The 52,613-nt window shown below is 36.7% G+C and overlaps 5 protein-coding genes across 8 annotated transcripts in view; 2 read left to right on the forward strand and 3 right to left on the reverse strand.

Moving 5' to 3' along the window:
* Positions 1–2,968, reverse strand: part of panx1b (pannexin 1b) — a 7,576-nt gene extending 4,608 nt beyond the window's left edge. Inside the window, exons 1-3 of one of the 2 annotated variants that reach the window (XM_079871337.1) lie at positions 2,729–2,968; positions 1,112–1,248; positions 800–999 (exon numbers count right to left, since the gene is read on the reverse strand). In XM_079871337.1, the coding sequence (XP_079727463.1) occupies positions 800–999; positions 1,112–1,248; positions 2,729–2,909 (518 nt within the window). In that variant the 5' untranslated portion in view covers positions 2,910–2,968. The remainder of the gene's footprint in view (positions 1–799; positions 1,000–1,111; positions 1,249–2,728) is intronic. The other variant, XM_079871338.1, reaches the window with a different exon arrangement.
* Positions 2,969–4,488: 1,520 nt separating this feature from the next.
* On the reverse strand, positions 4,489–6,768 carry epd (ependymin). The gene is made up of 6 exons (XM_079871354.1): positions 6,644–6,768; positions 6,442–6,476; positions 5,349–5,483; positions 5,021–5,207; positions 4,839–4,923; positions 4,489–4,690 (listed from the first exon to the last, which is right to left on the reverse strand). The coding sequence occupies exons 1-6, from the start codon at positions 6,726–6,728 to the stop codon at positions 4,567–4,569; spliced, it is 651 nt and encodes a 216-aa protein (XP_079727480.1). The 5' UTR covers positions 6,729–6,768; the 3' UTR covers positions 4,489–4,566.
* An 8,632-nt stretch (positions 6,769–15,400) lies between these two features.
* On the forward strand, positions 15,401–17,948 carry LOC307158614 (uncharacterized protein). The gene is made up of 5 exons (XM_079871346.1): positions 15,401–15,456; positions 15,995–16,159; positions 16,299–16,400; positions 16,483–16,698; positions 17,194–17,948. Exons 1-5 carry the CDS (start codon positions 15,436–15,438, stop codon positions 17,602–17,604), a joined length of 915 nt encoding a protein of 304 aa, XP_079727472.1. The 5' UTR covers positions 15,401–15,435; the 3' UTR covers positions 17,605–17,948.
* myo1ca (myosin Ic, paralog a) lies at positions 17,788–44,550 on the reverse strand. Of its 3 annotated transcripts, none has more exons than XM_079871328.1 (32): positions 44,414–44,550; positions 32,890–33,048; positions 31,866–31,981; positions 31,086–31,284; positions 30,926–31,006; positions 30,471–30,653; positions 30,030–30,128; positions 29,815–29,928; positions 28,922–28,993; positions 28,664–28,783; positions 28,409–28,491; positions 28,131–28,236; positions 27,118–27,198; positions 26,931–27,022; positions 26,727–26,821; positions 26,586–26,632; positions 26,433–26,513; positions 26,245–26,350; positions 26,031–26,148; positions 25,836–25,949; positions 24,933–25,009; positions 24,718–24,786; positions 24,546–24,630; positions 24,268–24,427; positions 23,563–23,646; positions 23,385–23,478; positions 23,221–23,279; positions 20,960–21,095; positions 20,651–20,721; positions 20,461–20,558; positions 19,350–19,449; positions 17,788–19,090 (listed from the first exon to the last, which is right to left on the reverse strand). In XM_079871328.1, exons 2-32 carry the CDS (start codon positions 33,013–33,015, stop codon positions 19,070–19,072), a joined length of 3,087 nt encoding a protein of 1,028 aa, XP_079727454.1. In that variant the 5' UTR covers positions 33,016–33,048; positions 44,414–44,550; the 3' UTR covers positions 17,788–19,069. The 3 variants fall into 3 exon arrangements, with proteins under 3 accessions (XP_079727454.1, XP_079727452.1, XP_079727453.1); XM_079871326.1 differs by lacking the exon at positions 44,414–44,550 and adding an exon at positions 38,015–38,395; XM_079871327.1 differs by lacking the exon at positions 44,414–44,550 and adding an exon at positions 38,015–38,162 and having other exon boundaries at positions 23,227–23,279.
* A 5,231-nt stretch (positions 44,551–49,781) lies between these two features.
* chrm1b (cholinergic receptor, muscarinic 1b) lies at positions 49,782–51,260 on the forward strand (the record flags this gene model as incomplete). Its single annotated transcript, XM_079871330.1, has 1 exon — positions 49,782–51,260. One exon carries the CDS (start codon positions 49,782–49,784, stop codon positions 51,258–51,260), a length of 1,479 nt encoding a protein of 492 aa, XP_079727456.1.
* Between the last annotated feature and the right edge of the window lie 1,353 nt (positions 51,261–52,613).

The raw sequence follows: 52,613 nt of genomic DNA on the forward strand, positions 1-52,613 counted from the left end.
ACTTCCTGATGATGTTCAGGGCTCAGGCACACTCTCCCAGTTTAAATCTAGACTAAAGACGCATCTCTTTAGCCAAACATTCACATAATGCCCCTTATAACCTTGTACTCCAGTTATATCAGATCAAATGCACATGATTATCTTTACTTTTTGTTATGAACAGCAGCTCCGCTAATTATTTACCATTTGCTTTTCTGTTCTTCTGGGTAACTAGAGAGTACATCAGATCCAGTTTGGATCCAGCCTCTTATGAAGATTTCAGATGTGAACAGATGACGGCTACGCCTGCGAGGACTTCAGATGACGCCAACTCTGAATCAACATGCACCACTGCCACATCTCTATATATTGTAATCATTATGTTCACAACTTGTAATAATTACTTCAATGACCTCACTGTTTCTGCCTAAAATGAATACATATTAACTAACTGCATGATTTGTTTATGTACATTTCTGAAATACAATACTTGGACACGGTCACCTCTGATAACGGATCCCTCTAAATTGTAATGTAGACAGATGCGCTATACAAACAAATGAGAATTGAAATGAATTGAGAAATGGCTGCTGAAAACTCATCTTTGCCATCACATGAATAAAGGACATTTTAAAATATATTTAAATACAAGTCTTTGTTTTTTGAATGTACACTTGTGCAGTGTTGATAATGAATTAGGCCGTTTTAGAGGCAGCTCTCAGATACCAACCCTGGGAGAATCAAAAACTGTATTTGTCACAACTGGAAATGTAAACTTCAGGTAACAGCTGGAGTTTTGAAAATGTTCACTGCACTACACCTGTGTGGGTCTTCTGCAATGTCTTTGTCTTGTTTGATTGTGAGGCTCTTGGCCAGGCGGATGGCACGGTTGTAGCAACGGTCAAGTTCCTCCATGATAAAACTGAGGTCAGAGGATAGGGAAGGGGCAGCCGTGAAACGCCAGAAGAGAGCAGGAATATACAGGAGGACCGCGACCAGCAGAAGGATATAAGGAAAGAACTGAAGACAAAGACAGATTATAAGACGAACACAAGCAACCTATTTTGATATGACATTGTTGCTCATGTCATGACCAAGTACATTGAATACACAGTAGACCTATATACATTACCTTGTGTAGATGAAGGGGGGCGCTATCAGCCTCATTGTCTGTAGGGTGATGCTCTACTGCGGCCCAGCAAAAGGAGTCCACATACGCAGCCTGTCTCATTGTGAAGTTAGTGGGTGGAAAACATGTGATCTGAGTACCTAGAGGAATTACACACGAACATGTCATTTTCTTACCTGAAGAGACTGAAAGAGCTATATGATGGAAATTTGATTAATCTTATCTAAAGAAAATCCTCAAATATGCTACTTACATAGAATAGTGTTTTTGCATCTTTGTTATGAGCAAACAATATGTCTGATTAAACATGGTATTTAAGTAAGTGCATTATGTTGTCCTGCTTTGTGATAATTGTATCTATGTATAAATCTCTTTAAAAACAACCAATTTTTGTTCATTACAGATTACTAATGTACATAATGTTTCTTAATGTCTGTGAAGTACTTCCAAAAGCAACTGTAGTCTTCCATCAACATTTTGGAATGATTCTTAAAGATATGTAGGCCTAGCTTTTAATAATTCACCCAACAAAGAAAATTATGTCATCATTTACAGAAAGGCCACTGACTTCCATTGTATGGAGAGAGAGGAAAGGGGTCTTTTGCGTTCCACAGAAGAAATAAAGTCACTTTTGGAATCTCAATGAGGGTGAGAGCACATGTTGAATTTATTTTATTTTTTTAACTATCCCTTTGACAAGTCAAAGTATTACTATCATCCTCATTGTGGAAATTATACCACCTGGAATATAAATTATTAATCCAATGCATATCTAAAAGAGCACAGCTTTTTACATCAAAAGTCTAAGGGAGTAAAGTCTGGAACTATTGATGGAATAAAGTTTTTTTTTTTTCATAAATAGTCTAAGACAGACCTTACAATGACAACAATGAAATCTTGTATGGCTACAAGTTTTGCAACAACCAACAATCAAGAGATAAAACAGATGAAACAGATATTAGTTTGATTGCTAGAGTTTGTCTTAGGAAGACATAACTCTATTAAGCAGAATAGTCTGGTTTGGTTGTGATTGATGCTAGGCTACTTCTGCCCCCGCCTCTCTTTTACTGACAGATAACAAGCCCTCGATAGCAGTGGCTGAAATAAGAAAATAAACAACGGTCACAATGTGAGTGGAAAACGACTGACCCCAATAATTATTTAAAACTAATTAAGTGCATTTACACTACAAAATACGATGTTAACAGTTCGCATGCTTATAAATCGCTACATTCATCTCATGTTTTGTTAACGCGCATATCCAGCAGTGACGCGCCCATTCTGGATTTACACACAAAACCGCAATGGCAATGCTCTGGTCTTTGTTCAAGTAACGTAATCGACAATAAGTTGTGTGAAAATACGTCCTTCGTTGTTTCTGGGGAATGTTTAATAATATTTCGTTAAACCTAAAGTTATTCTCGATTTAGCCAGTCTTTCAACAAGCAGCCATTCTGTACAAATCCGTAATTAAAGGTAACGTTACAGGCTTCATGTTTTTGAGTTTGAACCGGTTTATCTCCATAAGTTCAAACCACTCTATCTCTATCGGACGTTTCAAAGTAAACCTTATTGACGTTTTACGCAAATCCTGGTAGCTGTGATAAAATGTTTACTGACCCACAGAGACTTCTTGCGCAAAGGCGAGTGAGATGAGTAACAAAGGAAGCCCAACCGCGATAAAACTGACCAGTTTGTCTGTGGCCAGTTCCAACCGCACGCCTTTATACTTAGATTCACTCTGCTCTTTCAATAAAAAATCAGAAAACACATATTCAGTCGCAACGCGCGCTATAGCCATTGTTAAGATTAAATGAGGGCTAATTTGTCAAGTGCACCGCTAGTTCCGGTCCAGTGGGCAGGGTTACGCGCACGGTTCACAACAACACCAGAGGGAATCAGAAACTGGATTGAGTCAGTCGTCCTACTAGAATTATTCAATCTTTGACATAAATACCCACTATTATAGTTACTAATTTTATGAGACAAAGAAAACCGACCTTATGAAAACTAGTCAAATAAAGGCAGCAATAAAGTAAGAGGGACTAGGCTATTTGTCTATAGTAAACAAAGATAATAATAATGAGAAAACCTCGAGAATATTGCAATATTTTGATTATTGTTGTTCAATTCAAATGAGCTCTATTGGAAAATTGTACATTGTATTGCCAAAGCATTTATATAAGCAGGAAAAATAAAAATGAACAAAGGAGAATTAATGGTGAACAAGATAATATTAACCTATTCAAACATTTACCAATTTATATGTACACATGTAGGCCTATTTGTTTGAGGGGAAAAAAGATATTTGAAGAAACATAATGCAAATGCTTGCTAGTTCTGTTTAATTTGTTATGCAAGCGGCAACTGTTTTCTTTTGCCAAGAGGTCCCCATTTTCATCCAAAACCACTGCATGTAAATGGCCAAATGGGCAAAGACCTTATTGGTCTTATTATTTGATAAAACTGCATGGAACTTGTTTGTTTGGTTATGCAGTTATTTAGAAAATCCTGTTTAAAATTAAAAGAAAAATAATCTCCTTGTCATGGACATTAGAAATAATGGAGAATAGAAATTTAGACTGTAAAGGAGTAATTCCACATGCAGCTACAGGAAGTGACAGAGTTTTGAGTTGAAATTAAATAAAGGGAAATTATTAAGTATTGAACCATAAAGAAAAGAACATGAGTTAAATGTAAAGAACACACACAAAAAAATAAGAAATGTGGGAAATGAATTAGCAGTGGCTCTAACCACAAAAGTTGGGAATTTCTCCCGACTTTGCTGCGAGGCTGAGAGGTGCTGTTAGGTGAACCTCAGACTTTGAAGATAAGTCATATAGAGGCTCCATGCAGCATTCACAAGACAGCAGCGTGGCTTCCCACAACTCTCTTTCTTACTGTCGGTGACATTGACCCCTCCACATTTACATGGCTTGTGCATAATTAAACAGACGAACAAAGGAATTTGGGGGTATTCAGTAATTCTTATTGAAACAAACAAACAAGCCAGTAAAGAGACGAGGTTCGTTATAAGAATTGCATTTACTCAGTCCTCCAGTGTTTATAGTTTTAGAAGCATAAACTGTTCAATAACTTGGTTGATGGTGCATGATATGGATGTATGAATTTTTTTGTCACTGCATTTTTCTGTGCAAGGATCATTAAGTCTTTACAGAATCTCCGCTTATCTTAGCACCGCTGTTGTCCACACAGCTTTATGATCATTTTTCAAACAGACATAAAAATGGATTTCAGTGAAAGCTCAGCTTTATTGACTTGATTAGAGTGAAGAAACAAGTTCCAAAAGACAAAAAAAAAAAAAAAGGGTTAATGAAACTGCAGGCATTTTCTGAAGAAAGAGAGATGGATACAGGATATATTTTGATTTAAATGCTCTTTTTATTATTGCGTGTAGCCATCTTTGGCAGTTTGTATATCATGTCATGTTTTTTTCTTCAGTCGTGGAACAGGTCGAAGAAGCTGTGGTCGTCTGGGGCCTCCTCGAATGCCACGCCCTCACAATAGGCCGGGGGCACAAAGGCTTGTGGGTCATCAACTTCTTGTTCAACACCAAAGAAACTGAAGCAGAAAATAGCTCAGTTAATTGACGTATGCAAAACTGCAGGATACAAAAAGATATGAAACAAATGTGTTTCTGAGAAACTTGAATACTCTGTCTGCAGTACTCTTAATAGTGTTCCTATAGTGCATTCAGTCTCTGCTTTACCTGAAGAGAAGGTCCTTCTTCTCACCATAGTATGATCCAGAGACCGGCAGACAGCCACAGGAAGTGGTTGACAGAGAGTATTGAGCTGAAAAGAAAATCAAAACATGATTGTTTTTATTTTGAAAAGCAATAGAATAACTACATAAGTAAAAAAAAAAGAAGAAGAAGAAAAAGGTAAGGACCATGAAGTTCGGGCAACTTTCCATGCCAGACCCGGACTCGCAGTCCCTGTTCTGTGACTGAGGGGCTGCCCATGTAAATCTCAGACTCGTGAGTGGCATCGGGTGGAATCTCCATCAGGTGTTTACGGAACTGCAGAGTCTCCTTCTTGCAACTCTCATTTTTACTGTCTATCTCATAAAGTGTACCCTGTGAGAAAAAAGTGCTTTATTATATATTATAAGGTTCAACAAAAATTAAATCACAAGCTGAAAGAGGAAGAGGAATAGAGAGAGAGAGAGAGAGAGAGAGAGAGAGAGAGAGAGAGAGAGAATCACTGACTAAGCCTACCTCTTCAAAATGTATGAGCACATCCATATACGAAGTTTTGTTCGCATGAGTAGTGTCTTCCACAAAACGAAATTTACTCGCTTTGGAGTCATAACTGAACTCTCCAGATGCAAGGTCATGACCCCCCGTTGAAACCTGAATGTTTGTTTTGCATGTCAAACAAAAGAGAACCGTAAAAATGTTAAAGTTAGTCAGTAAAAAATACTATTTATTTAGCTTTTAATAATTCAGATGTTTCAAATAGCTCTCAAGGTCTCTGCTAATGAAACTAAATACAAGGTTTTAAGATTGAAATACAACTGTCAAATCCTTTTTGCAAAGGCAAATATATGCGCTCCACCACATTGCTTTGTGTTAAGCAAATGTTGGTAACTATTGCCCATGGTTACTTCATGTTAGTAAATACATTAACTAATATTAACGAATGAGACCTTATTTTAAAGAGATTTGTTACTGTATTTGTTAATCTTTGTTAACGTTAGTTAATAAAAATACAGTCGTTCATTGTTAGTTCATGTTAGTTCACACTGCGTTAACTAATGTTAACAAATACAACATTTGATTTTAATAAGGTATTAGTAAATGTTGACATTAACATTAACAAAGATTAATAAATGTTGTAGAAGTGCAGTTCATTAGTTCATGTTGTGGTTAACTAATGAAACCTTAATGTAAAGTGTTACCCAAATGTTTTATAACAAAGGCTAGAATGCTTTTATTGGGAACGCCATCACTAAACACTTTGTTTTTGAATAGCTTAAAAAAGTGCAGTTCATTAGTTCATGTTGTGGTTAACTAATGAAACCTTAATGTAAAGTGTTACCCAAATGTTTTATAACAAAGGCTAGAATGCTTTTATTGGGAACGCCATCACTAAACACTTTGTTTTTGAATAGCTTAAAAAGCTGTGTGCCCATCACTGAATTAGAATGTTTCATAAATAGTGAAAAAATGAGGGCTCGTGCTTGTATTCAGATGACGCAGCATTTTTTAAAGGCCTTATTTTAAAGGTTCTCTCATTACTGAGCCAAATTGTACTGCCTAACAGCCTGCTATAATTATTAAACATCCCATTGAAATTTTGTACACTCACCACTTTCATAGTTCCGCTGGTCAAAGGTGGGGAATCTGAAAAAGAAATAAAAAAGTTAATGTCTTCCACATAATCTGCAGCTTCTGAGAATGTTCAAATTCAAAATGTTCTCAATACAAAAAAAAAAAAAAAAAAAAAAAAATATTATAAAAGCAGATTATTCTTTAACCACAAAGACAAGAAATGTATATAAAGTTCTTACGACACGGCTGACGTTGAGAAGAAGCCCATGCGACTGCACAGAGGCACGAGAACACCACACAGAGCAGCTTGACTGTATGCATCATTGCTCTCTAACTTTCTTCAGGTCCAGACACTTCCACCCTCATTCAGACTGTGCTTTTTATATATAGCCCCTGCACCCCATATAAATGCCCCCTCCCTTTTGGACGTCCAGCAATGCAATAAACAAAAGATGTCGAAATCACCTTCTGTTGTAAGTGCAAATAAGAAAGCTGGACAAAATTGGCACAAATGACCATTTACAAGACAAATAGGGTCAAAAAGAAAAGCTTAATTCAAGCAAACAATCGCCCTCGTCCGCCTCTGATCGGCACTCAGGGGGTCTGGCTCCATACTGGTGGACCAAGTCCAGAGACAGTTGGTTTCATATCACATGGTTTTGGTTCATGTAAGGTGATGATTGTGCAGTCTCAATCAAGGAAAAACAAAACAAACAAAAAAACAAAATTGGGTTATACAGGTGTGAAAACAAAAGGCCATCTGGTACTTTGCTTGTCTTCTTCATTAAAATGTGTTTCTTGTCTAGCTGTAATTTCTAAATAAATGTGAAGGAAACATTGGTAACACTTTATAATAACTTTCATTAATAAATTTGAATTTAATATTCACATAGCTAGAAATATGAAAGAATGTGCTTGTTAATGTTAACTAATGAACTTATTAAACGTTACATAATGATTAACAGATCATTTTTTAATGTAAAATGAAATGCTAACAAATTTCATTAAACTTTCAATTCATATCATCAAGCACTTTTTAAAAATCTACAAATGATTTTGACAGATGGTTTTCAATGATTAAAGGAACAAACATTATATAATGCTTAACTGATCATTAGTTAACATATATTCATATGCGATAATGTGCTTGTTAATGTTTAAATAAACTTACAGATTACATAATAATTAACAGATCATTATTTATCGTAAATAAAATGCTAACAAATGTCATTAAACATATATATTACCAAATGCACTTTTTTACATTTACAAATGTTGTGAAAACATTTATTTTATTTAAATTTAAGCACTTCAATCATGCATTTGAACAAATGAATATTTAACTCATTCATATTTTGTAGAGGTCATAAATTTGCTCTTCGTTTGTTGTGGAGTGTATGCAGACTTCTACTATTTACACATTTTTACAAATCATTTCTTAATTATTTGTTCATGTTTTTGTAGCAATCTAAAGTTGAAACTATTTATCATATGTTTATAAATGTTTACAATTAGTAATTTAGTGCCTTTATGGGCATGACAACGTTTGTGTAAAGGGTGGTTAGTTAAGTTTAGCTAAATGCTTGCAAAAGACACATTATTTTTGTAATTATAATTTGGGTGCAAAACATGTTTTTATTGCTTCAACACTATCCTATACCCTTAAGCAGGATTTTCCTTGAATCATACTTCAACAGGAGAATATACAAAAATGTAATATAAAAAGTTTGAACCGTGTTTCCTTATAGTAACCCTGACCACTGTTGACCCCTTAACTAATCCTTAAATCTACCCATACCACCAAATCTTTCCCTAACCACCCGTATCACACCTCAATAGCAGCAAAAGTATTTCACGATAGAACATGCACAATAAGTACATTGTACCTAACAATTTTTTGTTTTGTTTTGGCATAAGTACAGACACCTAATATAAAGTGAAATGTCATTGTGAAAATCATTGTTATATTGTTCATTTTTCAGTTGGACATCAGGATCACTCAGAGCTACCACCTTTTTGCATTTGTACATTTGTAAATGTAAAAAAGTGCATTAGGTAATTTATGAACTGAAGTTTAATGCCATTTGTAAGCATTTTAATTTACATAAATAAAGATCTGTTAATCAAAATTTCATAGTTAACATTCTCACATTATCAAATTTTTCTAGCTATTTGAATATATATTAACTAACGATCCATTAAGAATTATATAATGTTTGTTTATTATTTATTAATGAAACAAACATTCTGGTCGGTTGATTTTTCACCCATGCAATACATATTTCTGTACAATTGGTGGTCACACAAGGTAAAGACAAGACTCAAATGTTAAATTCAGCTGTTGTTGAATCTTCACACCTGAGACATGCACAAACTCAACTTCATATCTAGAAACTTAAAAGAGATTTTAATATAATTGATTCTGTTTTCTTGTAAAGAGGACACAAGAAATCCCCCTATAAATGTTAGCAGGCCACTTTCACTACTGCTGTTTTATGGCAGGGATTGTCAGGAAATGGATCTGAAATTTGCTTTTAGATGGTAAAGATCCGGGTGTGGAAAATTGTTCTCAAATCAGTTTTAAAGAAATGCTTCGCGTGCTTGCTAATGCATGTTGTGTAATCTGGATCTTTCAAAAAAACACATTAGGCGCTTTTCTTACTCAGATTGTAAGAGTCAGACTAATACAGTTCCGATTCCTGCGGGGGTGTTTGGTACGAACATTGCCTGTGTAACTGTAAATAATGTACAAAAAACATGTTGTTATTTAAACTGGCTTGCATAAATGCTAAAGCCTTAAAGCAAATGAAGGTTTTCATTATGAATTTAAGATGAAAGCATAATGTAATGAATACCAAAAGAGGAGTTGACCATCTATGTGTGGTGAGCCCAGATGTTCACCTTTGTGAGCTCCGTTCTGCTGGAGTCAATGCGGGATACTTGGTGAAATTTTGTTTATTTGCTTTCCCTGCTTGATGCAGTCTTGTTTTCTAGGCAAAAGGGAACATCAAACCAGAAGGAAAATCAAAATCACATTTTAAAGGCAAAGCTAAATCTTCATTTCGAAATGCAACCTCATCTCTACACCACTGATCGAGCACTCATTGCCTTTGTGATCTCTCTCCTCTCCGGACGTTCCAGTTACTAAATCATTGTCTGCTAAATGAGAGATTTACCACCATGCTCAGAACATTTTCCACATATCAATATTTAATTATAACACTGTAAAAAATATTGTTGGCTTAACTTAAAAAAGTAAGTTACCTGGTTGAAAAATTTGAGTTAATACAATGAATTAATCTGGTTTAATCAGCAGAAACGCTAAATATTATGTTATCTGAACTACATTAATTATCTAAGGGGATTTGACAAAAGAAAAAATAATGAAAATAATGAAATGATTTTTTTTTTACAGTGTATAATATAACTTTATTCATAGAAACAACAAAATGTTTTCAAATTATTATATTTTGTTCACAATTTGTCCTTGAATGCATCTAAGGTACTTCAACTTAACCAGACAATTAGAAAAAAATATTGTTTTCAGGAATGTTTTTCCTGTAACTTTGGTTAAGGATAAGTGTGTCTCTTTTTTGCAAAACTAATTGTACAAATATATAGGCATCTTGATATTATGTAAAGTGAATGAATGTAAAAGGTCTATCAAGAGGTCTGCTGGCCCATGGAGAATCAGCCCAAAAACATATAAGATAAGGCCTTCTAATATTCTAATATCAGCATAGCTTTAGGTTCTCATTGCCATCTTGTGGATCATTTGAAAGCAACAGCCCCTTTTCCCCTGATCGACTTCTAAATGTGTGCAGACTGGAGACTCAAGGGGTTTCGGCCTCATTCAGCAGGCTACCAGGCACTGAGCAGGACACTTTTCTCTGGGACTGAAGGTGCTTATCAACAACATCTCATAGTTTAGCTAAGGCATGTTTAGCAGTTTTGGGATCTGGGATCACCTTATGAATCCAGTATCTGATCAAAGATTACACAGGATCAAGTTTGTTATTTGCTCTCTCTCTCTGATTTGTTATCGCAATTGTTTTCTTTTGTCAAATAAACTTAGATAATTCATGTGGTTCAGATAACATTATATTGGGTTCCTATTTATTAAACCAATCTCCTTCATTGTATTAACAATTTTTTTTTTATTTCAATGAAGTTAAAGGCAACCTGTTAACTTTAAGTTAAACCAGCAATGATTTTTACGTATTTTTTGCTTGACAACACTGTCCCTCAACCAATAAAATGTTTACTAATATTATTATCCGTAGTAGTGTTTAGCATTATTAATAACTACACTTGATATCAGAGAGTTTGTCTGACTGCGTTTCTAATGTAATCCCTGAATTTTGAGTGTCTTTAGTTCACTTTTCAGAGACAAGGAGAATACCAGACATTGTGATACCAGACAGAAGATGATACCATCGGAACCAGAATATATACTGACTGATCTCATCTGATGGCCATTAAACTCATTTAGTCCACTTGACAAAAAAACAAAAACATAATGGCATTCTGTCACTTGGTTAAGGATTGGGTTGCTCATGTAAATATTGCTGCACTGGATCGAATGTCCTGACAACCCAACTTGGCAAAAGTTAAAAACGAAATGAGGATAAGGGAAAGAGAAGTTGAGTAAGAAAAAAGGGGAGAAAGAAATTGAGAGAGAACGAGAAAGAGAGAGAAGTGAGACCACATGTTTTAGCAGAGAAATATAACAAAACTGATGTGTCATAAGGAAAACTAATATACAGTATTGGATGAGTCAGGACTGAGAATGACAGCAAGACAGAAGTAGAGACACTACTGGAAAAATAAATGAGGAAGAACTACCGGAAACATATCAGGAGAGAAGTTGAAATCAAAAGTGTGTTTATGTCTCATGTTGTTTATATTGTAGCATGCTATGCAAACGCATGGCTTCGCCCGCATTAAATCCACTTAAAATAGTAAATGTGTGAGTATAACATGTGTATGTTCTGAATGACCTATTCATGCATGAACAGTCATTTGAGTCATAAGTGCCCGTAGACATCGTGACCCCCTGTGAAAACTGTGTGGGTGTCTGTGAGTTGAGAACTACCCCCTCCCACGACTCACCACTATGCAACAAGAAATGACAAAATGTACATCACCGCTTTGCTCCGCCTCCACCCTTGTGGTTTCTGCCCTTTACTTCTCTGTTCTTGCCCCCTCCACAGAGGATCACTCAAGGGATTACCAGGAAGAAACACGACAGAGTCTGCTACACTTACGTAGAGGAGGCATAAGGCCAAACTAAAAAAGCACACATTGGGTTTCAAAAGTCTGAAACCATATTAATAATCTGGCACTCAAACTTTAGACAACTTGGACAATTAAAAATGGTAAAAATGTTCAAACAAAGAAATGCAATGATGTAATAAATATTTAATAAATAATATTTAAGTCAGAAATATTTCTGACTCTACAATATTTCTAGGGCACTAATCAAATAAAGTTAATTTCTAACAATGATCATTTAATAAACATGCTGAATTACATGCTCATCGGGTTTTACACAAAGTTCATGCAGCTCTAGTACTGCTGCCAATGAAGCAAAAGGGGGACAAACCAAATACTAAGACATTCTAAAAACCATGCATATTTTCAATGAGATTTTTTAACACTGTACAGTAAGGTCTCATTTGTTAACATTAGTTAACATGAACAAACAATAAGCAATATATTTTTTATATTTATTAATCTTTGTTAGTGACCTTTGTCGTGAGTTACTAAAACATTCCTAATCAGTTTACAGTGCATTAACCAATGTTAACAGATACAACTTTTGATTTTAATACCAGTTTCTCAGACAAGGCTGAAGCCTTGCATGTTTGAACTGAAAAGCAACTTGCACTGACATATCTTAAATAATGTCAGTGCCATTGTTTTGTCTCAAGATGCACACCAGTAATGGTTTTTTTCTAAGGCACATTTATAAAAACTACTTGAAATGCTACTTAAATGCCCTAATTGAACTAAGGCCTAATCCTGGCTTAATCTTAGCCCTGTTCGGGCTCAATCGGGCCTCAATGTTGTAGTAAATGTTCACTGTAAAAAGTGAACAGTTGGATCAACTTAAAAAAAATTACTTCAATTGGTAACACCTAAAGAAATTAAGTTTTCTCAACTTAAATTATCACGTTTTTCATGATAAAACATGATAATTTAAGTTGAGAAAACTTAATTTCTTTAGGTGTTACCAATTGAAGTAATTTTTTAAGTTGATCCAACTATTCACTTTTTACAGTGTTGAGAATAACATTAGCTGAGAATAATAAATGCTGTAGAAGTATTGTACTGTAAATGCTGTTGAAGTATGTACTTTCCAGTCTTTACTCTCTCAAGTGATGTTAATTGAGAGAGTGAGAGAGAGAGAGAGAGAGAGAGAGAGAGAGAGAGAGAGAGAGAGAGAGAGAGAGAGAGAGAGAGAGAGAGAGAGAGAGAGAGAGAGAGAGAGAGAGAACGAGAGCACTGGAGAAAGGAAGTGTTGCTCAACCCAAAACTACTGCTAATGGAGAAAAACATGAAGTGATACGCTCATGTGGTGCAACTGCGGATTTGCATCACCAAATAAACCTCAGCATTTCTACTCACACACTCACTGTAATCTATATATGTCACCTTACATAACAGCAGTGGTCAGAATGTGTGGCATCTTCTGTTAAAGATGGTCATGTGATTGCCTAAACATCCAGTGACACCACGATGCATGTCTAACACTCTGTGTCTTCACAGCAAATGAAAAAATGAAATCGCGTTGTGTCGTTAGAATGGATATTCCCTCAAAAAAGAGAGAGAACGAAAAAAAAATGTTTTGTAGTATAAGGATATCCCAGCTTAGACAGACTGAAAGAAAGTAAATTTAATAACACAGGGAATTTACGAGAACAGCCCACAGGATTTTCTTTTAAAACTGCTGTTGTTGTTTTTTAATGTTAATAGTTAAATGCAGTTGTTCCTCAAAACAAATTGTGATGCATTGTGCTAAGACTGAATTGTACCAGTTTACCTACTGTTTTCTGATTTGCATGCAGGTCAAAAATGTTTTGAAGAAATGTAAAAAGCAAACAAACAAAAAACATCTACATTATGAATAAACCTCTTCTCGTTTCCATAAGCAGCAGAAAATCCTGAAGAGAACAAAATTCTTCTAAAAGTTTCTTCAGCAATCTAACGATTTCATTCATTTTTATAGCATATATATAGTACATAAGGTTTGTAATGTGCACAACATTTTAATTGCAGACAAATTACAAAATCAAATTGATCAGTTCTAAAGTGCTATAATTATAACAGACAAAAAAGAAGAGAAAAAAGGGGAGAAAAAAGATGTGCTATACTGCAGAGGCGATATAAGGGTGCAATGCATGTGAAGCCATGATGTTTGGGTGCGTTTTTTTAATAAAGATGTTTCAGATTTACAGATATTGTGGTCTCCTTTAAGAAGGTACTTTTTGTGAATGTACGCCCCAGCTGGTCATGGGGCAAAACATAAATTTCATTCTCATGTAGAAAACATCAGTTGAGTAACGTCAGAAAGAGACAGAGACTAGCGTGGGAGGGTCTTCCCCTCATGGGACTGCCTTGTGAGTTTCCATGAAACAGACTTCAATGGCTGTAAAATGTAAAATATGATTTTATGTTACAGTACCCCACACATTTATGCATGCTTGTTTTTTATTTTCACGTCAACTGAACCATTTTCTGCAACATGTTTGAAATCACTCCCTGATGTGAGATGTACAAGTCTATTTTGAGAGCGTATCAGTGAAATTTGTTTTGAATATATATAAATTAATATTTAACATCTTTAAACTGATGCTTTGAAAATTTATTTTGTATATATTATTAATTTATATTCTGTCAATTGCATACATCCTAATTTAGGGTCTTTACTAAATTGTTAAATGTAGGCTACTTATTGTGTGTATTGAAAAATCACTGTTGCTGCTCCTGAGGTGGGATTCAAGTCAGGGACAGGTTTAGTGGAATGGTTGTGGGTTAAGGGGTAAGACAATGGTCAACAGTGCAATTATAGATGTAATTACAGAAATTAATTACAGATGCAGCTATTTTTAAAATATAAATTCAATGTGAAAACACTATCAAATAATTCATGTAATTATTATTACATAAAGATTCTTTTTTTTTTTTTTTTTTTTTTATGTCTCTATATTGGTTTAATTTTTGTTTAGTCAATTTACCTGTCATTTCAATGTAACACCATCAGTTTAACCAATAAGAAATGAGTTACAGTGGTGAAATCACAATCTGAGCACCATCAAAATTTCACATCTAGATTATGATTTGGTTGGATTATGTTAACGTTACTAGATGCTAAATGACAAAACTGATATCATCTGAACAAGCAGATTGTCTTTCAGACTTTGGGTGACTAACATATCACACTCACACCCACACCCACACCCAGACAATACTTTATCTAAATAAGGATATAACATAGACTTCTACTGTTTTTATACAGATAATTGCAAACCCTTAAAGACTAACCCAAACCCATACATCAACAGAACATGTGTGTGTGTGTGTGTGTGTGTGTGTGTGTGTGTGTGTGTGTGTGTGTCTATATATATATATATATATATATATATATATATATATATATATATATATATATATATATATATATATATATATATATATATATATAGACACACACACACACACACACACACACATACATATATATATATATATATATATATATATATATATATATATATATATATATATATATATATATAGCTTTTAAAGGCTTACAATATACACTAAAACACTGTACCATCCTCAAGACTATACTGTATTTCTTGGAACGGCCGAAAAAGAAGAACAAACACTGCATGGCATTCCCAAAAAAAAAAAAAAAAAAAAAAAAACGAAACCGAAACGACATACAGAGAGAATATAAAAGATAAAATCTCTGGTGCATTATCATCTCAAATCACTGACGACGACTGAACAATCACGGTCTGATATGTCAAATATTCAAACGGAGGTAAGAGCCGATATCTTTTTAACTTTTTTACCAAAAACGAATTACCATAAACTAAACATCAGGCGATTTATTTTAATTGTTAAAATGATAATAAGCAATTTAATGTTAAAATGTTTTTCATTTAAATAAGACGATCACTTATTTGATCACTATCGATCCTGGTTAATAATCAATATTGGGTAGGCAACTGGTAGTAAACGTGTTTGACAGCATCACTGACAACATAGACTGAAAACATTTTTGTGTGTTTATTGATATGTAATAGGCTTGTATGTAAGGTCTGTTTAAGCGCATGTAATTCAAAGTACCTTAACTCTAGGCATAATATCCACTTAGTTATGCAGGACAGTAGGCTACTGCGGTTTTCTGACGTGAAATATGATTAAGCAAATATGATCTCGGGGGGAAAAAAGCTGGCGAATTAGCCCAAACGGTGATAAAACCGTATTGTGTCTCATGAAACATAACTGAAGCCTATCTAATATACGAAGTATCACAACTTTGAATGATTTGACAGTTTCACTCTCCATTCTCCCAGATGTTTGGGCGATGTCAGACTCTTTTTTGCATCCTCATCCTCATGTGTATGGTGTCTACAAATACTTCTTCGCCTCTCGGCCACAGAGGAGCGCTGTCCTTCTCCAATTCACTGCGCCTCACGCGCACTGTCCGCGCCAGCGTCCAACAACTGCTGTCCCGATACGTAAGAGAACTAATGCATATCTTATAGTAACCAAAACAAATGAACGCCAACATTCCGATTTGTGCTGTTTTATTATTTTATATTATTGTTATGATTATTCAGTTTGTATCTAAAGTTCCACACCATGATTTCTTGACAGAAACAGCAGGTGTTTGGTGGCGAGCTCTTTGAGCACGGAGACCTGAAGCTGAGTACCCTACCCCCGGTGACTGTCAGTTATCAGACCTGGCTACACATGCAGGTGTGCACGCATATCTTTAACGCGTAGTATTTAAATTGGTTTACTGCATGAGGATATGTTTTAACAGTTTTGTTTGGTTCAGGACACTGAGCGTTTGCGTTTGGCCTCTCACTACCTCCAAACTTTCTGGACTCACCTGGAAGGACAACGGCAGCAGTTTGAGAGAGAAAGAGATGCGACGAAAGCAAGAAGAGAGCTGAGAAGAGACAAACGAGGAAGGCCACAGCCCACCTTGTGCCAAAGTTTTGTCCGTCTGCAAATAGATCTGCGGGATCTAATGAGACAAGTCAACTCACAGGTACAAGTGCAGACTTGTTAGATAGCCTACGCAAATTACACCGTCCCAGCCACATCATTTCACAACTCTGATGATTAACTCATCATGCTCCCGTTAAAGTTGCAAAACATAGGGGCTCTTACCAGAATATTTATGAAAATCCCAAGGGGATTTTTTATAGGGTATATAGAAAATATTTGTGATATATATCTAAGAATAGTAACAATAATGTCAGTTTTAGTCATATTTGTCCAGTCTGCCTCGTGATCTCCGTGTGATCATTTTCTGACTGGTAGACCTTATACAGTCCAGTTCTTGATTCTAGGTTACTTTGAGACTTCTAAATAATAATATTACATTAGAATATTGTATACTTTATTTCTAACATTAATGATCTGTTAAGTATTTCTAAGGTTATACTGTTTGCCAGAACGACTGAGATAGTGTTACCAAAGAAATCTAGCCTTTAGATCTAAAACAACAGGCTGACTCTTGTTTCTCTCTATCTCTCTGCAGTTGAAGAGTATCACACAGGTGTCTGCATCCACAAAATCACCACTTCTCCATCCCCTACACTCCACTTCATCGTCCAGTCCGTTTCCCAGCATGCATCCTTCCACAGACAGCACCAGAAAGCTCCAGAGCCCAAGACCCACTGTTAACCCTCGGAGCTCCGCACACTTCACCGTACAATCACCTCAGACCTTGAACTCTGCCGACAGAGGATTGACTTCAGCGACAGAGAAGAGCACTGTTAGCCTCCTGCAACCCACCCGGGCATCGACGCTCACCTCGACCCAGGAGACCACAACAGCAGCGGAGTCACTTTGGATTCAGCATCTGAGAGGGTACGTGATACTGAGAGATCTAGAACGGTACTTGAGCAGATTGGCACGAGATTACACTGTGCTCCAAACCAAATACTGAAAAACACATCAAGAAAAACCTTAAAGAAAGAAAAACCAAGTATTGGACAAACAAGGAATTAAATTATAAAACACGACCAAGGAAATGCATGATTGAATACACTAACATTCATATCCCTGAAGAATTTTTTTTATGAGAATAATGTATTATTTACCGTTTGTTTACAAAAGACTAGACAGATACTTGTATTAATGTGTGAAAATTTATTTTTTAAATCAAAATTTCAGTATTTTATATTTAATGAGTATTTCCATGTATGGGATAAGTCAGGGGAAGCAAGTACATGAACAGGCAGCTATAGTGTAGGTAATCATGAGATTGCCTAAGCAGTATTATTTGACAAGCAAGTATTTTTAGATTATACAATTATTGTATCATTTGACAAGCAAGTATTTTTAGATTATACAATTATTGTGTTATTTGTATTAACAGAAGCACTTTAAACAAACAGTAGCCTACATGTTTTGTTTATATTAGACTGAAACAAAAAAGCATTGTCAGCAACCTAGAAAATCAAAATTCCCCAAACACCCCACTTCCCTCCTTCACTGATAATCAGCAACTCAAAGGTCAGAAAGAGATTAACTTTACATCCGCTTTTCTTTGTCATTCCCCTGTACTTTCCACCTTGTCTTATTTATTAAGTTATTTATTTTATTTATGTGAAATGTGTGCAAAATCTTTTTCATACAATATTTATTTTTCATAAATAAGTGCAAAAGTGAAACGTGTTTTGTGCAATCATGTGTACTGAATAAAATGACTGTGAAGCACTTCTGATACATGTGTATTTATGTGACAATTTTTTTTCCATACAACATATGGTATGTGAAGTAATACTGAACACTTGGTGCAACCGAAAGACACTGTTGTGACACTGGCTGAAAAAGCCGGGGGTTTTTTGGCATCTGTCTGAAGTGTTAGAAAAGATAATAGAGCAAACTAAAGATAACATGTTACCCATAAGCCATTGCATTAAATATTTTTTTCAAATGATTTAACAATAATTGAGTTATATACTGTCTCCGCTGATAGGTAAGTAGTAGTGTTATTTGTAAATGACTGTGTTATTTTATTACATTTGAAAAGATTATGTAGTTAATGAGAATTCTCAAAAAATACTATTATATATATCTTATATACATATCTGTAGTATATCTTTTTAGTAAAGCTTGAATTACTAACATAATTGAAATAGCAAAGATTCATTTGATTGATTAGATGAGAGAAATGATAAAATGAAGTCATCAATTAACCCACAAAATCGTAATTAAATGTTATCTAAATTCAGTATTCAAAAAAGTGATTAAAAATCCTGTTTAATATACACTTGCTAATATGTGCTTTTGGAGTGAGACTAAAATTAATAAAAAATTTTTAAAGTGTAGTCTGGCTCTGTGTAGTGATTGGCTAAAGCACTGCTGTGAAACGATCTGCCCACTGCTGGTCAGCTGTCATTGGCTGTTCATGAGATTCGTTGGGTGGTCTAGAAAAGAAAAAGCAGTTATTGCAAACAGCATGTTAAACAAATCACACTTTGCTAAATAAAACATCTCATGTTCACCTCTCTGAACTCTCCTCCTGAAATACGATCATCTTTCTTTTTTTTCTTTCTTTTTTTTAATGCAATCTCTTATAAACTTTGTTGTCTCTATACCCTTCAAACTAAAACCATTTCATTCTTTAGCCTTGTATTTCCTAATCATAAGTGTGTGTGTGTGTGTGTGTGTGTGTGTGAGTCTCACCACAGACAGGTGTCCATTCTTGGTCTTGACCACTCGCAGGTCTGATCCACTAGTGAAGTCTATAACTCCCTCCTTTCCCTTTGCTATGGCAAACCTGATACTGGAGAGTAAAGCATACTCAGTTGGAAAAGTGTAAATGTGCATATACTTGCTATAAACTAAACTTAAATACAATAACAACAATGACGAAACAAAGATAAAAAAATGTATACACTACTGTTCCGAAGTTTTAGGTATTTTAAGCTCACCAAGGTTGCATTTATTTGATCAAAGATATAGTAGTGCAGGGCTTCTCAACTCTACAGGAAAGTGGATCTTGAGGACCAGAGTTTTGCTTCAACCCTGATCAAACACAGTTGAACAAGCTAATCAAGGTCTTCAGGGTTCCTAGAAAGTTATAGGCAAGTGAGTTTGATCAAGATTAGAGCTAAACTCCACAGGAAAGTTGACCTCAAGGGCCCTGAACTACTGTATCTTTGATCTTTGTGATGGTAAATCTGAATTTTCAGCATCACTAACTAACTCTAGACTTCAGTGTCACATGATCCTTCAGAAATCATACTAATATGCTGATTTGCTGTTCAAGAAACATTTATTGTTATTATAATTATTACCAATATTGAAATCTGCTTAATATTTTTGTGGAAACCATTCAATTATTTTTTCAGAATTCTTTGACAAATAGAAATTAAATAATAGCATTTATTTATAATGTTTTGTAACATTATACATTCTTAACTGTCATTTTGCTGAACATTTTTTTTTTATTTCTTTCAAAAAAGGAAATCTTACAGACAAAAAAATTTGAATGATAGTTCATTTGAAAAAAATCATCCGCTCAAGGCTTGTTGAATCAGATTTTTGCAGTGGATTAAAAATCCACAGATTAATGCAGCTTTTAACAAATCAAGTAAATTCCACATTGACAGTGAAGTAAGCTGTGTGCCCCTGTGGAATGGTGCCCTTGCCTCCCTAGAGCACATAGACACCACCAACAAATTTCATCTATGATTGCCAATGTGCTGACTTGCCAATGTGCGGACAGACGGACGGACGGATGGAGACACACACACACACACACACACACACACACACACACACACACACACACCTGTCCTGGCTGATGTTGACATTGTGTATCTTGTCTGCCATGATGGCCAGCTTGGTGACTGTCTCAATCACATGATCGCATTGCAGCACCAAGTCACCCTAGAGGACAGAAGGCCAAAAGTCAAAGTGAAACAACAGAGCTCCAACTGCACAACCAAGACAATCACAGAGCATGATAGGACTTCTCTCACCTTCTGCTTACTGTCAGTGGTGGGAATATGCAAAACAAAGAATCCGTCACTGAGGGAACTGACAGAGATACCTACAAAATAAAACGAAGTAAGATTGTACAAAGAATTACAAAGTGTTACCCAGTGTGAGGTTAATGGTGTGCTGGTAGTTTGACACTGATGAGAAATTATGGGTTGACTACTAGGGAAGAGTATGATTACCCAAGAATTAGATACGGTGAAAAACAGGAGTATGCAACTTTAATAAGCCTGGTTGTCGTACAGTATTGTTAGGCAACAATAGAGAGAGCTGTATTACAGTAACATTACCCAGCAATGTGCCGTATTCGATACGTTGTTTGATTTTTGCTTCCTGGACCAGCACAGCAGATGAAGCGGTCAACAGCAGCTGACGCACACGTGCACGAAAACCATGCCGATCGTACTTGGTGACCGCTATACTATACTGAAAAAGAAGAGGAGAATATACGGTAAGATCCTCAACCCCTCCAATATCAACAACAAGAAAAAACATAAGTATTAGATTCATTTTATTTTCAATATTCATTTGATTATATTGACTGGCTCCTTTTAATAAATACTGATCATTTTGTTGTAAGTCTGTTCAGTGGGAGCCATTTATACATTTTTGTTCACATTGGCTGCGTTCAAAACCGCATACTTCCCTACTATATAGCAGGCAGAAAGCAGTAGGTGAATGAATAGTGTGTCCGAATATGCATTGCACATTGCATTGAATACAATCCCCCTGGAGTAACCTGGAGTCAAGTGCCTTGCTCAAGGACACACTGGTGGTGGCGGCTGCGGAGATCGAACAAGTTCAGTGGTTTAGCCCACTACACCACAAAAGTACTAAAGCTATAACAAAAAAATGCATGTAATTGTAAATGTAATGCAAACAACGTTTTAACCTGTTTTAATGTTTTACAGGTATTCATGCTCATGGAGAGCAGGCACACGAATGTTTGGAGTAAACAGCGGCAGCCAGATTGACCCCCTACTCTTGCTTCAAGGTTGTGGGGTTCAGGGGGGCCATCATCATGGTCTTCCTCATCCTCTAGCTCATCGATGTCCCCATTGAGAAGAGCGAGATTGTGAAGCACAGCGCAGCATGCAACAACCTCAGGCACGAAGGCAGGGCTTACCTCTAAGGCCTTGAAGAAAATAGATCGCCAGCGTGTTTTCAGCATGCCAAAGGCTTGCTCTACTATGCTTCATGCATTCATCCTTTGTGCAGACATTGCAAACACTGAGGAAAACCGTACCAGTTACTGATGCAATCAGGTGTTAGTGCACGTCGCTCGTACCTTTTAAGTTGTTGCGCTTGTTATTACGTTGTAGGTCACACAAGATAACGGCAACATGGCGGATGAATGTCTGGATCGCATTCATAATACACGCATTCAGGCTATATAGTACGTACTCTTTTAGCGCTCGCTAAGTACTTGATGAAATTAAGTACCTACTCAGTATGCGATTTCGGACGCAGCCATTGTCTAATGTTTGTTTTCTGGAGTCTGTGTGCGCCCTCTACAGGGGAAACAACAGGACAAAGCCACAGGTGTTCAATAGAGCTGGTAAGTCCCGCCCATCCGTAAAACCACAAGTGGACCTCTAGGTTGAAAAATCGTCAATGCAAGTGAATGGAAGAAAATAATTAATTTCTGGTCCCGTTTGAATTGTGCCATGAATGTGAACATATGTTGTCTGTGAATTTTTTATATAATTTTTCATGTTACGAGTTTGACAGTATATGGTATGATTCTTCGGCTAGCAGTTGTGGAAAAGACATAACGAGAAAGACTACATGTCGCCTATGCGACGTCACCCCATAAAGTTGAACCTCAACGATTTTGTCCTCTCCCTGAAAGAAGGCGGTGAAGTGCACCAAAGACACAGCCATGTTAGCGGGATCCGTGAGCTAGTGTCCGTGTGCGAGTGGTGGTGACGTTTCAAACGCGTCGAAAGCAGCGAAGAGTTGTAGTCCACAAAGTGCTCTCACACAAAGTCTAACCGTATCAAACTTCTACCCGCTAAATTGTAGCATTCTTTACACGAAAAATTATATTAAAAATTCACAGACAACATATGTTCACATTCATGGCACAATTCAAACGGGACCAGAAAATAATTATTTTCTCCCATTCACTTGAATTGACGATTTTTCAACCTAGAGGTCCAGTGGGGTTTTACGGATGGGCGGGACTTACCAGCTCTATAGGAGCACAAAGTCTTTAAAACTTATTTATCTTATTTTATTTGGTCTTTTTAAGTTGTCCTCGTTTCATTTACAGTTTAAAATTGCTTTGCAGTTTATATTGTATTTTTCATCAGTTTTTTTCAAATATTGTAACATTTGAAATGGATATACAAACTTCAACTCAACCTATTCATCATGGACTTTAATGAATACTACAATGGAACCCAATTACCAAACAAAGAAGCATCCAAAAATTCCCCAGTGGGTGAACTTCGCTATGTTTTAATAGTCACTGCATAATACATTTATATGAAATACACACAAACATTCTACATTTTTTCCCCACACAAAAGCATAAACACACATTTACCTTCACCTTGTTGTCATTCCCAAGAGTTTGCAGCACTTTGAGATTGATATCTTCAGTCTCTGCGGTAAGAAAAATGTGTCACTGAGTGTCTGTATTTTGTTTGTGTGTTTTTTGGCATGCAGAAAAAAAAACGGTATATGTTTTTTCTTATGTGTAAATATTACCTAGCCTGGTGGCTACAAAGAGTTTGGGAACACTTCGAGGGTAGCAGTCCTTCTGACCACTAAAGATCGCACTGGCTACAACCTTCTGCTCCAACTGCAGACAGCGAGAAAAGAGAGTTATGTTTATCCATGTATGTGTGTGTTTGTGTGCAGATTTGCTCTTGCATGAATGCTGTACCTGCTTCTTCCACTCTGGCTGGATTCTCCTGCAATAGTCATTGACCAGGTTTCGTATGCATATTCTGTGCAGGTGCTCAGACGTCTGCAGGGGAAAACAAAATTTTACACACTACCATTCAAAAGTTTGGGGTCTGAAAGATTTTTTTATGTTTTTGAGAGAAATCCCTTATGCTCACCACTTATTCAATAAAAAATACTGTAAAACTATTGTGAAATATTACTACAATTTAAAATAACTTTTCTATTTTATATGTATTTTAAAATGTAATGTATTTCTGTGATGGCAAAGCTGAATTTTCAGCAGTCATTACTCCAGTCTTCAAAGTCACATGACCCCTCATAAATCATTCTAATATTCTGCTTTTCTGCTCAAACAACATTTCCTATTATTATTAATGTTGGTAAGAGATGTACAGTTGTGCTGCCATCATACATTTATTCAAAATGAATGATGATTAGAAAGTTGATTAAAAGAAAAGCATTTATTTGAAATGGAAACTTTTATAACATTATAAATGCCTTTACCGCCACTTTTTATCTATTTAATACGCCCTTCCTAAATAAAATAAAACGTAATTTTGAACAGTAGTGTAGTCATGACTGTACATCCTCAAAACACAGATTTCTTCATTCTCCAGTTGGTCTGATCAAACAGAGCTCAATGGTTACAATTATTATAATACCTATCATAGCTTTATCATACCTCAGTTAGTGAGGGCGGGGGTCTTGGCCAGCTCTTGTCAAGAACACTTTTTGGCAGATTCCGTTTCACTTTCATCAAGAAGGAGAATCGCACATGATCCAGGAAGTACTCATTTTCAGGGCAACGGGGCTCGTTGCGCAGGATGAAGCCTTTGACAAACCTGTGGAGCGCAGAAAGACATAAACAAGAAAACATTGTGATGGATTAACGAGAAAAAAAAAAATCAGTGACAAAATCAATGCAAGTCATTCATTCACATAATACAAATACTCTCATACTTGCGTATAGTGTCAGCTGCTTGTCTACGATGCCTGGCTTTCCTGCGGCCTTTGACCCCTCTCCACCATGACTGGATAACAATTACTGCAAGATGAAACAGACAAACAGATTGGCTGTTGCCTTCCCTTGATATCCCTGTCTGTCTGTGCCCAGTCTATTTGTCAAGGTTACCTGCATGTCGGATCCGGTGGTACTTGGCTCGCTCCCTGTAGCCCCGCCAAGATGTCTGCAGAGTGACGGCTAAAAAACAATGCCGTTTTTTATTGTACTTTTAAAAAATATATAAATAATAACACTTATCAAAAAAGAGGTTTAAAAAAAGCAACTGATCACAACTTTACAAATAGGCGCTTACAGTAAAGGAACATCATTATCAGCAGTCTTACCGATGGTTTGTTTCTGAGCCTGAAGTGCATCCTCAGTCACAAACAGGGTCCTTGGGAAGCGGATAAAGATTTTGGACCTAAATAGAAAGCAAACTAAGATCAATTTTTGTATATCAATTACTAATCACCCCAGCTCTTGCACTGCTGTCCCAGAGCCAGAAAAGGAAAACCTCCAGCCCCTATGTAGTTTTTTTTTTTTTTTTTGTGTAAATATTTTCAGGGTTTCTGGACAAAAAACCCCAGATACATTAAACTGATTACAAAAGATTTCTATTTCAAATAAATGCGGTTCTTCTAAAGGTCCTTGCACACTGAATCCGAAATTTTCGCATGCGTTTTTTCGTATCCGTCATTCTGTGGCTCTAAACTGTCAAAACACCATTCAAACCCTTGTTAACGGATGCGAAAAACGCCGAAAATCGAACCCGATTAGATTTTTTTTTTTGACGGACGAAAGTTTTGGAGGCAGTGTACAAGTGTGATTGACATAACGTGAGGTCGTATTTATTTTTTAACGTGCGGAAATTTCGGACGCGAATTTCGGACTCAGTGTGCAAGGGCCTTAAGTTCTAAATTCTATTAATTAAATCCTGAAAAAAAATCCATCACACTATCCACAAAAATATTAATCAATGTTTTGATTAATAGTTTTAATTTCTGAAGGGTCATGTGCCACTGAAGACTGGAGGAATGATGCTAAAAATTCAGCTTTGTCATCCCAGGAATAAATTACTTTTTAAAATATATTTTAAATTATTTATCTTTTTAATTGTAATATTATTTACCAATATTACTGTTTTACTGTGTTTTTGAACAAACAAATTCGGCCTTGGTGTGAATAAGAGACTTCTTTCACTGACCCCAAACGGTAGCGTGTATGTCTGTTCTTTTCTCGCCTCTCACCTTCCCAGTTTGTATTCTTCAGGTTTGTAGTTGAGGTGTTTGACCAGAGTGTCGACCCCCTCTGGGAGTTTCCCATGCCAGTTTGGCCAGGTGTCTGGACACAGAGACTTATACCTGTTCAAGAAACAGTACAAAACAAAGTAAAGGAACGTGGCCATTTGGTTGTAAGAAAATCAGTGTTTCTGAGAGGCTGACCTCTCTAAGAATGCCTCATAGTTTCGTCTGTAGGCAAATCCAGCTCTCCTTACTCTCAGATTCTCCATCAACCCCAAATACTTCACCTGATGCCTGACCAAAACCTCATCAAACCTACCTGAAGAAACAGGGGATAGCAGACGAAGGATGGAAAACAGCACACACAATGACAATAATATCAAAACGGAAATATAAGCATAATCTTTGGTCTTACTAGGCTGTTTGGCATCATTGGGTTTTATACAGCGGACATACGATGGTTCCTTAGACATCAGAATCTCCATCAGTTTAGCCAAACTGAGCTTGAACTGTGTGGCAGCCTGAGCAGAGACAAGGCTTAATTTCTTATCAAGTTTATGCACAGTATGTGTCTCTGTGTGTTTGCATCTGTGTTCATCTAACCGACTCTGGTCTTCTCTGATCCATCAACTCATCTGCATGGAAACACTGATTCACAATATGATTTCCCGATTGACACAGCACCTGCAATGAGATACAGTGGGTTTAAATACACGTTTTCAGTTATAACATCAACCTACTGTAAATGCACTTTACCTCCTTCAGGTGTCTGTATAGCAGGTCATTATTTTTGTCCAGAAACCCTGAAAAAAGGAGGGGGGGGGGGGGGGATACATTATGACTCCAGAAAAATGAACTGTGGATGGATAGATGGATGAATGGATGTTTTCTCCTCACCGTTGACGTTGTAGTTGACCTCTCCAGCATAATGAACCAGTCTAAATTCCTCCCACCCAATTGCCTTGCGGACCTTCCCATTGGCCATTTTATGACTAGAACATGAAACGGACCAATCAGATACCAGACAACAACCAAGAAACATCTTAAACATCACTCATGCTGCTCCAACAAAGGAAACACAAAGCATGCTAGTGGTCCTACGTGACAAAATGAGCATGGCCTCCAAGTGTGTCCTCCAGCTTCTCCAGGAAGGTGATGTCGCTGGCATCTCCTCGCCTTAGGCACTCCTCATCCTTATTAAAATACATTAGATTCAAATTAGTTCATTTCAGCCCAACTTGGATGAACAGAAAAAGTGAATATTCCAAAGGTAAACGCATAGACGGACCAGAATGGCGATGATGCCTTTATGCTTCTCCTCCACCAGGTCACAGATGATTTTATTGTTGAAATATTCCACTCGCTCCCACTGGCCAGAACACAAGGAATGTCATTTTTACCCAAATATAATGAAAGTGAAATGTAAAAGCAGTCTGTTATGCTGAGAAAAGCTGCATTTATTTGATCAAAATGCACTAAAAGCAACTTTGTGAAATATTATTACAATTTAAAATAACTTTTCTATTTGAATATACAGTACTGTGCAAAAGTCTTAGGACACTTTAGTATTTTTACACAAAAAAAAATGTTTGTAAGCCAGTTATTTATATCTTTTGCTGTAGTGTGTCAGTAGGAAATATCAGTTTACATTTCCAAACATTTCTTTTGCCATTAATTGTAATAATCCAGTGAGATTTTGTATGCACAAGGAGTCTGAGAGCAGCCTGTATGATCCACACAGAGATCTGATCTCACCACCATTGAGTGATCCTTCAGAAATCATTCTAATATGCTGATTTGCTGCACAGCAAACATTTCTTAATATTAATACATTTTGAAAACTGCTGTCCTGCTTAATATTTTAGGAGAGTCATTTGTCATGAATCTTTGATTGATACAAAGCTTAAAAAGAACATCATGTATTTGAAATTTAAAAAAAATTATAACATTATAAATGTCACTTTTGAACAATTTTACTTATCCTTGCTGAAGAAAAGTATTCATTTCTTTCAAAAATTCTTACTGACACCAAATATTTGAACTGTAGTGTATGGTTTGTTTCACGTTTACAGAAATAAAACATTCTATTCATTTAGAGAAATTACTTAGACATTTTGCAGGATTGATAATAATAATAAAATAATAATATACAACTGAATAGAACATAAATCTAAACAAAGGTGTTAGCTGCCCATAACAGAAGACACCCCATGCACTTGCTTAATTAATAAAAGTTATTAATAGAAATGTTAGAAATATTTTCTCGCAATTTTTTGTATTATTTTCCTCCATCACACTCACCACGACCCCCTCTGCCTCGTACTCCTCCTGTTCACTTTTCAGTGTGAGCTCAATAAACAGCTGCTGCAGTTTCTCATTACAGTAATTGATGCAGAACTGCTCAAAACTACAGAGAAAAAGAGATGAATGTCCTGATTAATTCTTTCTTTCTTTCACTCTCATTTCTTTTCACATTTTCTTATGTGATATGTTTTGAATGATGCATGAAACTATTAAAAAATGATCTTTTTCCTAAGTTCTTCAGCAAAGTTCTAAAAGTCAAAAAATGGGAAATACACCTGTTGTGTTGAAAGACCTCAAATCCATATATGTCCAGCAAACCAATAATAGAAGAACATTTACTGGAGTAGTAGACTTCATCCTGTAAAAAAAAAAAAAAATCTTAAAAATCACTCCACTAGAGGACGCATCAAAAAACAAAAAAGCACACTAAGCTCCAGTTCATATCCAGTACATGCAAGATGACATTCAGACAAATAAGCCCACTAAAGTAAAGCAAGGACAGTCCTCATCAACAGAAAGGAAGAACACACCTTAAAGGCCAGTGACTGGTTTAACTTCTGGACAAGCCAGGTAAAGGCACGACCATATATGGCTTTAGCCATTGAGTCCCGAGCAGAAAGCGCCTGTTCTAAACTCAAGGGACTAATCATCTGAAATCAAACACACATAAAAACAACTGTGTACACACGGCATCTACTAATGGACCAAATGCATGTGGAGATTATCAAAGATCAAGTATTTTGAAATCTGAAAGAGAGACAGAACAGACAGAGATATTGTGATATTACCTCCTCCCCTTTGGCAACAATTTTCTTGTGAGTAAGAGCTTCTTTCAGGACTGACCCGTCCACACCCAGCAGCTGTTGATACAAAAACACAGGGAATGTGCCTTATTTTTTTTTTCTGTTTGTAGGACATCAAGCACATTACAAGCTTGAGCAAACATGAGTAGGAGAGACAAGGGGGAATTTTCATATTGCCTTTGAATTCAAACTAATACCTATTTTATCTCAAGGTTTCAGTCAGATGCTGTCACTCAAGCTGGTACAGCTGCCATTCGAAAATTTATTGTCTGTGAGGTCAGGAGGAATTGTAATACTACTTGTATGACTGAATAGAAAAATCGTATCTTTAAAATGTATTATGAATACTAATCAGTTTATGACTCACCAATAATGCATTATTTTAATTATTATATTATGCATTAAAACATTATTATTAGAACTTTGAAGCATACTCTTATTTCAAATACTGTGGATTTATATCATTTATTTTTCAGGTTTTACAATTACCTCCAACAACCATATGTCATAATCTGGTCTTTCTAATTACATTTAGTAGTACTTTATGTTCATTCTATTACTGGTACAGTAGTTTTGGCACATATAAACTTGCAGTAGTCTGTGAGTTAAAATGAGAAAAACTTTTTAATGGTCCAGGTCTCCTCTAATTAACCTGACATCTGTATCTGAAATGGAGACCTAAATCGCATTTAAGCTTTTAAAAATATGCATCCCAACAACCCCAGGACACTGTTCTTCACACAATAGCACACAACCAACCTGAGACAAGTGACTTTAATGAGACTGGTATCTAATTCCCCAGAAACAGGTGTAAAGTTCAGACAGATATCGAGATATCACTTGAGACAGGACTTCAAGTATAAGTACTCCGAGCTCACCTGGGACAGATATTGCAGTTGTGGTTCAGTGGTAATGTGTGTTTCTCCCTCCTCATCCTCACCAAACTGTATGTTACCCAGATGTAAAACACAGGCCACAATCTCCATCAGCTCCTTCAGAGGAGAAGGACTTTGTGAGTGTGTGTCCTGACTGTGACAGAAGATCTTTAATGTCCAAAGGGTGTGTGTCTGTGTGTGTGTGGTGCTCTGTTCACCTGTATCTCCTCCTCATGAAAGCCAATGATGGTGAGAGCGTTTCTCACAACTTTCCAACTGTTCTTATCACTGATAGAGCTCACCCGTGGACAGTTACCCTGACAGAAAGAGAAAGAGAGAGAGAGAGAGAGAGAGAGAAAGGGAGATAGAAAGTGAAAAAACACAAAAAGAACACTGATACAAACACTTAGACACGGCAGAGTCACAGTACAGGAACTGAGAGTGTATATATATAGACTTATATATAGAGTATATATAGAGTATATATATATATATATATATAGAGAGAGAGAGAGAGAGAGAGAGAGAGAGTATGTGTCACATACAAAAAACAAACACACCACAAACATGCAAACAATGGCCATGGGCTTGATAACGGTAAACAAATCTGCTCTCTTTCACTGACATACAGTATATACATACATTTAGCATAAACACACCTTAACTAGATAATGATAATGTTGTGGGTTGGTTTTCTCCAAACCAAGTCTCTTCAAAAGTGGGTCCTCTCCACCCTCCAGCAGCTGATAGAAGATGTGGAAGTTTCTCTCACCATGGGTCTGATGGGCCACACGGGATTTCTCTAACAGGTAATTCAGAATGTGACCTCCGATTGGAGCGCCCTGAAAAAAGACAGAAACAGATTTTTTTTATAATGGTGCACAAAGGAGGAATAACTTTGTTTTGTGTATAAGCCTATGACAATAATCTGAAAATGCGCAAATATCTGCTGAAATATTAAATATTTTCATCATTGGTCTTTCACAAGTGTGAACGTAGCCAAAGTGTAGTCAGAGTAGTTTCAAAACACATGCATCCAAAATAAGACCAGTAGATTTGGGCTGGATTTCAGCAAACGGTTGTGGTCTTTAAGGTAGAAATGGGTTTCATTTACCTTATAGTCAAACTGAATGTCCATGTATTTCCCAAAACGGCTCGAGTTGTCATTCCGGAGAGTTTTAGCATTCCCAAAAGCCTGTTGTGACAGAGTGAGACTGACATTTAGCATGCTGAGTAGACTACAGAGGATCCTTACAGTGTTTGTGTGTGCTTACCTCCAGTACCGGGTTGGACTGCAACAGTCTCTCTCGGATAGTGTGTGTGTTGTTGCGAGTGGGACAGATGTGTGTGTAGTACTGAAGTATTTTTTTGGAGGCCTCAGTCTTTCCAGCGCCACTCTCTCCCGAAATGAGAATACACTGATCTCTTCTCTCAGTTCGCAGTGCACGGTATGAATTATCCGCCAGGGCAAAACTGAAGTCACACAGACAGATAAAGACTGTTTAAATCACAGATAGCCTAATAAAACCAGTTACAGTTAAGAATTACGTGTTTCAAAGCCATAAACTATTATTCATGTGTGTAAAAACGTAATGCTTGTAAACACCATAAAATTGTTTGACGAGCAGAGTTTGTTTTTATTGTATTGACATTTTCTGTTGAAACTGAAGATATATGTGGGACACATCATTGAACACCTTTCTTTAAATAGCCAGTAGGTTTTAGTTACAGCCATGAACCATGAATTGCTACTTGCTTGAATCTGAGTGAAAAAAAGTGAATTTTTAGGAGTACATTAGCATTAGCCTCAAAGCTAGCTAAATATATCAAACTGCTTGGAATAGCATGGGTGTGGGGAAGTATTTTACGCTTCTTATAATGAGTCTGTGGGTGTGTGTGCGTGTGAATGTGTGTGGAAGTGGAAAGTTGTATGTATGGTCCAGTCTCCGGAATCTCCAGGAAAGTGAGTCATACTAAGAGAATTGGCGGAATGTTCTCAGGGATTCTCATGGCCATGACACACAAACACACACACATACACACTTAACACTCACATGTGAGGTGAGATCTCATAGAAATTGACTCCTCTGTGGCGCTCCATATTCTGTTTGGAGTAAATCTCCAACTCTCTGTAAGGATTCACTGACACCAGCACTGACCCAATGTACGTCTTATAAAGAGAGACAGACAAAGAAGCAGAAAGAGAAAAAGAAAGGTGGATGAAAGCAGAAAACCACATTGTTAATGTAAACTACTGTTCAAATGTTCAGTAAGATTTAAGTTTTAAAAACGTGTCTCTCTTGCTCACTAAGTCTGCATTTATTTGATCAAAAATACGTAATATTGTGAAATACTGTAACAAAATAACTGTTTTCTATTTGAATTTTATATTTTAAAATGTAATTTATTCCAGTGATCGCAAATGTGAATTTTCAGCATCATTACTCCAGTCTTCAGTGTCACATGATCCTTCATAAATCGTCCTAATATGTTGTGACAGCCCGGTCTCACCCCAAAATGTCACATACTGACGCGTCTTGACCAAACGGCAATATACGACGAAAAGGGTAGCCTACCCCTAAAACGTCCATATGAGACGAAGACATAAGCGCACCAGCAGCGCCTCTTAGCGGTACCCTAACGCATACCTAAACCTACCCATAACCCGAATAGTCACATACGGACGTTTTAGGGGTACCCTTTTCGTCGTATATTGCCGTTTGGTCAAGACGCGTCAGTATGTGACGTTTGGGGGTGAGACTGTGTTGGTTGTGATCAATGTTGAACATATTATCAATGTTGAAAACAGCTTTGCTGCTTAATTTCTTTTTTGAAAACCATCACACGTTTTTTTTGGGGGGGGATTTTTTGATGAATAAAAAGTTCATGAGAACATAATTTATTTGAATTAGATGTGTCATTTCTGAATAAATAAATACATCTAAAAAATATTACTGACCATAAACGTTTAAATAGCATTATTATAATATAATATATAATTATACTATACTATGTACATTGTCATATTTAGCATATTCCGTGTAAGTGTAGTTAAGCTGGTGCTTGTGTATGTCTTACATAAATGAGGCCCTCTCTGTACCGTCGGCGCAGGTTTTCAATGAAAGCAGCTTCACTGTTGTAGTTCTCCAAGAGCAGGAAGTCCTGGACACCGACCCGATCTCTTGCAGAAAGAGTGCTCTCCATCACTAACCGTACACCCCCCTCTACATCAACTGCCTAGAGAGAGAGAGAGAGAGAGAGAGAGAGAGAGAGAGAGAGAATAAATAAATGAGATAGAAAGTGAAAAAACACAAAAAGAACACTGATACAAACACTTACACACGGCAGAGTCACAGTACAGGAACTGAGAGTGTGTATATATAGACATTTAACCGGGCCCACTTGGAATCTGTGGCCGCAAAAATTTAGAAGAAAGTTCCACAGATTTTCGCAGAATTGGAATGTACGTCAATCACAAAATTTTACACATCCCCGCCCCTTGTGTTTTTGTTTATTAAATGCTTTGGGTAATTAGTTAACCATTTAAACTAAGAATCTAGTACTACACATTTTATTTTTATATTTTAACCAATTTTCACAGAATTCTGCAGATTTTCCTCAAAATCAGTGCAAAAATGCACACAAAAAAAGTGTGGAGATTCCCTATGGACCTGTTTAGAAGTAAATACCACAGATATACACAGCAAATGTCAGAAATAAGCACAACACTCAACAAAAGACAAATCACACACATTCATGCAAGTACAAATTCCCTAAGTAAGGGTGCCATGAAACTATTTGGCATTGGTTCCTGACACACAAACACAGTTGTCTGTTTTTCAGAGTTAGTACTGGTACCTCTGCATGTGAATCCAGTGGAAAATCTGACAAGACTTTAAGTGTTTGAGGAAGTGTGTCTTTGGAGTGAGGAAAGATTGTGTTTGTGTGTGTGTTTGCGAGAGAGGCAGGAAGGTCACCTGTGGAAGCTCATGCTAGAACAATAACCTGCAGGGAGTGTGAGTGGATGTTCACTTTCCTTGGATCTGCTCCACTGTTGTTCCACAGATTCTTTTCCAATGAATCAGCGATAAGGGTCGCCTAAAATGCCTAACAAGATTTTAACGACTCACCAGATAAGACACCTGCACTTTTTAAATCTTTCCTTTTGCCATTCTTAAACCATTGTTCTCGTAGTCTTGTGTGTGTTTGTTTTTTGTGTTCTTATGTACACTTCACACTGGGATGCAAACATACTGTACACACTCAAAAACAAGCTCCAGCAGATAATGATATCTGTCCCTAAAATGAATTCCTCTCCTCATTGTGTCCCTCATGATTTCTCGGTTCTAAAAATTGTGCTTCCTCATTAACTTTGAAACAGGAAGAAGCATAGAGAAGACTTATGCCTCCTTCACGTGCTATCGGAATTATCGTAAATACTAGTTTCCTATAGGTAAAAAATTGGACATTAACGCCCTCTCAAGTCAAGAGGAAATTTCTGACAGCACATGAAGGCAGCATCAACCCTCACACCTAATTCTTTCTTCTTTTTTATAACAGATTGCACCAAAAAACCCTCAAAACCTACCTTTACACCTAAAAATCGGAAACCTACATACAACAAATCGGGTTTCCGGCTTCTGACGTCACACTTGGATGTGGACGGAGTTGGATGTCCACCGCAGAATGCAGCTAGCCCTACTTGCATTAGTTTAGAATGCAGATTAACTTGCGTGTACAATAGGCTGTTTAAAACGGGCATTCACCCGATCAATTTTGAGAATCCAGATGGTATATTCAAACATATATTGTGTGGTGCTCTTGGAGTCTGCATTTATTTGTTATTTTAACTGTTGGAAACGGAGCGTAAAAGTGGACTTCAAAAATGTCTTATCCTGCTGCACCCTCTATAGGCACCCAGAACTAGTCAACTGAATACCATCGATAAACATGGACAAAATACTGATATGCATGTTCGACATGAGAGAAATGTTGCAACAGATAAAAAATACAGATTCCAAGCTGCTGGAGTTTAAGGCTGCATGACTAAAAAGGGGCTCAATGCAAGCTGTTGCTGAGACAAAAGTGAGGATTGCTCCAACAGCTCAGGCTCTCTGTTTTTGCCTGAATGAAGGATTTCTTCTAGGACCTTTCTATAAAAACAACATGGATATCACAACAAAGACTTCAAGTAGACAGATACCACAAACTATTCAGCTGGAGGAATGTATTGACCAGGTCTGCTCAAAGATGCAGAGCTGATGGGTGGCAATGATTATTAGAGAAAGCAACTTTTAATGGAGCAATATTAAGGAACCAACTGAAGATGGCAACACAGAGCTGAGCAGCAGATAAAAACGAATGACCACAAACAAAGTGTATGCTACATGCAGTTTCAGGATCTTTTTTGCCATTCTATTTATCTCAGGTCCTGTTTACACCCAGGCTCGGCTCCAGCTTAGTTGCAGTAAAAAAAGGGAGTGGGAGGTCTGGAAGGGAGGGCCAAGCTCACAATCACAGGCCTCCTTGTGGATCTGAGCCTGTTTACACCTGGTATTAACATCCGTCCCGTTAATCGAATCACAAGTGGTCAGCCAAGACACATTACTGTTTACACCCGTTTAGGTTTCATCTCTAAATTCATGACTGCATCCATCACTTTCTACAATAGAGTATCAATTAATGTAAAAATTCCAACTTCCATTTTCTATCAGACAAATGGTATTTTAAAGCTAACTTTTATGCCATTTATTATGAACCATGTAAAATACTAAACACTACACAGCAAGAACCTACAATGTCATGTTTGGTGGTGAGGCTATTAAGCAAGCTCAATTTGCTCACTGGTGATGCACTTGAAAACTTATGGTTTTGGTCAAAGCATAAGGACTTAAGATAAATATTTGATATTCAGAATTGATAGATGTTTTAGCTCTATGTAGTGTTTTTGATTATATTTTGTTTTAAAAGTTATGTTTAAAGGGGGGGTGAAATGCTATTTCATGCATACTGAGTTTTTTACACTGTTAAAGAGTTGGATTCCCATGCTAAACATGGACAAAGTTTCAAAAATTAAATTGTACGTTTGAAGGAGTATTTCTGTGCCAAAAATTGTCCTTCCGGTTTGTCACAAGTTTCGGAAAGTTTTTTTCGAGTATGGGTATGTGTGACGTCAGATGTAACGGAATTTCCTTATATGGGTCCTAAGGGCACTTCTCCGGTAAGATCGCGGGCGCGCGCGCACTCGTAGACCAGAGCAAGAGAGCGAAAGCAGTTCGCCATCAAAGCGCCCTGCCCGGCTTTTGGGAAGCCAATGTCACCAAAGAAGTGTGTTTTTGGTTGCCAGGGCAAGACAACCCTGCACAGATTCCCAAAGAACCCGGCGTTAAGGCACCAGTGGATGGAGTTTGTTTTTCCTGAGCATAAACGGAGTTGTGTAAGACTGTTTGTTCCCTGCATTTCGACGATGATTGTTTTATAAACAAAGCCCAGATCGACGGATTTGCAGATCGTCTAATGCTTAAGGATCGAGCAGTCACAATGATAAAGGTTCGGTGAGTAAAACTGCTTCTATTGTCTCTGTGTGTTGTTACTAGCTCGGCGCGTTAGCACAGCTTTAGCTTCGCCCACAGGGCCCGCCTCCAGCCGCTCGTTTTTTTCCGGAAAGACTCGGTACAGCCTATCTTTCTTTTATAAATATAATAAAAACTAAAGACTTTTTGGAGATATGAAGGATGCAATACTACTCTATAGGTACTCAAGATTAACAGGAGATTGAGTGAAAATGAGCATTTCACCCCCCCTTTAAGTGATTATTTTCTCTTCGGTGAAGTTTCTTCCATTTCAATGAGTTTAACAACTTGTAATGGTGTAGAAAGTAACTCTTTGATACACAAGTTAGGCTGGCAAACTACAAAAGTTCTACATATTTATGTAAAGTTAATGCTCATCTTAACTTAAAATGCAAGCTTGCTGGCCTTCCAGAAGTAAAAAACATTATTTTGAGTTTATAGAATTTATTATATTATGTTTGGTGAAAGTACAGACCAATTTTAATTAAGTTTATACAACATTTTTTTCATAAGTTGAGTGTATTCAAAGTCCTGAAGCTGGCTGCCTCAAATTTTTGATGTTTCTCAACTTCAGATTTTTTTTTTTTTTTTTTTTTTTTTTTTTTTACAGTGGTCATATTAATAAACTTAAAAATGTATAAAAATGTATACAAATAAAAAATGTTGATTGATTGAGTAGATGGTCCTTAGTTGCTGCTTAGGATGCATCAGGACAGATTAGCATTACACTACAAATACAATATGGCCACATGCATTTTCGACTGCCTCCAAAGAAACTTTGAGTGACTGCACTGTAAAAAAAAAAAAAAAGTTGAGAAAACTTAAAAGTTTAAGGCAACCAGCTGCAGGACATTTTTGAGTTTTCTCAACTTACGTGTTTGAGTTATCTCAACTTTTCTCAACTTTTTTCATGTTAAATAGTTAAATAAACTTTAAAAACTGAGTTTGTCATACAAAACGTAAGTTGGATTTTTTACAGTGTGGATCACAAAACATTTTAGACCCCTTTCACATCTGCAACAAGACGGAAGCACAGGATGCAAAACAGATCTCAAGTTGCTTGTGTGACTCAAATCACAAGTTCCCATGTTTGTGTCACACATTGTCTATCCAACAAAGAATTCTGATTAAGTTTGAGTGCTCTAGATTATATTTCAAAAGCAGCAGCCTGTGGACACCATTCCTACAGCTGAGAATGTGGGTACTGTACTCCCTGAGGGAGGTGTACTACAGCTTTGCTGTATAATCTGGCACTGAGCCGTTTCACTGGGCTCTTGAGTTTATATGTCTCCAGCTCTTCCATATAAGGGCCGTTTTATGCTCTGCAGCCCATATGACTGATCTCTAGCTAGGACAATAAGATAGGCAGACTGGCCTCGTAGGAAAGATATGTGTCACCATAGCTATGCATGACATGCTGTGCATAAAGGAGTGGCAAATCAATAACAAATCCTCTGCACTCACTCAATCAGAAAAATATGTTTGTAATCCACCACTTATATACACCGAAAATACCAAGTGCGACATTGGTTTTCATCTTTATGAACTAAAACATCACTGTTTGAACACAGGAATAGAGACCTACACGACACACCCACATAGACAGATGTAATTAAAACAAGAAGTCTTACCCTGCGGCGGTACTTCATCCTTCTTCCTCTTTTTCTCTCTCTCTCTCTCTCTCGCTCTCTTGCTCTTTAAGGGAATCCCTCACTCCTGGTGTTTATGCACTAATAATCTTCAGGGTGTGTCTGACACGTCTGTGTGTGCATCTTATCACATTTGCAGGTAGTTCCTCTTGGTTCGTCATGTGACACTCCAAAATCTACCCTGTCATATACTGAAGCACACGCACATCCATTTTCATACATGCTCACGGTCCATCTGCTACACTTGCACAGTAATAGAGCTCTCTTCTCCTCGCTCTCTAACTAAAACAAATGAATTCGTTCTCTTCTCTGTTGCTCTAGAAGTCGATGAAGGGGAAACTTTGATGACAATCTCCCACACCCAAAGCCCCACCCACAGATGATTAGTCAAAAGACCACTTTAAAAACTTCACAAACAAAATTCTCTCTCTCTCTCTCTCTCTCTCTCTCTCTCTCTCTCTCTCTCTCTCTCTCTCTCTCTCTCGCTCTCTCACTCTCGTACTCTCTAACTCTCTAACTCTCTCTCTTTCCTGTTATCAGACTTTCTTGCTTTACTTTGTAAGTCAATCCATGTCAGACTCTCCCTCACTTTTTCCTGTTTTCAGTAGGATCTCTTAGTTTCTATTTCCACCATCTGCCATCCTTCTCTTTCCCTTTGCACACAGAAAAAAAGCAGGGCTGAGTCATCCCTTACTAAGGGAAGAGAAAAAGGGTTTCCCATTCAACTTTTGCACAAACAAACTCGTGGTAGTATGAAGCAAATAAACAGTGAGAGAGAGTCAGGAAAAATAGTCTAACCTCTGATTGCTGACACGACATGAAAACCTGACTATAGGCGATTAAAATGAGCAAAAGAAACGTCACATATTCAACCTCAAAACATTTGTTTTTCTCTACCCTCCCTTTCGCTCTTTCCCTCTTCAGTCCCTCCCTCTTTTTCCTCACACGCTCAGGCACATTCGTAACAAATGATCACTGAATAGCTGTCAGTTGCACAAATATCATTCGTCAGCAAAAGACTATTTGTCTCTATTTTTTTGCCTGTTTTCTCTCTCTCTTAAAATGACAAACAGATGAAGCACAGAAACAATGCAAACACAACAAAGCCTTTCAAAAGCTCATTTTTTACCAGTTACATTGGACAAGCAGTGCTCACAGAGTGCTGATATAGACTACAACAGCACTGGGACTTTTCAGTGTTTTTAGTGCAAGTATCTGCAGAGTTTTCTCTGTGTTTTCTCACACTCCAGGTTCAGAGTGGGCAGAGAACAGGAAGGGGGGAACTAAAGTGGATTAAAGAGTACTCAAAGAACATTTTTAGCAGGGAATTGCTAGCCTGGAAATCCAGACCTAAATCTGAAAGATTACGGGTCTGGCATTGACTAATGAAAATCGGCCAGCTCGAGGGGCGGCACCAAGCATGCATTTGAAAATCTCACTGCATGCAACTGGATAACACTACGACTAATCACAACAAGACCCATAGCTACAGTACTACCGCTTAGCTTAGCCTTTCCGCTTAGCTACCAGCGGAGCTAACTGGTAGACTCTTGCCGTATCCGGTCAGCAAAACAGCAAAAACGTCCTTCTTGCAAAGGAACGATTCGAGCGCCGTCTTCGGTTCCTCTTTTAGATAAAAAGCCAAGCCTAACTCGTTCATTGTAGCGGCAGAAGCCATTTCAAACAACTGGTGTTCATCCATCGCCATCTTGCAATGTTTACTAATGACTTTGTGGTGCAGCTAGGATACAAGGGCATATTTAATGAGCATCATTACTCGACGCCAGAGTAAACTTGCTGAGCAAATTCAACTTGTGCTCTCGCGAGAACTCTGGATTTCCAGGAAGGGAATTGCTGTACTCCAGTCACAACTGTGTTCTATTCTAAGCAACATGCAAAGACTGATAATTCGTTTGGAACTGTTTTAATGGACTCTATGCAGACCTACTGCCTACATAGTAATGCTTATATATATTAGGGCTGTCAAACGATTAATCGCATCCAAAATAAAAGTTTGTTTTTACATAATATATGTGTGTGTACGGTGTATAATTATTTTCTATATATAAATACACACACATGCATGTATATATTTAAGAAATATTTGCATGTATATACTGTGTATATATATTTATATTATATATAATTTATATTATATATAAATATTTTATATATAAATAACAAATTTTTCTTAAATATATATGCATGTGTGTGTATTTATATATAGAAAATAATTATACTCCATACACACACATATATTATGTAAAAACAAACTTTTATTTTGGATGCGATTAATCGCGATTAATCGTTTGACAGCCCTAATATATATATATATATAATTTTATGCTTTAAAATTAAGCATAAAATTAAAGTAACACATTGTTTATATTTTATATACAGTGCTATGCATAAGTTTAGACACCCATGCTAAAGTTGACTAAAAAGAGGAATAAAAAATCATCTTTTGGAAATTGAACTTAATGCATTAATTAAAAAAAATAGGAAAAATCCAACCTTTAAGGACACCAATTTTCTTTGTGAATGAATAATGTATCGTAAATAAATAAATGTTCTTCCTTAAAATACAGGGTGCATAAGTTTGGACACCCCTGTGTTAAATTCCCATAGAGGCAGGCAGATTTTGATTTTTAAAGGCCAGTTACTTCATGGATCCAGGATACTATGCATCCTGATAAAGTTCCCTTGGCCTTTGGAATTAAAATAGCCCCACATCATCACATAGCCTTCACCATACCTAGAGATTGGCATGGAGTACTTTCCATAAGATCATCTCTCAATGCAAATCAAACCAGCTATTAGGCTAACTGAAATAAAACCATGCCATGCATTGTTCTGCACTGGAAGTTGCGATGGCCACTGAGGCCAAAAGCGGAAGCAATCGTGTAATCCACTAGCAAAGAAAAACATGACCTAGCTGGGCAAATTCTGGATGTAAATGACTCATATGAACTTATTTTCTTTGATATTTAATTGATATCACACTTTCATCACACAGTTGTTGTACTGTATGCAGAAGTATAGGTACAGCTGTGATTACCAGTGGCCAAATTAAAGCCATGCTGATGTTCAGTACTAGAGTGAGACTGCAACTGCAAGTGTAACATTGCTTAAAAACATGGGGAATAAAACAAGATCAGGTTTCAAGAATTCTCCCTCTGTTCTCCTTTTGTCTATTTAGAAAATCATTCCAGACTTGCTGACTGCCTGCGTTTAGCCAAACCATCATACAACTGGAAACACTTGGCTTATAGAGGAGGCCTGATGTAGCCTACAATCTCATTCATTATGTTTATAGGCTCGTGGAAAGCAGGAGGGAAACAGGAAGATCAGATTTTAATCAATCCAGCGTGCCACTTATAATAAGTATACAGAGGGTATGCACTTTCAAAATGTCCTATTCAAATTTAAATGCAAAACTACTCATGGATATCAATTAGCCGATCATGCATATTGCCATCTGAAGAGCTAAATGAATTATTCATCGCATCAGACATAGAAAACATGGAGCAGTGATGGACATGGTAACCATGGAAGCAGACAACAAACACACATAAACACGCCCACACACATCTAGTACATAATTAATCTGGTGATGAACACATGATAAAGACAAACTCATGCCAACCCCCTTCAGGCTCATGCAATGCCCTTTCAAACTCACACATAAACAAACAGTTTGTGTGTGCACTGTAGGTTCACTTCAGAACTGCTGTCTTGTTTTTGCTTCAGCATGGTTTGGCATTTCCCCTCTCTACATAATTGTGTCTTTCACTTAAAAGCAAACATGTACACATGCACAAACATCCTGTACTGACCACCTGAATCATCACATCACTGATCACTTGAAAAACAGACCTCAACACGCTGACACACATAAAACACACACAGAAATCTTCTAGAACTTATTTAAGTGTTCATCACACTTTTAACTGAAAGCATCTCTGAGCAAACATGGCATATTTGTATGTTCGTTGAATCAATTTTAGACTCACTGTACGGATGACAGAAATACAGGCGAAACAAAATAAAGGCAAAGGTTGGGATCTGTCTTTATTTGAACTGACCACAAGACCACATGCTGTAATGGAAATAGTCAACTTGAGTAGATTTGTTTTTTCAAGAAATTGCATTTGCAAATTTTTGTGGATGTTCTTAGAAGCACATGACTATATTTAATAATTGCCAGTATATTATTTTAGTCCCCTTGCTATTTAAAGATACTACATGCTCTAGGAATAGTTCATCCCATGTCGTTCCAAACCTGCATGATACAAAAGAAGATATTTCAAAGAATGCTTCAACTGTTTTTGTCCAAATAATGAAAGTCAGATCGTTGTTTTGTATGGACAAAAAAAAAAAAAAAACCACTGAGACATCTCTGAGATCCACAAGAAAGTCATATAGGTTTGGAACAACATGAGGGTGAGTAAATGATGACAGAATTTTAATTTGGGTGAACTACACTGTTGAGCTGTTGGATTCTTGATCAAGTCTTTGTACAGTTTGTTTCGAACAGCTTCAATCCCAGAAACACCTTAACAAATTCCTTACTCTAAATAATGTTATTTGTCAAATCACTACGGCTGATCATGATTGCAAGAAGAATTTCTCCAAAGCAAGAGAACAATATTTAATTTCTTCTTCTACTTGACCAATCACACATGGATAAGTATCAATGCTTTTTTACAAATGCTCCCTGCTGTGACTGCTTCATGGAGCCAATTACAATGCATTCCACTCTGTCTCAACATGAGACTTCTATTATTTGGGAATGAAGACATGACCCCTGGTAATATCATAGGCTTTGAACAGAGCAATGCAGAAATACTCTGTTGCAAGAGTTGCAAAAGTGCTACATTCCATTAAACTGCACATGTGATGGAGAAACCTGCTTTCTCTGACAATAAAAGAAGGACATTGTTAATAATACTTCCCATGTTCGAATGCAATATTCATATTACATTTGAAAGTGCACACATTAGTTTGACTTATATATTTGATAGGGTTCTGCTTTTGTTATTAGGCAAATACTGTGAACTTGCTCAACAAACTATGCAATCCCTTGTATCACACTTAAAATATTTAAAACATTTGGAATTAGTTCTAGTTTTGAAGTTTTGATGAAAACCCCCATTCAGAGATGCTTTATGCAGTTACCAGGATACAAATCATAAAACAACTGAGAAAGTGTCACACACCATTGGCATACCTACCGTTTCCATTGTCACGATAGTCAATGCTATAAGAATAATTTGGGATGTTAATTTAAAAATCATTAGACCAGTTATGATGGGGAAAAGAAATATGAGAGAAGTAGATTGAAACTGAGACAAGAACACATATGTGTAATGTAATCACTGAAGCTTAGTTTAGGCTGCAAACACATAATAATGCAACAGAGGTCACACTTTGAAACACTGAGATCTAGAAGACAGTTTTGTAACAGTTCACTAGAGGTAATGGGGTACATTATTGATTGAAGCAATGTAAATTGTGTGTATATTAACATGTAAATGATTATACTTTATAGATCACTATGAACATTTGTTTGTTCTGAAATGAGGTGGGAGGGTATGAATAGTCATATGGGTGTTTCTTCAAACATGTTTGTGAATTGTTAGACAATTATCACCACATTTCAAATAGCATGTTATGTATCCTAAATGCATTTTCTTCGCTAATACTGCTGCATCCTTGGTAAAAAAAAAAAAATTTAATTAAATCCTACATTATTTTGAGAAAAAAAAACAAAGAATATGGATGTAAAATTGTTCATTTTGTTGGAAATCCTGCCACAACTGTGGGATAGTCAATGTTTGAAAATAGGCTATATATAAATATAATTATAAATATCAAAAAATAAATATCGAAACAGTTTATGATTATTTCACTAAAGGGTTGAAGCAAAATAAATAAAAAGTTTGCATGACAGTTTAAATGTAACATTCACATAACAAAAAAAAAAAAAAAAGGTTTCAATCAGAATCAGTCCCTAGGACATACAAATGCCTGAAGGTGAAGAAACGCATTGCAGTTTAAAATATTAGGATTCTTATTTATTTATTCATAAGTAGCCTAACATTTCTTGAATGAAACAAGAAGCATTTGAGCATGCAAAGTATTGGTGAAACATAATCTAACCTAATTCAATCGAGGTGTAGCCTAATTACTTTTTAGTCCTAATAACTTTTGCCACAAGACTCTTAGAAATAAACTAACGGGCCGCAGAGACACAGTGAGAGACTTTAAACTGACAGCCGCCAAACTACAAGCTACTAAGTTTTGTTAAAAATGGTAGAATTAATCAAATTCAGCGAGCACTCAAAAGAAAAATCTAAAATTAGTAGGCATCTGTCTTACCTGTAAGAGTTCTGAACTGGATTCAATAGCACAGCAGCCTCAAGTCAAGTTTCCCAAAGGTCACGGTCGCGCTATGCAGAGAGGGCGCGCGCACGGTCCGCTTCGCTTCAGTGATGCTTCACGGGCATCACATGTCATTCCAGACAGGTGTAGAAAGCACAGCCCACCTGTGGCTCGAGCACATAACTGGCTAAATAGATGAAAGGGGATAGAAGACAAGCAGAAACAAAATACCTTGTTAATGAGCCATTTCAATATAGCCTACTACGAACACGACTAATGTCACCATGGGCGGGAGCCGTTGTGGAATTCCTGTCCCGCATGTGAGCGGTTAAAACAATGGGAAAATGCCGATGGTCGCGCACACACCCCATAAAATTGTTTTCTCAGATGGTTTTCCATTTTCGGTCCAGCCCCTCTGGCGCCCCAGAACATTTTAAGGACTCAAACGTTCCGTTAATGTTCAGAGAGCAATGGTTTATAAAAAAATGTAGAAATGAAAATACACATATTGAGTTATGCACTTCTTACTACAGTATATAATAGGCTACATATCGAGGACAGCAAAACAATAAAAAAAAATCATTTGGGAAGTCTCATCGTGTGGAGAAAGAGTCTAGCGCCCCCTGCTGTCTGTGGCTGGATTTTGCAGCGCAGTGTTTTTTTAACCCCTTCAGATCCTGTGTGCGTGTGTGTGTGTGTGTGTGTGTTATATGGCTTCTATAACTACTAGGCAGGAGTAAGCCCACTTTTTACATTTTATGTTCTAATTTATGTTTATGGTAGCCTCATCACCTATTCTTAATAGAATCAAGTGATAATATTCAAAGTTAATTTGAAGATCTTTTAAAGCTGTAAAACAGGAATCGCAATGGATATCAGGATCAGGAACCGCATAACGTAGTTGTGTGCAGGGTTGTGAAATTAATTTTTATTATTATGATTTTATATCTTAATATGATTATTATTTGTCTGTCTTGACTGACATTATTAACCAGTTATTAGAGTATCTGATTTTAACAGTATCCTACTTAAATATTTTACTCACACTGAATGTAGGCTCAAAGATGCACTAGTCCACAACACCTAAGAGACATGCCAGTCAAAAACAAGAAACATGTTAATATGACCATAAACTGTTTTCCTTTCAACAGTGAATGTGAAATGAGTGCATACAACACACACTGATGCCTTGATGCTATATGCACACAATCATATATTTATCAAAACACACACCCACACACACACTGCAACAAACAAAATTTAACAAGAATTAAACAAGTTTGAGACTACATTTTATCATCTTACCTTTTTTCTACATTCTTATTGCATTGCTCATTATTACAGTATGTATATTGTCAACGCTACTTCACATATGATTAAACTGTAGTATGGTTAAAATATAAGATTTTTTATGTTGCTTCAGTCGTGGTGTCCAGTGGACACGTGAGTTGGCAAGGAGTTTTGCTCAGTGAAAAAAATTCAGGTCTGGCGGGGTTTAATCATAATGGTTCATGGCGCCTCCCAAAAGCACTGCAATGAATAATCTGATGGCCTGAACATTTGCCAACACACAAAGATTGGTGGCGTGCTGCTTGGCTTGTAAGTTGTGTATGTGATGAATCAGAACAGGTAGCCTATACTATACGCTTTCTCATTTGATCATTATTCATTCAAAAAGCAGTTGTTTTTTTTGGGGGGGGGGGGGGATATACAAGCATGAAGCACCAACCACACAAGTGAGAAAACACATATAGTGACATCCATATCCCCCTCCAAAACAGTTTTTCTTACCCTTGTAATGTGCATTGTGCATGTGACAACCAATTAAAAACTAATGGAAACACTGTATAATTTTTAGTTTGCGAGACCTGCCTCACAACTGTCGAGCCTGTTTTACGAGACAAAACACAGACATCCTAAGCATACGTTTATTTACATTTATTTTTACCTTTCCCTTTTGCTCTCATGTCTTCCTTGCAATGTTCTTATGGTCTTGCACACTTCCAGCAGCAGACCTTTATTGTCATTTACCCAGACTACAAGTAGGCATCTTTTAGTCTTCATTGGAAATACATTAAATACACATTTCTTTAAAAATACTAAGAAAAGAAAAAGTTTCATTAATACACAGGGGAGAGTGAGATGAAACGGTGGTTAACTTGTGGAGCAGTGCACAATTTTTAAGTTACCAGATACTGTAGCTGATTTGGGATTTGGTAAACATTTTCTGTGCTCTTTGCATGTCAAAGTAAAATTGAAGGTAAAATAGTGTGAACATAATAAAATACCTAATTAATAATTACCTAGAATCACTTAAAAAGGCACTTTTCCCAAAATCGGTGCCAGTGGTTCAGCTTTTAAAATGTATCTTTCTCATACATAATATTTTTATTTACCTTACAATGAAGAAAGAAAAAAGAAGTCGATGACTAATAGTGAACAAACTACTTGCCAGGTAAAATGAGTTACTTTTTTCAAGGGAAAATATGCATTATTTTTTATGTTCCACAAATGTCAGTTGTTGCTAGTAAAAGACATAGCACGCTTACAAAGCCAGGAAACTGCAAGGAGGAAGCGACACATCATACTTTCCTTCATTCCTGGTTGGAATGGTGAACAGATACATATGGAGACCCGTTACAAAAGTTAAAGAAATTGATTTTTTTATTTTTTTTATTCCTAAACCTTGCTCGCTTTTCGAAATTCTTCACTTAATCAAAATGTAAAACATCACAACACTATCAATATTAAACATGTTTCTTAATGGTTAATTGATATAAAAAATTAAATCTTAATTTTGTTTTTATTTATTCAATTGACAACAGGTGGCTCAGTGTTATAAATGCGTCTTAGTTTTACCACTGTCTCATTTCTCCTCACCAAGAGCACCTTAATTAAATGTAGTAAATCTTACCTCACTCTCCTCTAATCTGCAGAAGTGACTGGGGTGTGAGAAAGAGATGATTACTGATTAACTACAAAGGTGTTTTGGTCTGTAATAAGTCTATAAAGGCAAACACACACACTTCTACATGTACTGAATCACTCACAGAGCGTCACATAAAATGATAACAGAGGAAATTAAAAATTGTGAAAACAAAAACTGTGAATTGCAAATTTATTTGACATAAAACAAGCAGATAGACTGTTTGCTAAGTGTACAATGAACAGGCTTAATAAAGTAATTTCCTCTCACCTGTATTATCAGTTGAATTCTATCCAAATGAGTATAAAACCCACAAACTAAATGTAAGGGTGAACTCTGAGATGACTGGGAAAAAGTTTCCCAATCAACCTATGGCAAAGTGTCCCTATTAACCTTAATTCACCCTATATAAAAGAAACAAAACATGTTTTTCGACTTACCGACTGATAAAGTATCCCTAAATTAAACTATCCTAGAACCCTGGGAAGTAAAAAATGAATTAAATGAAATGTGTATTATTATCATTATTGTGTTGTTTTATTTCTCTTTAATTATGGTTGTGGATTGTACAGCTACCTCACCGACTCTAAATGTAAACCTCATAGTGTACATATATTAAACCATCACTGAAATTTAACCCAGGTCATTTGTACATCAAGTATCATACATGTAGAGAGAAAACAGTGTGGCTCGCAATTGTTGTAATACACCATTTTCTTGTTTATAAATGAGGGTGAACGGTCACCATCCCATCTAGCTCATCAGTGTTCAGAGCTCATTTGAGGTAAACATGGAGAGAGGTGTCTGCACATCGTCACCGGTGCTTTGAGTATGAACATTTGGCAGACTCTCATTCAGTATTTACACGTATTATGACAGTCGCCTATTTCCGCCGCTGCAGCAAGAGGACGACACATTGCCACCTCTAGCCAGAAGAGGTGGATGAGCCAGTGGGGTATGATTATTCTCTATTACAAGTCAAACACTCCTGTGGATGTAGCTGTCGTTTGAGTATTGTGATAATCAAATCCAATAGTGCAAAGTAGATTCCAAATGGTAGGTGTTAATGATCATCATCATCATGCAGTGGACACCTGGAGAAAACAGATAAATACACATCTTACTTTAAAAGAAGTTTTAAAAGCTGTTTCCAAAAAGGTAAGTGGCTATTTATCATGCACTTGGTATGTTAATATATTGTCAACTACTTATATTACCATTTAATGGTCATTAGATTGAATTATCATATGCATAAAAACTTACTTTCTGGAGAGTTTCAGGTCAAACACAGGGAATTATTGCTGTATTTACATTCACTGGAAAGCAAAGTAGACGACTGTATCCAGCTAATTAATATAATATGACGACGATGAGGGAATCCAAAAAGAAACTGAGGAACTGTACTTGTGTACTCATTCGCCATTCATAAAGTTCAAATTGAAACTAAGTTTTATATGGCAAATAAATTTACCACCATGAAAGAGCTGGAATCTTTTGAAGGCCTAATAAACATTTTAAACAACCAATTCATTTGAGATCGTTTGACTTCAAAGAGAAAGCAAACAATCAATTTATGCATAGTTTTAATGAACATGACAAAGAAGTTTAAAAACTCTTTATAAGAAAACAAATAATGTAAATACAGGAATTTAATACTTTTTACAATAGAATTACCTAAACTAGAATCATTATCCATTTTATTTAAATACAAATATAGTGTTATACTCAGTGTCCTTAAATTCTTACTAAAGTAAACACGGCAGGCAGGAAGCAACATTACTGAGAGTTGAATTATTTTTTTCATTGCGCTTTGCTAAATTGTGTTAAATGAAATGATGTTCTGAAACAGACGGGCATAAAAGTAACAGGCATCATATATAGCTCATAAGCCATATGTCATATACATACAGTACATTGTCAACTCAAATGTGTCTGTATAAGTCCAAACAACACATATTAGATATATAATACACTGAGAAAATAAAGTAAATGAAAAACTTTACATCATGATTTTTTTTTTATTTATTTTTTTAAATAATGTGGTTTGAGGGCAAAAGACTTTTGGCCCTAATCATTAAACATTTACCACAAAATGTTGGTACTAAAATGGAGGGAATGCAAAATGTAAAGATTCAGGTTTAAAACCTTCAATGGCGAACAAGGCTCACTGGTAAACAGTAAAACTAGTTATTAATTAAGAGAAGGATTAAGTGAGAACCAATTAAAATGATAGTGCTGTCAAAGTCAATCTCAACAGGTCTGAGAACTTACTGAAGGTGCTTTAAAAATTTAACATACCTTTTCTGTCTTTCTTACCTGAAAACAGAGTCACAGAGTGCTGGTGTTCACAATCAGTAATGAAGGAGACACTTTCTGGTTTTCCCCCTGAAGAATTTATTTGGCCCTTCAAGGATCTGATGTTGTGTCTCCCCAGGGAACATGAACCACACTTGCAGCTCACCGGCAAAAAACCTTACCACGGACCCTCTCGGGGGTCATCAGGTGTGGGAGGTGGTCCTGATTGTGCTTGTGACTGGACCTCTTTCCTTAATTACCATCCTGGGCAACTCCCTGGTGGTCATCTCCATCCGAGTCAACAGTCAGCTACAGACTATCAGTAACTACTTTCTTCTGAGTCTAGCAGTGGCAGACTTGATCTTGGGTACGGTGTCAATGAACCTATATACTGTATACATAATCATGGGCCGTTGGACATTGGGACATTTAGCTTGTGATCTGTGGTTGACACTTGACTACGTAGTGAGCAACGCCTCAGTAATGAACCTGCTGGTCATTAGCTTTGACCGCTATTTCTCAGTCACACGACCACTGACTTATCGAACAAAGCGAACTCCGAAGACAGCAGTGGTATTGATCGCTGTCGCATGGGTGGTGTCATTTGTGCTATGGGGGCCAGCCATCTTGTTTTGGCCTCATGTGATGGGACGACCATCGGGGGCTGAAGCTCAGACCTGTTCCATCCCGTTCTTGAAGGTACCTCCACTAACATACGGTACGGCCATCGCTGCATTCTACCTACCCGTCAGCATCATGATCATTCTGTACTGGCAAATTTATTGGGAAATTGAGAACAGAGCGAAAGGACTTGCTAGTTTAGTTGGGTCTGTGAAAAGCACTACAGGTGTTCTGGATGGGTTGGACAAACAATCAATGCACCAAACCAGTACCAAGAGCAACTTGAGTCGCTCAAAGGAAGAAAATTCCATAAAGGGACAAGGCTTTGCCAAAGGAACGTCAGTTGGGTGTTTCAATACAACGAGAAACAAAACAGCAGCAATTTTGCAGAAGTCAGCTCATGAGAGTTGCAACAGCAGCTGGAACATTGGAGATGAGGAAGATAGCACCTTGTCTTCTTCCACAGACGAGGAACATGAGCAGAACAACAAGGCAAAAGCACCTTCCTCCAATCCAGCACCAATTAAGTTGAAGGACCTGCAAAGTAGATCAGAGGATAGCAAGGCTGTGCAAGAACAATTCAACTCATCAGCTGGGCATCCCACCAGACAGTTCCACTTAAAAACACCTAGAAAGTCAGAACAAAGTATTTGCCACCAGCTCAGAGCAAAACATCGCATCAGTGCGATCATTAAAGAAAAAAAAGCAGCCCGGACGCTAAGCGCCATCTTGTTGGCTTTCATCCTCACGTGGACGCCATACAACATCATGGTTTTAGCTTCCATTTCATACTGTGTTCCTGAAAAACTCTGGCAGCTGGGATACTGGCTGTGCTACGTAAACAGCACTGTCAACCCCATGTGCTATGCCCTCTGCAATGAGTCCTTCCGGGTCACCTTCAAGGCTCTGCTACTTTGTCGGCGTGGAGATAAACGAAGGTGGGACACAAACAGCTGGAATCGCCATGCCTCTGTGAGGCAGAATAAGTCTTGTACAGTGTAATTTTTCACTTTACCATTTGTCATTCCATGGTATGGGTGCCTTTAATTGATCCAAGATCAGGATACAGTGCTTCAGTTGGCAGACAATAGTTTTTCTAAGGAACAACATAGGGTTTGGTTTTAACTCTGAATAGGCCTGAATCAACTTTTATAACTAAATTTGTGTGTGCCTCTGCTTTTACACAATATACTGTCATTGTGCCAAACTGCTTGAATTTGAATCTTGTCAGAAACTAATGAGAAGTTATTACTTAACCTGGTGGTCATAGCTCTTTGGCTACATCAAAAGCTGTAATTGTACTTTGTTCACATCAGATAAAAGACCAAAAGTAATTGTGTGTCACTTGGAATTGCATTATGTATAGATGGAATAAATAAAGAAAACCATCCAGCAGCCACTGAAAAATTATTTTGATGTCATTTTCAATGTGCTTATTAAATGGTACTTTTTAAAAATTTGCATGGAATATACATTTTGTAAATAGTCAATATTTTCGTAAATAAACACAGAAATATGTTTAGAGCAATGGTTCTCAATCACGGGGCCTCAAAAGTGTTTCATTAAAAAACGAGACAAAATCTTTCAAATAAACTAAAATTCTAACTAATTCACCTCCAAACTTCTGGAATTCTACAACTTAAGTTTATTTTAGCTATGTATTTTTATCTATGGACAAAATCTATCAAAAAGGTGGTGTACCTATTGAACGTAAATGTCCACACAATACAGACACCAAACAAGCGAACAATAAGTGATGAACAGAATACTCTAAACAAAACATGTATGGTTTGTGAAGGTTTTATTTTTCTAGAAAAAAAAAAAAATTGTACCATACACCAAAAACAAAATGAATGAATCCCCCAAAAGAAAACTAACAAACAAACAACAAAGAAAAAGGGGTAAAAACAAAACAATAAATGGCCACTTTCTCTCTAGATAAACTGTGTATTTTTTTAGAAAGATTCAGGTAAACTGATATATTTGTTATATTTTAATAATAGTTAGTTGGCTGATACCATGAAGCTAAATTATCAAATATCCCATAATCCTTTACTATGCCTGCACTGTGAAAGTACAACAGAGTGAGTTTAAGCTAAATGTTGTGCGTATGTATAAACTATGTAAGGTAAACATGCAGTAACTAAATTGAGATTGAAAAATAAAACAACGATAAGATCCTGTACATGTTATGAATGAGCAATAATTAATGTATCAGCACCTGATATAAGCCTAAACCTTTATGGAGGTCTGCCGCTATATTGAAACTGAAGACTTACAGAGTACACAGAACTCATCTCAGGTCAATTCATTTCTTCATTCAGTATACATTTACAAAGAACAGGGTTGAAAGAG

Source organism: Squalius cephalus (genome assembly GCF_949319135.1).
Source record: "Squalius cephalus genome assembly, chromosome: 5".
Lineage (NCBI taxonomy): Eukaryota > Metazoa > Chordata > Actinopteri > Cypriniformes > Leuciscidae > Squalius > Squalius cephalus.

Excerpts from the sequence above, each read along its gene's own strand:
- epd (XM_079871354.1), bottom strand. The coding sequence starts at position 6,728 with ATGATGCATACAGTCAAGCTGCTCTGTGTGGTGTTCTCGTGCCTCTGT. Across the intron at positions 6,477-6,643 it reads TTCTCAACGTCAGCCGTGTC|ATTCCCCACCTTTGACCAGC; the intron begins GTAAGAACTTTA and ends TTTCTTTTTCAG. Across the intron at positions 4,924-5,020 it reads AAAGTTGCCCGAACTTCATG|CTCAATACTCTCTGTCAACC; the intron begins GTCCTTACCTTT and ends TTTTCTTTTCAG.
- LOC307158614 (XM_079871346.1), top strand. The coding sequence starts at position 15,436 with ATGTCAAATATTCAAACGGAG. Across the intron at positions 15,457-15,994 it reads TGTCAAATATTCAAACGGAG|ATGTTTGGGCGATGTCAGAC; the intron begins GTAAGAGCCGAT and ends CCATTCTCCCAG. Across the intron at positions 16,160-16,298 it reads AACAACTGCTGTCCCGATAC|AAACAGCAGGTGTTTGGTGG; the intron begins GTAAGAGAACTA and ends ATTTCTTGACAG.
- myo1ca (XM_079871326.1), bottom strand. Across the intron at positions 31,982-32,889 it reads ACAGAGAGGGCCTCATTTAT|ACGTACATTGGGTCAGTGCT; the intron begins GTAAGACATACA and ends TCTCTTTATAAG. Across the intron at positions 28,492-28,663 it reads ACCAGTCACTGGCCTTTAAG|GATGAAGTCTACTACTCCAG; the intron begins GTGTGTTCTTCC and ends TTTTTTTTACAG.